Consider the following 62,528-nt stretch of genomic DNA (forward strand, 5'->3'; position numbering starts at 1 on the left):
TGTCTTGGACTTGTTAATGTGTGAAAGTTAAATATTTAAAAAAAAATATCTTTTGAATTTCGCGCCCTGCACTTGAGCTGGATGTTGTCATAAGTGTACCGGTGTCGGGCTGCAGCCATAAGAAGTTTTAACTTCCGACTTCAACTGTATGTTGATTTTGTGCTTGGGGATATTGTTTTGCTGAAAGATCCATTTGCGGCCAAGTTTCAGCTTCCTGGCAGAGGAAACCAGGTTTTTGCTTAAAATGGCCTGGTACTGGGTAAAGTTCATGTTGACCTTAACAAGGGCCACAGGACCAGTGGAGGTCAGGGTTGGGCTCAATTCAGAATTTAATTGAGAATGCCTCAAACTGTAAATTCCAATTTTATTCTTGAATTTGTATTGAAGTAGTAATTAGTTAAGATTTAAAAGGATACAGAATTGCAAATAGAATTTGAACTAAAGGAAATAGAATTTAATTCAGTGAAATTAAATTAAATTCAAATACATATTCTATGCATGGTATTCTATGTTATATTAGGTGTAGTCTATACAAATATATAGTGCATTTGCAAAGTATTCAGACCCCTTGATTTGTTTTACATTTTGTTATGTTACAGCCTTATTCTAAAATGGATGAAATAGTTTTTCCCCCTCGTCAATCTACACACAATACCCCATAATCACAAAGCAAAAACAGGTTTTTAGACATTTTTGCAAATTGAATAAAAAAAAACTTAAATATCACATTTAGATAAGTATTCAGACCCTTTGCTCAGTACTTTGTTTAAGCACCTTTGGTAGCGATTACAGCCTCAAGTCTTCTTGGGTAGGACGCTACAAGCTTCGCACACCTGTATTTGGGGAGTTTCTCCCATTCTTCTCTGCAGATTTTTTAAAACATTTTAAGTCATTTAGCAGACGCTCTTATCCAGAGCGACTCAAGTACATACATTCATACTTTTTTGTACTGGCCCCCCGTGGGAATCGAACCCACAACCCTGGCGTTGCAAGCGCCATGCTCTACCAACTGAGCTACACGGGACAGCTTAAGATCTTCTCAAGCTCTGCCAGGTTGGATGGAGAGTGTTGCTGCACAGCTATTTTCAGGTCTCTTTGGAGATGTTAGATCGGGTTCAAGTCCGGGCTCTGGCTGGGCCACCCAAGGACATTCAGAGACTTGTCCCGAAGCCACTCCTGCGTTGTTTTGGCTGTGTGCTTAGGGTCGTTGTCCTGTTGGAAGGTGAACCTTTGCCCCCAGTCTGAGGTCCTGAGCGTTCTGGAGCAGGTTTTCACCAAGGATCGCTCTGTACTTTGGTCCTTTCATCTTCCCCTCAATCCTGATTAGTCTCCCAGTCCCTGCCGCTGAAAAACATCCCCACAACATGATCCTGCCACCACCATGCTGCACCGTAGGGATGGTGCCTGGCTTCTTCCAGACGTGACACTTGGCATTCAGGCCAAAGAATTCAATCTTGGTTTCATCAGACCAAAGAATCATGTTTCTCATGGTCTGAGAGACTTTAGGTGCCTTTTGGCAAACTCCAAGCTGGCTGTCATGTGCCTTTTACTGAGGAGGGACTTCCGTCTGGCCACTCTACCATAAAGGCCTGATTGGTGGAGTGCAGCAGAGATGGTTGTCCTTCTGGACGGTTCTCCCATCTCCACAGAGGACCTCTGGAGCTCTGTCAGAGTGGCCATCAGGTTCTTGGTCATCTTCCATTTTTGGTACCCTTCCCCAGATCTGTGCCTCGACACAATCTAGTCTCGGAGCTCTAAGGACAATTCCTTCAACCTCATGGCTTGTTTTTTGCTCTGACAAGCACTCTCAGCTGTCGGACATTATATAGACAGGTGTGTGCCTTTCCAAAATCATGTCCATTCAATATACCAGAGGTGGCCTCCAATCAAGTTGTAGAAACATCTCAAGGATGATCAATGGAAACAGGATGCACCCGAGCTCAGTTTCAAGTCTCATAGCGAAAGGTCTGAAAACGTATGTGAATAATGTTTTTCAGTTTATGTTTAATACACTTTAGTACACAAATTTCAAAAAATCTGTTTTCGCTTTGTCATTATGGAGTGTTGTGTGTAGATTAATGAAGAAAATAAATATATATATTTTTTAGAATAAGTCTGTAACGTATTTGTTTTGTTGTTGAAAAAGTCAAGGGGTCTGAATACTTTCCAAAGGCACTGTATATGCCATGTTTTGCTTTGAAAATAATCCGGAATTTAAAATAATTTTAGGCAGAAGAACTCTCTAGAGAACTTTGGTGCTACTTACGGAGTGACATACTGAGTAACGAACAACAATATTGGCCGCTTGTGAAGTCTGTGACCATCAAGATACCAAATGTCAAAGACCTTCTGGAGCACATTGTGCTAATTGATCTTCCAGGCAATGGAGACTGCAACAAGAGTAGAGATGAGATGTGGAAATCGGTAATTATAAGAATGTATTATCATCTCATACACTGCATTTAAAACTACAAACAAACTAATTTACCTAACCCTGCAATTTACATATACACTTGTAGTTGAGATGCAAAAAAAATGTAATACTTCTTCAGGTTGTTGGAAGATGCACCACTGTGTGGATTGTGAGTGAAATTAATCGACCAGTGTCAGAGAAGGAAGCTTGGGAGATCTTAGACAGAAGCGTCAGCTACTTGGGACACGGTGGACAATGTCGAAGCATCAGTTTCATCTGCACAAAAACAGACAACATCGGTGTGGATTATGACATGTAATATTAAGATCACTTTTGTTAACATTACACCAACTATCATTTTTACAGCTTGAATAAATGTTGACTCAGAATTCATGTTGACTGACACAAGCATAATCTTATTTTAGGAAAAAAGAACGTGACAGTATATTGAGCAGAAATATGGTTGCCAAGAAAAAGGTGGAAGAGAAATTCAACAAGCAACCAAAAATCAAGGTAAATTACAGAGCCATTATTTCATGCTTTGAAAAAGAATCTTTATTTATTTTATTTATGCTCTTACTTTCTCTCACCAACCTTTCAGGAACAATTCAACATTGACAAGGACTTTTTCCAAGTGTTTACTGTGAGTTCCAAGGAATTCCGGAAGAACAGTGTTTTACAGCCAGAAGACACAGGTACAGTAGTGTAGGAGGTCTACCTTCTTCCATTAATCTGCTACAGAGGCAACTGCACTAAGACATCACACTGGGCACAAACTGGTTGAATCAACACTGTTTCAACGTAATTTGTTAACTTATTGTGAACTGTAATCTACGTGTAAAATACATTGGAATTGCAAAAAGGTGAGGGTGAAATTTCAACCACAGGGTTATGTCATCATGTTAACCTATTTTCAACATAGACATAACTTGGATAAAATATGTTGAATTTGTACCTTTGTAACAACATCAGATCTTTAACGTTATATCCACTATTAGAACAAACAACATGCTGGTCAGCACTTCCTACTGGAAAGTTGATCTATCTACAGTACATCTATCCCTTTGTTCTTCCATCCCGGGTTTTAACCAAGCCCACTGACTATAATCACTGTGCTTTCAAGAGAATGTTTGTTGAGGGATTTCAACACATTTAAAACTAAATAAGTTAATTGTTGCTATTTTTTCCCCATTTTATGTAAAGTCATTCCAAAGGCTAGATTCAACAGAGCAACTTAGTTCGTAAATTCTAAGCGTCAGATTGTCCGTTTGTAAATTCAGAGCATTTTGCGCTCGGCGCATTCAGAGAGCACATTGGATGCTCTGGCCGAGGAGTAGGGTTGATCCGAGCGTTCTGACCTCACAACGGCGGGTCAAGCACCCAAGCTAACTGGCTAATGTTGGCTAGCTTGCTAGCTACTTCCAGACACAAATGAGAGAAAATCTCACACGGACCATTTTATTCGCCCTAGCAGAGCTGGTTAGTGTGTTTTCATGTTATTCAGAGCATTGGTGACTGTAACTGTACTGCTGGCAACAATTTAATTAGGTTTTTTTGCTGATGTTTACTGATACCGCCCATATTCAATGGGTGTTGAGCGTTCGTAAATGTATCAGTTATTCTGCTCTCTGGCACACTCAGACGAGAGTGCTCTGAAATGGGAGTAGATAGCCAGAGTGAATTTACGAACGCACCCTTAAATGTAATCATAATTGATCAATGTAATCATATGTCATCAACTATGCTATTTAAGACTATATAGCATTTTCAAATGTTTGTCAACAGCTATTGTTTCAATTTAACCCATGATTAAAACCAATAGACAACATGTAGGCCTATAGTTTTTCAAGCTTTGGTTGATTTCAAATGTAATTTGAGTTTGTCAACAATGGATATGTTGGATTCACGTCTCCAACTTAACCAAAAATTCAAATTAAGGATTTAGCTAGTGGAACAGATGGAAATATTGTAGATCAGTAAATAGCCTATTAATAACTTGTCAACTAGTTAAAGGCCAAGTACAGTCAAAATAGTTTTTTTTCTTGTTTTTTTATATCATATTGTACAACAGCTGAAGAAACGAACACAGTAAAAATCTGGGGGAAATTATTGATTGTACTTCATTTTAATGACATAGATAAAGTAAAGATGTGGTCTATTTAGGGCTGTCAATATTAACACTTACATTTTTTGGACGCAGTTAATCGCATTTACACCCAAAAGTGTTTCTGCACGGACTCTTTGAAGCACAACACAACGAGCTTTGCTGTGCTGTATGCTCTCAGTCTCGGCAGCTAGCAACTGTTGTAGAGCTGCCTGTCTCTCTTGTGGTGCTTAAACATCCACTATGCATGCAGCTTTGAAAAACTATTTTGAAGGAAACTTGCAGAAAGTTAAACTATAAACACATTCCCTTGCGTTAATTTAGATAACAGCATAAACTTAATGTCCACAGAAGTGGCAAGTGTAACATTGCTTGTCCAAATATTTATGTATTCTTAATTCCATTCCTTTACTTTAGATTTGTGTGTATTGGGTATATGTTGTGAAATTAGATTTGTGTGTATTGGGTATATGTTGTGAAATTAGATTTGTGTGTATTGGGTATATGTTGTGAAATTGTTAGATATTACTTGTTACATATTGCTGCACTGTCGGAAGTAAACTCAGCAAAAAAAGAAACGTCCCTTTTTTAGGATCCTGTCTTTCAAATATAATTCAGAAAAATCCAAATAACTTCACAGATCTTCATTGTAAAGGGTTTAAACACTTCCCATGCTTGTTCAATTGTGGGAATCATGAATTCCCACAATGATTTTCATCAGAAGCTACTGTTTTTGTTGTAGTTCTCAGGTCAAAAGATTTAAGCAAATTATCCCAATTCAAGTAGTAGCAGCTTGTGAGTACATGTTGAGTATCATGGATAAGTAGCCTAGTCTAGATCTAATAGCTATATGATATTTTACATGAACTCAGACATGAACTCAGACATGGCTGATCTGTTGTTATTTCATTGTCTTAGTATATAGTTTATTTGGGGTTTCTACCTACAACCCAATGTGATGTTGGGGCGGCAGGTAGCCTAGTGGTTAGAGCGTTGGACTTGTAACCGGAAGGTTGCTAGATTGAATCCCCCAGCTGACAAGGTAAAAATCTGTCGTTCTGCCCCTGAACAAGGCAGTTAACCCTTAAATTTGAAATAACTTAATGTGCGCCTACCTGAAAGAAAAGGGTTCTACCTGGAACTAAAAATGGTTCTTCAAAGGGTTCTCCAATGGGGACAACCGAATAACCCCTTTGGGTTCTAGATAGCACAGTTTAGGTACCCTTCAATAGAAAACATGTTTAGCCAAGAGTGTTCATCAGTGTAGTCATGCAGACCACAATTGTTCCACTAATACATACATTGTTTCAAACCTCTCTTTATATTAACATGTTTCAGAAATACCCAAACTTCAGGAATTTCTCAGAAATCTCAATGATCGTCACACAAAGACTTCAGATTATGTTTCTGGAGCCTATGGGATCCTCTCTCTGATAGAAGGAGCCAAAAGCAGCGACATGGTATTGTACTTCCAGCAGAACAAAATCATTTCTTCCAGTTTATATACTTATTTCGTTTAAATAATATTAAAAGCTTTGAATTTGGATTTCAGACAGACAGCAAAAAAGAGGTGTGCCAGGTTCTGGAAAATAACCTGAAAGAAGGGCTCGAAACCATTGGTCAAACTATGGATGAGGCTTATGAAGCTTTTGAACGATGCCTCTCAGAAGGAGTTCGACAATCAGTAGAAACATGTGAGAAAATTGCCAAGGATAAAGTGATAGAACCAGTAAGTCACAAATGTACACATATTAAAAATATGAATACTCATAACAGATTAAGTTGTTAGAAAATAATTGATGCTGTGTGCTGTAAAAAGCCTATAAGATGTTTTCCATTTTGTTTCTAGAAAGGGAAAAAGGGCAGTGGGTACCATAAGGTATTGAAGTCCTTATGCAAGAATAACGGAGTTTACAAACCAATCAGAAAAAAGGGAAAGAAAAGTCAAAGGGAAAGAAACCTTAATGACAGTTTGGCCTCATGTATGAGAGATCTCAGCAATGAAACGTTCAAGAAATATTTCCCGTGAGTTATCTTTTATTATTATTATATCAGCAGTTATAAGATCAACAAAGAAAATAAAAACTAACACAATGTTCTTGCCAGTATCTATTTTGTTCATTACGTTTAGGCTACGTATTGTTCTCTGGGCCTATTGGGCGTTCTTGCTCAGATAAGGCTACTTAGGATACTTACTTACTCTTATTGGTCTCCGAGAAGCATAAAAGTGACAATAGTGTTCAACATCAGCCTGCAATTCGAGGCGTTCTTGCATTTGCAGGAACCCCCCCCCCGTTTATGTGGGTCAAAAGGGAAATGAATGTATTATCAGAGTTTTTCGCCCCAGCCTCCCGTTTACCAGAGTCCTCCTTGCTAGCTAGCGGAATGCAGGGGCAACTGGTAGTTAGTGTCCTTCGCTCCCACCTGCCGAACACCTGCATTCAACGCCGTTAATAGAACTGCGGCAAAACAGTGCCCGACAGGTGGGTGCAAAGGCCACTGTCTACCGGTCGCCCCTGCCTCCCGCTAGCTACTCCGGCACACAGCAGGCGGGAGGCTGGGGAGACACTGTATGCTAGCTAGCTTGCTAGTTAGCAACACCATGTGCTAGCTTGATAGTTAGGTAGCTAGCACACGGTTTCGCCCCTGTCTTCCGCCTGCTGTGTACCAGAGAAAACCATGCCCGACAGGCTGGGGCAAAGGACACAGTCTACTGGTGTGCTAGTCGTCCCTGCCCCTTCTTCTTCTGTGTTTATCGGAGGTTGGCATCCAACGTTGTGGTGCATTACTGCCACCAACTGTACTGGAGCGCCCCCGCCTCCCGCATGTGTACCAGAGTCTTTGCTTAAAAAGAGGGGTTCCTGCAGATGCAGAAATGCCCACATGCAGGAACGCCCCTGAATTGTGGGCTGCAGTTGCACCTTTCTCAACAGTGATACTGGCATGAGCATTTTGAAAGTTTTTCTTTTCTTTGAAGATAGCATTAAATTGTTCCCACACATATGCAACAAGCAACCTCAGATGTGCAAGTTATTTTCCTATTTATAATATCAACATAACTCTGAATTCAAACAACATGGAATGATAAATGCCTTATTCAATTACATTTGGTCTATTTTGGTTTCACACAGTACAGAAATGGGGACCCTTGCTTTGTTGGTTTTGATTCCAAACATTCTTTTTCACAGCACGGTTACCGGCTTTGATTGAATACATATAGGTCCCTTATAGTTGTAATTAAAACGTACTTTATTTCAGAAATCAAGGCAAGGGCAGCTCAATCAATGATTTGATTGATAACTTCACCCTTGACACAAACAGCTTGGTTGAGGCGCACCCAGAAGTGTCACTGCATCTTACATTCCTCAAGACGGAGGTAGGGTGCGATATTTGTATTCACTCAAAACTACTGGAAAGGTTTAATTACAGCAAATCCGGCTTTCATTTCAGGCTGCTCCCTGATTTGGTGCTATCATGTGAACTCCTTCATCATGACAAACATTTGTTTAGCATGACAAGGAGTGGCAAGAAGTGGCATGACTGCTAGGCTACTGTCATTTGGCCTAGAGACCTTATTCACCCAGAACGTGCTAACCAAATATGGCTAGTGCGGTAAATAGTAAAACGTGGAGTCTTTAGGGCGGATAATGATGACAATGTGCTAGCAGCTAATCTAATAGACAGGTGACATTTTTGTAGGATTTTTTTGTGTTTTAAATGCAGCACTTTCTACCCCTTCAGAAAATGAACGTTATTCAATGAATAATGGCCACCGCATGAATACGGTCTATTTATTGGCCCTCAATTTGTCATGTGATCCTTTCCCCCCAGAGCATCAAGCAAAGCTTGTCAAATTGCAGTTATGTTGCTAGTGGGATGTTATGATGATTCATATTATTAATATTATTATTAATAGTCAAGAGAATCCAAATACAGTTAACGACAATGTTGTTGAATAATATTTTCTGTCTGAAAGGAAACCAAATTGAAGGCGAAACTAACGAGGGACATCCGTGAGAGGAAGAAAGAAATCTACAACATTCTCCCAAAGTCAATCAGTGACACAATGCGCCCATGCTATGAAAGTAGGTGTTGAGATTGATATTTAGTAATATGCTATACTATTCATCTAAAGCGCACAGAAACCTTGACCTAGGATTGGAATAACATTTCAGATAACAATGTTTTTCTACAATTTGCTTCGCAGTAATTCAGTTGCAAATAAGGTCATACCTTGTTTGTGAAATGTGCTGTCTGTATTTTAGGGGCGGCACAGTATACAGGACCAGACACTCTGGAGAGTATGCGAAAGGAGCTGAGGAATCACTTGAAGACATTTAAGGAAGACATGTTCCACAAGGCCAAGAAAGAGATGCTGGATCTCCTCAAAGAAATGAAGGTTTGCCTTCCGCTTTACCATTCAGTGACAAATACAAAGGTACATCTATAGCATCCTTAGTCGTGTAAGAGGTTCAGTATCAACTCAACAGGAGTTGATACTGTTGAGTTGATTCTTATGATTTTCTGTATCAAAAATAGAATTGGTGAAGAGTTTGTGTCCAGGATATGAGACAGCATTAGCAGCATGGCTATTCCAATAGCCTACAGGAACGGCCCTTTCTTTCAATTTATATCATTGATTGGCAAGAGAGTTCCTTAAACTAGGTTTCCAGGTCTGAAGGTAGTAATGAAAACCACCAGTCCTGTGGGCCTCCACGATTGTCCTTGAGATGTCCTTGATTTTAGAGCAGGTGCCTACACTTTTCTGAAGGGAGTTTCTGGAACCAGCAAAAGAAAGGAAAAAATGCAGGTTGACGTTTATTGCCATGAGTTTTGTCCTGGAGGCAGAACTGAGCCATTTCCCCTTAGATCAGCTACAAAGTCAAAATTGGCGATATCCTTTGTGACCAACTTCTTATTGTTTGTTTTTTCTGTGAGGGGTTCAGATCCCAGACAGGCAATAATATTCCAAAAGTATATATATAAAGAAACCAAAAACACTAGAGAAAACATAAAACAATAATTATTTGTCCTGTCTGTCCCATCTCCCCTTCACAGTAGGTGCGACCCATTCCTATTCCTCCCTCCCTCCCTCCCTCCCTCCCGAAACCCCACCTTTGTCTCCCCACCTCCCTCCCTCCCTCCCTCCCTCCCTCCAACCCACCACTCTTGTTGTCTCCCCCCTCCCCCCTCCCTCCCTCCAACCCCACCTTGTCTCTCCCCACCTCCCTCCCTCCCCCGCACGGGCCTCGTATTGTGGACATATCTATGCGTAAAACAAAACATAATGGGTAACTCATCTTATGTTTGTAAAATTGTTTGTGGGACCAAGGCACACATGAATAGAATCATAGAACATAGAATCAGCCTGCATACATCAATATTCGATACAGATATAAAAATACAATTGATACATTCAATCATGATTACATTAACTCATAATAAGCTTTTGACCTTTTCGGCTGCTCTATTGAATGTATCTAATGTTGTTTCCTTGGCACTGTTCACACAAGCTATGGAGAGCTCTAGTGAAAGGACGTCAAGGAAGTTTTGTAGCTATTGAGTTATGCTGAGCTTATGTGGAGGTTTCCATCTGGTTGCCAACATTTATTTTGCCGCAGTCAGTCCAGGCAACCATACTCATTTCTGGTGTTCTGTGAGAGTCAGTGAAGAGTCATCATTCAATAATAATATATTGGGGAGATGGCAGCACCAACTATGCTCGACACAGACCTGGCAACCTGTGACCAAAAGGTCTTCACACTGGGGCAGTCCCACAACATATGCATATAGGTTCCAATATTTATTTGAGAACACAACAGACAGTTTGGAATAGGAGCAAGTTTAAATTGGGACTGTTTCCGTGGAGTCAAATACAATCTGTGAATAAATTTGTAGTGTATTAGTGGACTATTCTAATTTCAGGAGGACATTGGGATATTGTTCCAGACTCTTTTCCAATCTGTATTTTGTTTGTAGTCTTTAAGATATGTATTCCATACCGTAACTATTCCCATTAGTTTACAGAGGGCTTCTAGTAGTATAGATTGGATACAAAACATCCTCTTGTATTCTGGCTACCTATCAACTCAGTGAGTGGGTGGAGTGGGAGTGGTTGACTCCATAAGTCCCATGGAGCTTTTTGGTCTTAATTGGCCAGTGAAATATTGGAACCTACCATATGACGTGACACAGCCCCAGTGGGAAGACCTTTTGGTCACAGGTTGCCAGGTGTGTTGGTGCTGCCATTCCCCATCTCCCCAATATATAATTGTTGAATGATGACTCTTCACTGAGTCTTCACTGACTTAGATACGTTCTTATGAACTACAAATATGTGGACCATAAATAATGTGTTACCTAAAACCTTTCTGTCCTACATCAGAAGCACATTGTGGAGGAGCTGGAGCGTGAACTACAAGAATCCATGAGCCAGTCACTCAAGACGCCTGACAGCTTGCTCGTCCCAGGTAAAGGGAAGAGACCATTGTGGTATATAACAACTGAATCAGAGAGGTGCGGGGGGCTGCCTTAATCAACATCCATCTTCGGCACTCAGGGAACAGTGGGTTAACTGCCTTGCTCAGGGGCAGAATGACAGATTTTTACCTTGTCAGCTCGGGGATTCGATCCAGCAGCCTTTCAGTTACAGGCCCAATGCTCTAACCACTAGGCAACCTGCCACCCCATATTGGCCACAGTCCATAGCTGTGGCCAATATACCACAGCTACGGACTGTATCCAGGCACTCCAAATTGCATTGTGCATAAGAACACGGATATATTGCCCAATAATCCACACCTCCTTGGGCATTATTGATTAATTGTTCAGTCAGCCAACCAAACTCTAACAATTCAAGACCATTGACTTCAATAGTCAACAAAGCGGATTAATTTGAACTTCTTCTTAAATCAGTAAATGCAGACACTGGGAAAAATATCCCAGATGAATCTCTTTTCATACAAGACTATCAACTGTTGAGAAATGACAGGTCCAGAGAGGGGATGAGAGGAGGGGGCAGGTCCTTCAGAAAGTATTCAGACCCCTTGACTTTTTCCACATTTTGTTACGTTACAGCCTTCTAAAATTGATTAAATACATGTTTGTCCTCCGCAATATACTGTACACACAATACACCATAATGCTGAAGCGAAAACAGGTTTTTAGAAATTGCTGCAAATGTATAAAAAAAAAATATATATGAAATACCTTATTTACATAAGTATTCAGATCCTTTGCTATGAGACTCGAAATTGAGCTCAGGTGCATCCTGTTTCCATTGATCATCCTTGAGATGTTTCTACAACTTGATGGTAGTCCACCTGTGGTAAATTAAATTGATTGGACATGATTTTAAAAAGGCACACACCTGTCTATATAAGGTCCCACAGTTGACAGTGCATGTCAGAGCAAAAACCAAGCCATGAGGTCGAAGGAATTGTCCATAGAGCGCCGATACAGGAGGATTGTGTCGAGGCACAGATCTGGGGAAGGGTAAAAAACATTTCTGCAGCATTGAAGGTCCCAAGAACACAGTGGCCTCCATCAGTTTTAAATGGAAGAAGTTTAGAACCACCAAGACTATTCCTAGAGTTGACCGCCCGGCCAAACTGAGCAATCGGGGGAGAAGGGCCTTGGTCAGGGAGGTGACCAAGAACCCGATGGTCACTCTGACAGAGTTCCAGAGTTCCTCTGTGGAGATGGGAAAACCTTCCAGAATGACAACCATCTCTGCAGCACTCCACCAATCAGGCCTTGATGGTAGAGTGGCCAGACGGAATCCACTCCTCAGTAAAAGGCACATGACAGCCCGCTTCGAGTTTGCTAAAAGGCACCTAAAGACTCTCAGACCATGAGAAACAAGATTCTCTGGTCTGATGAAACCAAGATGGAACTCTTTGGCCTGAATGCCAAGTGTCACGTCTGGAGGAAACCTGGCACCATCCCGATGGTGAGGCATAGTGGTGGCAGCAACATGCTGTGGGGATGTTTTTCAGCGTCAGGGACTGGGAGACAAGCAAGGATCGAGGGAAAGATGAACGGAGTAAAGTACAGAGAGATCCTTGATAAAAACCTGCTCCAGAGCGCTCAGGACCTCAGAATGGGGTGAAGGTTCACCTTTCAACAGGGCAACAACCCTAAGCACACAGCCAAGACAACGCAGGAGTGGCTTTGGGACAAGTCTCTGAATGTCCTTGAGTGGCCCAGCCAAAGGCCGGACTTGAACCCGATCTAACATCTCTAGAGAGACCTGAAAATATCTGTGCAGCAACGCTCCCCATCCAACCTGACAGAGCTTGGGAAGATCTGCAGAGAACAATGGGAGAAACTCCCTAAATACAGGTGTGCCAAGCTTGTAGCGTCATACCCAAGAAGACTCAACGCTGTAATCGCTGCTAAAGGTGCTTCAACAAAGTACTGAGTAAAGGGTCTGAATACTAACGTAAATGTGATAAGTTTTTTATTTTTTTATAATTTAACAAACATTTATAAAAACCTGCTTTTGCTTTGTCATTATGGGGTATTGTGTGTAGATTGATGAGGGAAAAAACGATTTAATCAATGTTAGAATAAGGCTGTAACGTAACAAAATGTGGAAAAAGTCAAGGGGTCTGAATACTTTTCGAAGGCACTGTATGTGAATCACAGTACGCAGACAAAGAGAAGAACTGACCTAGAGAAAGAAGAGTTTGAGTGTATGTGGCTTCAGCTTCGTCCTAAACCACTCCCCAGCTCAGTTTCAACTCTGGTAATGGGAGTACTCTAACATCCACCATGGGCAAATGTGAAAACACTTCAGCAGAACACTGGATTATCTCATAAACACCATCGATGTGATCAGAATGTCCTCTCCCCAAATGGGAATCATCCTGTGTGGAGACTTTAATTACCTTCCCATCAAGATGCTGACAAACTACCATCCAGACATGAAACAAGTAGTCAAAGACAAGACTTGAGGGGAGTCCATCCTAGATGTGATCATTATAAATCTGCCGGATCACTGCAACACCCCCACTGACTGTACTTGCTCCTCTCGGCTCTAGTGATCACAAATGCCCGCTCTTCTCCCCATACACAACATCAGGAGGGAGAAGCCATGTGCCGCGGAAAAAGGGACGTCTGGTAAACCAGAAAAAGAAAGGAGGCCTTGTACCGACTGGTCTGCCATATACTGTACAAGGTGGAGAGCATTGATGCAAAGGTGGAGACGTTATCCTGCATTCAAACTGCTCTTAATGTACGCATGCCAATTAGAAATAAGAAAAAAACAACACTGGACAAGCCGAGGATGACTGAACAAATAAAGGCTGCATCAGGAAAAGAAGACTTTCAACAGATGGAGGAAAACAATGAAATGGAGAAACTACAGAAACACCGTGCAAATGCTTATCAAGGAAGCAAAGAAAAACTACAACATTTCTTAAATCCAGGACCCAAAGAGGAAAAACAGAGGACTGGGATGAAAGAAAACATCAGGAGGGAGAATACAGGTCAAGGGAGTTGAAAACGACAATGTGGCTGATGTTTTTAATGGCTTCTTTGCTGAGGCTTGGACAAGCACCATATCTCTTGCCACCTTCCCCCTGCCCATGCCTACAAGGCAGGTTGAGCCATGCCTACAAGGCAGGTGCAGCATTGACCAGATAAAGCAAACTCTGACAAGAGTTTGTGGGCCTTATGTCATTCCAGCCTGGCTACTAAAAGAGCATGTAGAACATCTAGTCCATCATCACACACATAGTTAAAACCTCCTACTGGCAGGGGACTGTTCCTGCTGCCTGGAAGACTGACAATGTGTGTTCCATAACTAAAGTGTCAAACCCAGGTACAACAAGTGATTGGAGGCCCATCTCTCTAACTTCATGCCTTAACTTCATGCTTTATCATGAAATAACTCATGCCAACAGTCCTCTCTGAGTGCACAAATCAGTATCCCTACCTTCCACACACTCCTGGCTGACAGCTACAGACTCCAGAAAACCAACAATGGTGAGGGTGTTACTTGCTGACATCCAATGCCTTTGATGGAGTAGATCACGCAAAGCTCCTGCAACATCTGCCTGACATTGAACTGTGCCCAAGGTGAATAGCCTGGCTCCACAGCTCCACCACAGGAAGAAGGCAGAGGGCGATAGCACATTTATGCCCCTCACCCTATCTGTTTCTCCTTCACATGTCCACCTGCATACCCAGTGTCCAGAGCTGTCCCAAGCCATACCACTAATCAGTATCCAAGAGGACACTTCAATGGTCTTGGAGACAAAGCAGTTGGAAGAGTGGCCACATTCAACAACATGCTACTGAATAAGAGTCTGTGGAAATGTGGATAAATTTTTCAAGAGACCCTCCACAACCTGCACCACTCATCCTAGGGAGACAGGAAGTACCAGTGCTAACAACAACCAAGTATCTTTGTTTTCAGCTAGACTAACCTCAGTGGTGACACATATTTCGACCAATCAGTGAGGAAGGCCTAAAAACGCCTGCACATTCAACTGTTCTTGACAGAGATGGCCTACCCACTGATGATCTGGTCCCAGTATACACTACACGGGTCAGGCCTTGTTTGGAATACGGTGGAGTGCTGAATATAAACATCATGACAAAACATTTAACTGCATGTTGTGTAGAGGCAAAACTCCCAATTCCAAATTCATACTATACTACTTGTCAAACTATATACTTTCTACAGCCCAGTTTAAGCTGGTACTTATCTGGTGTTTAATTAACTAAGAAACTAGCAACCAATACTTTTGTGGTACTTACTGTACCTCAAATAATTAGGCACAATTAAATACCTGGTACCAAATGTTACATGGTGAACATTTAAGCTTATGTCAATGCTTCTTTGCAGATGTCTCTGAGGAATATGAAGAGATGAAGAAGTGCTATGAGAAACTGCACAGCAGCACCAATGCAGCAACAACAACTGCCTGATCAAGAAAAGCCTGTCTAAGACCACAGTCAAGCTGGGATTTGCAGGCTAATTAGATAATCATAATAAGTTTTTGTCTCAATATATTTTCGCTTCTATATCATAACCTATTTGATATGCACCACAAAACTAACCAAGCAGTACTACTGTATGCCTGTATTTTACCTTTATTTAACTAGGCAAGTCAGTTAAGAACAAATTCTTATTTTCAATGATGGCATAGGAACAGTGGGTTAACTGCCTGTTCAGGGGCAGAAAGACAGATTTGTACCTTGTCAGCTCGGGGATTTGAACTTGCAACCTTTCGGTTACTAGTCCAACGCTCTAACCACTAGGCTACCCTGCCGCCCTATGTTTAATATTAGTATTGTAAAGGTTATGGGTAGGAGTTACTGGGCTCCCGAGTGGCGCAGCGGTCTAAGGCACTGCATCTCAGTGCAAAAGGTGGTTTGAATCCTGGCCGTGATTGGGAGTCCCATAGGGCGGCACACAATTGGCCCAGCGTCATCCGGGTTTGGCCGGGGTAGGCCATCATTGTAAATAAGAATTTATTCTTAATGACTTGCCTAGTTAATAAAAGGTTAAAAATATATATATCCTGGATAATGATAAACGTTTGGATCAGCATGTTATTAATCTTGTATTTTTGCTATACTCCATGTTAAGATATGTACTTTTGTCACTTAGATGTAAACTTTATTATAGAGCAATATTTCTCAACTAATATTTCTCAACTTTGTACTGGAAAGCCCATCGTTCTCATGCCTGAGGAATCACTTACCAGTCACCTGTCAGCAACAAAGAGCTGGTCCATGAACTGAATGAGAAAAGTTTAACACGGTTCTACTGGAATTGTTTTGTATTTTTTTACATAAATACTGTAGCCCTTTTCCATGAATATGGATAGGTATCTGTATCTTTGTGTGATTTGTAACAATGTATGACATTTATATTGTAGATGTAACTTAATAATAACATGTCTTTAGTTCTGTACTATATTACTGACTCTACAACAGCATGGTGTGTTTTCTGCTGATTATCATTCTGCTCACTCAATGTAATCTCTATCTCAGTTTGAAATGTCATGATTTTTCCCGCAATAAAATTACTGCACGGAATATATTCACTTACATGAATACAACACAGACATTCAAATATCAATATTAATATCATTGGTCATTCGGAAATAAATACATCAAGCACAGGCTGTAAACAGGGGAAAAATACAAATGTTTTGTATTCAATACACAAATTGCTAATAAATTAATCAAAGCCAGATCAAATAACAACATCAGAAATCTGTCACTGTACAAAAGGCCATGTAAGGTGGTGTAGGGCTGTTTAAGCAGATACATAGTTACGCCAGTTATTAACATACAAATCCCCTTAGCAACTGACTCAGGGTCAGTATCCAACCTTTCACAGAATGACACATTAATGACACCTTAGTGTATGCTGTTTCCCACCCAGGATTGCCCTATGTGGGACACATCACCCTAGGTGGACACATCAGCCCCTAGGTGGGATACATCAGCCCCTAGGTGGGACACATCAGCCCCCTAGGTGGGACAACATCAGCCCCTAGGTGGGACAACATCAGCCCTAGTGGGACACATCAGCCCCTAGGTGGACAATCCCCTAGGTGGGACACATCAGCCCCTAGGTGGGAACATCAGCCCTAGGTGGAACATCAGCCCTAGGCTGGGATACATCAGCCCTAGGTGGGACACATCAGCCCTAGGTGGGACCACATCAGCCCGTAGGTGGGATACATCAGCCCCTAGGTGGGAACAAATCAGCCCCTAGGTGGGACACATCACCCTGGTGGGATACATCAGCCCCTAGGTGGGACACATCAGCCCTAGGTGGGACACATCAGCCCCTAGGTGGGACACATCCAGCCCTAGGTGGGAACATCAAGCCCTAGTGGGATACATTAGCCCCTAGTGGGATACATCAGCCCTAGGTGGGAACATCAGCCCCTAGGTGGAACATCAGCCCTGGTGGGACAATCAGCCCTAGGTGGGATACATCAGCCCTAGGTGGGTTACATAAGCCCCTGGTGGAAAGAAGACTTGCCTGGCTATTGCGTTTGTACGCTACCACATGCTCTCCTCTCGACTGTGTACCACCTGGGCCTGTGCATCAGCCAGGCTACAAGAAGACTGCTTTGGAATAAGGATGTTATAGCTACTGCACACTGGTGAGTTACTTTGGTTATCATCGTTAAATGTTTTCTCTGTCAATCCTCTCATATACACTGGCAGCTTTCAGATATTCCAGATATTCTCAGTCATGTTTGTTTGTGAAAGGCAGCTACTTTCTGTATGGGATATTCTAAATACATCTCCAGAGACATAGGTTGTCTGTCAACTACAGCTCAAAACTGCCGGGTAAACAGACCATCTGAAACAAAGCATGTTTTCTCTGTAACAGTGTAAAATAAGACAATAGTACTTCAACTGTACATTTTTTTCATTTGGCCGTGACGTTTTGCAGCAAAACACATTGATATTTTAAAAATTGCACATCACACACAAACCAATTTGAAATGTTCCAGACTTCACACAGAGCAGTAGAGTTAGCACCATGTATTATACGGGAGAGAGCGCTTTAACTCAAAAACTATATTAAGAAATAAATACTGTATGTCTTAAAATACCTTTTTTACCATGGCAACTTTCTGTGCCTACAGCAGAGGGTGATGGCTACTATAGCAAGGGTTAAAGCTAGGTAATCACACAATGATCTCTATCGCTGAGGTTGTGTCTGTGTCTGGAAAAGCCGCCGGTGTGTTTAACATTTCCCATAACCTTCGTCTTACCGTTAGAATGCGCCACGACTATGTTGACGACTATGTTGAGGTTATCCAGGCTGCATCACATCCGTCCGTGATTGGGGGACGTTCCGCAAAGGGTGCGCACAATTGGCCCAGTGTCGTCCGGGTTTGGCCGAGGTAGGCCGTCATTGTAATAAGAATTTTGTTCTTAACTGACTTGCCTAGTTATAAAGGTTCAATCTTAAAAAGAAATAAAAAATGAAGAGGAGGAATGACGCCAACCTGTCAGAAGACAATCCATACTCTAACCTCTAATGGAATCTACTTCCATTACTTTGTCATGCTTTCTTTATGAGTCCGTGTCCTGACTACATATCCACTACAGAAGGCCTCTAGCTACAAAGTCTTTGTAAGTTAAGCAGCAAATATAGCTATCTAGCAGCATTAATGCATTAATTATCTTGGCACAAAGAGTGCACAGCAGCATTCAAACCTAAGGAGTACATGAACTGTTCATAAGTTTGTAATAGTAGAAAAATCAGTGTAAGTATAAGTAACAATCCATTTGGTAGGGTGTGCCCTGGGCAGAGAGCACTGGACTGAACCATCAGAGGGTGGTTAGAAGGGAGGTTAGAGGGACTAGTAGCATTGGTGGTTGTTGTGGTGGTGGGGGTGGTCGAACCATAGTGAAACATGGGGCTGATAGAAGGCCCAGTGGCAAGGGTCAGGTAGTGAGGGGTCTAGAGGACTGAGGGAGGAACCAGTTAGCCCAGGGAGTTCTGCTTCTTCAGGCTATCTGAGCGCCTCACTCTTGTCCTCAGGGGTATTTCTGGACCAGCTCCTGACAGACAGACTTAGATGACAGACAGAGAGGGGGAGAGATGGGGTGATTTTTATTCATATAAATTATAGTTGTATTTTTTATTGTATGCGTTAAGGAATTAAAGAAGGAAGGGCAGAGAAATAAAGAGAGGGGGAGAAGTAGAGAAATGTTGGAGACTGTATTCACCCTGTCGGTTTAGCTGACCTGGGACTGAGCGTTCTGACCCTGACTTGGCTTCAGGATCTGAGGGGGAGAGAGAGTGATGAGGTGAAAATACAGAAAGGGTACATAGATAGTGTACCACTGACTCTGTGCTGACACTAGAACACTTTCCCCTTATCTGGAGGATAAATATTTCAATTGCTACAGCTTTTTTTTAAGTATAGAAAGAAAGTAAGAGATGTGATGTATAGGGACAGTCAGAGATAGTGGAATTATAGGAGACAGTTAAAGATAGTGAAGTATAGGAGACAGTAAGAGATGTAAGTAATAGGAGACAGTAAGAGATATGGGATTATAGGAGACAGTAAGAGATGTGATTAATAGAACGTCAAGATGTGAAGTACACGGAGACAGTAAGAGATGTGATTATAGGAGAAGCAGTCAGTAGAGTGAAGTATAGGAGACAGTCATAAATGTGAAGTATTGGAGACAGTCAATATGTGAAGTATTGGAGACAGTCAAATATGTGAAGTATTGGGACGAAGATATGGTGAAGTTAGGAAGTAGGATGGGAAGATAGAAGAGCAGATGTGAAAGTATAGGAGACAGTCCAGAGATGTGAAGTATAGGAGACATCCAAAATGTGAAGTATAGGAGACTAGTAGAGATGATGTGAATTATAGGAGACAGTAAGGATGATGTGATTATAGGAGAAAGTAACGAAGCAATGATGAATAGAACTTAATTATGGAGAATAGAGAATAGATGTGATTATAGGAGAAGTAAGAGATTGATGTGAATTATAGGAGACAGTAAGAGATGATGTGAATTAATAGAGACAAGTAAGAGATTATGTTGAATTATAGGAGACAGTAAGAAATGAATGTGAATATAGGAGAAAGTAAGGATGATGTGAATTATAGGAGACAGTAAGAGATGTGAAGTATAAGAGACAAGTAGNTACTGACCCTGGCTTAAAACATACTGACCCTGGCTTAAAACATACTGACCCTGGCTTAAAACATACTGTTCATGATTCTGATGTGTAACTGTATCTGACAATCTGCTGTGTGTGTGTGTGTGTCTCTCTCTCTCTCTCTCTCTCTCTCGATAGGAGAAAGCCAGGAGTCCTAATGACAGAGTGCTGTCTGCTGCCACACAGAGGTCACTGGACAGGAAGAAGAGGTGGGACGGGTTAGATGATGGATTTGTAATCAAACCAGATGCCTTATCTGAATTTGTACCAGGAGATCAGACTATGATAAAATATCACAAATATATTTATTTGGCTGACATTATTGAGATAAAAGCATAGTTATTCTGATGTGTATCGTTCTGTTCTCTCAGGGTGGGTGAGTCTCCAGGACAAGCCAGGAAAGTACAGAAGAAGCCAAAGAGCCCTCCCACTAACAGGTACAGTAGAGAACAGTGCTGCCCCCTACTGACTGCACATACGTGGCTCTGACTGTCTCCTATACTTCACATCTCTTACTGTCTCCTATACTTCACATATCTTACTGTCTCCAATACTTCACATATTTGACTGTCTCCAATACTTCACATATTTGACTGTCTCCAATACTTCACATATTTGACTGTCTCCTATACTTCACATCTCTGACTGTCTCCTATAATTCACATCTCTTACTGTCTCCTGTACTTCACATCTTTTGACTGTCTCCTATAATTCACATCTCTTACTGTCTCCTATAATTCCCATCATCTCTTACTGTCTCCTATACTTCACATCTCTTACTGTCTCCTATACTTCACATCTTTAACTGTCTCCTATAATTCACATCTCTGACTGTCTCCTATACTTCACATCTCTTACTTTCTTTCTATACTTAAAAAAAAGCTGTACATATGAAATATTTATCCTCCAGATAGGGGAAAGTGTTCTAGGTGTCAGCACAGGTCAGTGGTACACTATCTATGTACCCTTTCTGTATTTCTCACCTCATCACTCTCTCTCCCCCTCAGGATCCTGAAGCCAAGTCAGGGTCAGAACGCCTCAGTCCCAGGTCAGCTAAACCGACAGGGGTGAATACAGTCTCCAACATTTCTCTACTTCTCCCCCTCTCTTTATTTCTCTGCCCTTCTTCTTTAATTCCTTAACGCATACAAAATAAATAATACAACTATAATTTATAATGAATAAAAATCACCCCATCTCTCCCCCCTCTCTGTCTGTCAATCTAAGTCTGTCTGTCAGGAGCTGGTCCAGAAATACCCCTGAGGACAGAGTGAGGCGCTCAGATAGCCTGAAGAAGCAGAACTCCCTGGGCTAACTGGTTCCTCCCTCAGTCCCTCTATGACCCCTCACTACCTGACCCTTGGCCACTGGGCCTTCTATCAGCCCCATGTTTCACTATGGTTCGACCACCCCCACCACCACAACAACCACCAATGCTACTAGTCCCTCTAACCTCCTTCTAACCACCCTCTGATGGTTCAGTCCAGTGCTCTCTGCCCAGGGCACACCCTACCAAATGGATTGTTACTATACTTACACTGATTTTTCTACTATTACAAACTTATGAACAGTTCATGTACTCCTTAGGTTTGAATGCTGCTGTGCACTCTTGTGCCAAGATAATTAATGCATTAATGCTGCTAGATAGCTATATTTGCTGCTTAACTTACAAAGACTTTGTAGCTAGAGGCCTTCTGTAGTGGATATGTAGTAGGGACACGGACTCATAAAGAAGCATGACAAAAGTAAAGGAAGTAGATTCCATTAGAGGTTAGAGGTATGGATTGTCTTCTGACAGGTGGCGTCATTCCTCCTCTCATTTTTTATTTCTTTTTAAATTGAACCTTTATTTAACTAGGCAAGTCAGTTAAGAACAAATTCTTATTTACAATGACGGCCTACCTCGGCCAAACCCGGACGACACTGGGCCAATTGTGCGCCACCCTTTGGGACTCCCAATCACGGACGGATGTGATGCAGCCTGGATAACCTCAACATAGTCGTCAACATAGTCGTGGCGCTATCTAACGTAAGACGAGAGGTTTGTGAAATGTTAAACACACCGGCGGCTTTTCCAGACACAGACACACCTCAGCGATAGAGATCATTGTGTGATTACCTAGCTTTAACCCTTGCTATAGTAGCCATCACCCTCTGCTGGTAGTCACAGAAAGTTGCCATGTAAAAAAAGGTATTTTAAACATACAGTATTTATTTCTTAATATAGTTTTTGAGTTAAAGCGCTCTCTCCCTATAATACATGGTGCTGAACTCTCTGCTCTGTGTGAAGTCTGGAACATTTCAAATTGGTTTGTGTGTGATGTGCAATTTTAAAATATCAATGTGTTTTGCTGCAAAACGTCACGGCCAAATGAAAGAAAATGTACAGTTGAAGGTACTATTGTCTTATTTTACACTGTACCAAGAGAAACATGCTTTGGTTTCAGATGGTCTGTTTACCCGGCATGTTTGAGCTGTAGTTGACAGACAAACCTATGTCTCTGGAGAGTATTTAGAATATCCCATACAGAAATGTAGCTGCCTTTCACAAACAAACATGACTGAGATATCTGGAATATCTGAAAGCTGCCAGTGTATATGAGAGGATTGACAGAGAAAACATTAACGATGATAACCAAAGTAACTCACCAGTGTGCAGTAGCTATAACATCCTTATCTCAAAGCAGTCTTCTTGTAGCCTGGCTGATGCACAGGCCCAGGTGGTACACAGTGAGAGGAGAGCATGTGGTACGTACAAACGCATTAGCCAGGCAAGTCTTCTTTCCCCACCTAGGGGCTTATGTATCCCACCTAGGGGCTGATGTATCCCACCTAGGGGCTGATGTGTCCCACCTAGGGGCTGATGTGTCCCACCTAGGGGCTGATGTATCCCACCTAGGGGCTGATGTGTCCCACCTAGGGGCTGATGTGTCCCACCTAGGGCAATCCTGGGTGGGAAACAGCATACACTAAGGTGTCATTAATGTGTCATTCTGTGAAAGAGTTGGATACTGACCCTGAGTCAGTTGCTAAGGGGATTTGTATGTTAATAACTGGCGTAACTATGTATCTGCTTAAACAGCCCTACACCACCTTACATGGCCTTTTGTAGCAGTGACAGATTTCTGATGTTGTTATTGACTGGCTTTGATTAATTTAATTAGCAATTTGTGTATTGAATACAAAACATTTTGTATTTTTCCCCTGTTTACAGCCTGTGCTTGATGTATTTATTTCCGAATGACCAATGATATTAAATATTGATATTTGAATGTCTGTGTTGTATTCATGTAAGTGAATATATTCCGTGGCAGTAATTTTTATTGCGGGAAAAATCATGACATTTCAAACTGAGATAGAGATTACATTGAGTGAGCAGAAGTGAATAATCAGCAGAAAACACACCATGCTGTTGTAGAGTCCAGTAATATAGTACAGACTAAAGACATGTATTATTAAGTTACATCTACAATATAAATGTCATACATTGTTACAAATCACACAAAGATACAGTACCTATCCATATTCATGGAAAAGGGCTACAGTATTTATGTAAAAAAATACAAAACAATTCCAGTAGAACCGTGTTAAACTTTTCTCATTCAGTTCATGGACCAGCTCTTTGTTGCTGACAGGTGACTGGTAAGTGATTCCTCAGGCATGAGAACGATGGGCTTTCCAGTACAAAGTTAGAGAAATATTAGTTAGAGAAATATTGCTCTATAATAAAGTTTACATTCTAAGTGACAAAAGTACATATCTTAACATGGAGTATAGCAAAAATACAAGATTAATAACATGCTGATCCAAACGTTTATCATTATCCAGGATATATATATTTTTAACCTTTTATTTAACTAGGCAAGTCATTAAGAATAAATTCTTATTTACAATGATGGCCTACCCCGGCCAAACCCGGATGACGCTGGGCCAATTGTGTGCCGCCCTATGGGACTCCCAATCACGGCCAGGATTCAAACCACCTTTTGCACTGAGATGCAGTGCCTTAGACCGCTGCGCCACTCGGGAGCCCAGTAACTCCTACCCATAACCTTTACAATACTAATATTAAACATAGGGCGGCAGGGTAGCCTAGTGGTTAGAGCGTTGGACTAGTAACCGAAAGGTTGCAAGTTCAAATCCCCGAGCTGACAAGGTACAAATCTGTCTTTCTGCCCCTGAACAGGCAGTTAACCCACTGTTCCTATGCCATCATTGAAAATAAGAATTTGTTCTTAACTGACTTGCCTAGTTAAATAAAGGTAAAATACAGGCATACAGTAGTACTGCTTGGTTAGTTTTGTGGTGCATATCAAATAGGTTATGATATAGAAGCGAAAATATATTGAGACAAAAACTTATTATGATTATCTAATTAGCCTGCAAATCCCAGCTTGACTGTGGTCTTAGACAGGCTTTTCTTGATCAGGCAGTTGTTGTTGCTGTCTTCAACCACTAGCTACCTGTCTTTAAACCAACTAGGCTACCTGTCTCTAACCACTAGGCTACCTGTCTCTAACCACTAGCTACCGTCTCTAACCAACTCTGCTACCTGCTGCCCCCAAATAGTGTTTAAAAAAAAACATTATTATTGTCTCTGAAATGAACCATCAAGTAGATTTCAAACAAATACATGTCTGTCATTAATGCCATGATTAGATAGTGAAAAAACACACCAATCTCTTTCATAATTTCTTCAAAAACAATGAACATTTCTCAAAATGATGTGTATAGCGTTTTGAAAAGAAATCTTCAAATGAAAACGTCCGATTTCATCTATCAAAACTAGAGATAGTTAAACTTTTGATGTTCAAAAACATACGTAAAAGACGCTCCTTCCTCTCTGTTGTCCGTCAACGTATGAGCTCCATGGAAAAACCTTGATTCATCTGTCACACAATCTCTGTCTGACCTGGCCTAATACTCTACCCTGCCATACACTCTGACTGCTAATACATACTGACACCTGGCCTAATACATACTACCCTGGCCTAATACATACTGACCCTGCCTAGACTCCTGCTAAAACATACTGACCCTGGCTAAAACATACTGACCCTGGCTAAAACTACACCCCGGCTTAAGCTACTGTACATACTGACCGCTTGGCATGTTGCTAAAACATACCGACCCTGGCTTAAAATCATACTGACCCTGTCATTAAAACATACTGATGCCCTGCTTAAAACATAACTGACCCTGGGTTAAAACGTACTGACCCTGGCTTAAAACATCACACACACACACACACACACACACACACACACACACACACACACACACACACACAGACAGAAAGTGGAACCGGATGAGTACGAGTATTGATTATATTGTGTGTGTGTCCCCTCAGTTGCGTGCGGCTCGATATGACGTCCATGACATCTTCTTTGAGATGCCCCTGGAGGAGAGGCTGGCTCTGCTGCAGCTGGACAGAGAGGTCCGCACAGAGAAGAAGCTGCGAGAAATGGTAACCTGACTGGACGTTTCACCTTTCAATCACAGACTTAGACCAACCACAACACACTGGGTGGGACTTTTAACTGTCAGTCACACAAATATGCCAATCATAACAGAAGGACTTAAACTTTGTCACTCTCACAGTAAAAAATCACAAAAACAAGTGTAAACTCCCTCAGAAAAAGTGACTAAACATTATTTCACTTTTTAAAGCAGAGCCTAGATCCTAAGGCTGCAGCCTGGCAGAGACAAATGAAGAGTTTATTTCCAAAACGCTATATTGTGTTTTTTCGCCAGAAATGAGTACTTTTAGCTACCTTCATGATTTTTAATTCATAGATTGTGTGTATTAAAATTAGTTTTTTGCAAAACACTATATATCCATTGTTTAACTGGAATGCAATGTCCGTATAGTGTATATTTGACTGTGACTAGCTATTTTAAGATGAAGGCACTAACTGTAATTCACTCTGGATAAGAGCATGTGCTAAATGAATAAAATGTTAATGTTTCACATACAGATCTCATATTGATATTGATTCATAAATGTTTTTAAATATGGATGTCACAAATGTATCACTTGTACAGTTCTTTATAAAATATATATATATTTGTTTGTGTAAAACCTGAGAGTGAGGCAGATATTTTTTTATTTAACCTTTATTTAACTAGGCAAGTCAGTTAAGAACAAATTCTTATTTACAATGACGGCCTAGGAACAGTGGGTTAACTGCCTTGTTCAGGGGCAGAATGACAGATTTTACCTTGTCAGCTCGGGGATTTGACACTCTAACCACTAGGCTACCTGTCTCTAACCACTAGGCTACCTGTCTCTAACCACTAGGCTACCTGTCTCTAACCACTAGGCTACCTGTCTCTAACCACTAGGCTACCTGCACACACACACACACACACACACACACACACACACACACACACACACACACACACACACACAAAAAGAAAAGACACATAAACGCACGGACGGTCGTACACATACAAGTACACATACCACACACACATGCATGAAAGCACACACACACACAATTATTTTCAATGATTGCACGAAAAGTAGTGGACTTTACATTCAAGACAAATGAATCACAGAGTACAGACTGCCCTGTATAGTTTTCTTCATAACACTCTCTTATATCATACACACTACGTCACAACGATCTCTCTCTCTCACCTGTCTTACTGTCCTGCTCCTCTAAGGAAGAGCTGGGTGTGATCCGTCCATCATGGGGCCCCTGAGGCCCCTCAGGCTCCAGACTCATCTGGCAAGGAGAGAGGTCAGGGGTCAAGGGTCTCACGTGGGGCCTTAGCAGCGTGGCCGAGGGGTTCTCCACCTCATAGGACTGATTCAGGGGGACCGCGGGGCTCCTACGGCTCAGGGCCAAACGAGGCACACCCCCCATGAAGCGCGGGAGCCTCTCCTGGCTGCGGTCCATGCCAGGTCCTGAGGCAGAATGGGAGGAGTGGAGCTGGCTGTCTAGGGTGTGGCAGCGCCGGCGAAACCCGGAGCTGATGACATCATGATGCCCATGTGAACCAGTTCCGGAGGTACTGACTGGGCTGCAGCTCTTCTCCTGGACCGGGCTGGTGCCACACTGGCTGCCACGACGACTACTGCTACCGTCACTGACGCCTGACCCCCGTTCCGGTGACCTCATCACCCCTGTCGCCATGACAACAGCGCTCTCCTGGTGCCTCCCCACTAGCCCTCTGGGGATGAGGTCGGCCGAACCAATGGGGAAGGAGATCATGATGTTACCAGTGGACACTGGACGTGGTCGGCGGCGGTGGGGGCGGGGGCTCATGCTGGGTTCAGGGCTGGGCAGGAGGGCGTAAGGGTCGGGGAGGCCAGACGAGAGGCAGCTAAACCGAGAGCCATATGGGTCACACACAGCCTGGTACTGGGCTTGAGCTTGGGCAGGATACTGACTCTGGTGCTGGATGTGGGCCTGGATCTGAGGTGGGTTTAGGGGACTGTGGCGCAGGCTGTACCCCTGTTCAGGTTTCATCTCTCCCAGAGGACTGCGGCTCTCGTTCTCCTTGTCAGAGAGGCTCTCCACAGGTGGGGTGGTTGAAGTGACCCGGCCGATGACTTTTGACCCCCTCTGGGCCTGCTCTCTCTCCACATACTCCCTCGACCTCCTCAGAAGGCTCTGGAAACTCATATCCTGACCGCCCCCTATCTCCTCCTCTCCCCTCCTCATCTCCTCCTCTACCTCCCACCTCTCCTCCTCTACCTGCTTCTCTCTCTCCTCTGCCCTGTACCCATTCAGGACTATGGGGGACTCAGGTTGAGGAGTGGTGGGCCGATCCGTAATGTGTAGCCCAACCACACCAGCGCCCCTGGGTAGCCCAGGAGAGTCTGTGACCAGGGTGTAGCCATTCACTGTCTCAGGTTTTGGGGAAAGGCAATATGGCGGAGTTGGTAGATCCATTTTACTGTCCACCTGTAGTAAGAGAGGCAGAGAGAAGAGGGGAATTAACACAAATAATCAGATATGGGCTGCGTCCGAAAAAGCACCCTTTTCCCTTTATAACATGCATTACCCAAGAAGACTCGAGGCTGTAATCGCTGCCAAAGGTGCTTCAACAAAGTACTGAGTAAAGGGTCTGAATACTTATGTAAATGTGATTTGCAAACATTTCCCCAAAACTATTTTTGCTTTGTCATTATGGGGTATTGCGTGTAGATTGATGGGAAAATCGATTCAATCAATTTTTTAATAAGGCTGTAACGGAGCAAAATGTGGAAAAAGTCAAGAGGTCTGAATACTTTGTGAATGCACTGTAAGTGCATATTATGTGTGTGTGAGCAAATCAGTGAGTGTTTGTATGTGTGTGTTGGAGTATCAGTGTGTGTTTGTAGTGTTTGGAGTATTTTACAGTGGTGTGTGTGTGTGTGTGTGTGTGGGTGTGTGTGTGTGTGTGTGTGTGTGGTGTGTGGTTGTGGGTGTGTGTGTGGTGTGTGGTGTTGTGTGTGTGTGTGTGTGTGTGTGTGTGTGTGTGTGTGTGTGTGTTGGAGTATCAGTGTGTGTGTGATGTGTGTTGGAGTATCAGTGTGTGTTTTGTATGTGTGTTGGAGTATCAGTGTGTGTGTGTTGTGTGTGTTGGAGTATCAGTGTGTGTTGTATGTGTGTTGGAGTATCAGTGTGTGTTGTATGTGTGTTGGAGTATCAGTGTGTGTTTGTATGTGTGTTGGAGTATCAGTGTGTGTATGTATGTGTGTTGGAGTATCAGTGTGTGTATGTGTGTTGAGTATTGTATGTTTGTATGTGTGTTGGAGTATCAGTGTGTGTATGTGTGTTGGAGTATCAGTGTGTGTTTGTAGTGTGTGTGGAGTATCAGTGTGTGTTTGTATGTGTGTTGGAGTATAAGTGTGTGTATGTGTGTTGGAGTATCAGTGTATGTTTGTATGTGTGTTGGAGTATCAGTGTATGTTTGTATGTGTGTTGGAGTTCAGTGTGTGTTTGTGTGTTGGAGTATCAGTGAGTGTTTGTGTGTTGGAGTATAGTGTGTGTTTGTATGTGTGTTGGAGTATCAGTGTGTGTTTGTGTGTTGGAGTATCAGTGTATGTTTGTATGTGTGTTGGAGTATCAGTGAGTGTTTGTGTGTTGGAGTATCAGTGTGTGTTTGTATGTGTGTTGGAGTATCAGTGTGTGTTTGTATGTGTGTTGGAGTATCAGTGTGTGTTTGTGTGTTGGAGTATCAGTGAGTGTTTGTATGTGTGTTGGAGTATAGTGTGTTTGTATGTGTGTGGAGTATCAGTGTGTGTTGTATGTGTGTTGGTATCAGTGTGTGTTTGTGTGTTTGGAGTATCAGTGAGTGTTTGTATGTGTGTTGGAGTATCAGTGTGTGTGTGTGTATGTGTGTTGGACTATCAGTGAGTGTTGTGTGTTGGAGTATCAGTGTGTGTGTGTGTGTATGTGTGCTGGAGTATAAGTGTGTGTGTGTGTGTTGGAGTATCAGTGTGTGTGTGTGTGTGTTGGAGTATCAGTGTGTGTGTGTGTATGTGTTGGGTATGTGTGTGTATGGTGTTGGAGTCAGTGTGTGTGTGTGTGTTGGAGTATCAGTGTGTGTGTGTGGTGTGTGTGTGTGTGTGTGGTTGGAGTATCAGTGGTTGTGTGTGTGTTGTGTGTTGGAGTATCAGTGTGTGTGGTGTTTGTTGTGTGTTTGGAGTATCAGTTGTGTGTATGTGGTGTGTGTGTGTGTGTGTGTGTTGGAGTATCAGTGTGTGTATGTGTGTTGGAGTATCAGTGTGCGTAGTGTGTAGGGCCCTGTGAGTGTGCATAGAGTCAGTGCAAAAATAAGAATAAAATACAAAGGTCAACTCAGATAGTCTGTGTAGCCATGTTGTTAGATACTGTATTTAGCTGTTTAGTAGTCTTATGGCATGGGGATAGAAGCTGTTCAGGAGCCTGTTGGTGTCAGACTTGATGCACCAGTACCGCTTGCCATGAGGAAGCAGAGAGAACAGTCTATGGCAGGGTTCCCCTAGCTAGTGGTTTAACTTGGCCCCCCCAAATTTCTGAGCAAAAAAAAATGTTTGTTGAATTTTCATTGTTGGAGATAAAAAACAAACTGTAAAAACACAAGGAAATCAACTCCAAGTGATTGTAATATGGGAAATCTGTTCCCACAACCATCCGCTCAAGAAAAGAATTGGCCCGGCGGCTAATCTAGTTGATGATCCCTGGTCTACGGCTTGGGTGGTTGGAGTCTTGGGAAATGGTTGTCTGAGACTGACCTGAGCATTGTCGAGGATGTCCTGAACCCTGGTCAGCAGGCTGCTGCTGCGTAGTGCCTGTCTGTCCACCTCAAGCTGGGCAGCCCTCTGTCTGTACTGGCACATCTCGCTGCGCTGCTCCACACTCAGCTGAGGATGGATCACAATAAACACACACAGTCAGAGAGACACACACACATACATGCATACATACATAGTCATATAAAGACAAACACAGACAGGCGCGCATGCACCAACACACATTCTCGCCTGGGTCTCTCGGAATCCATGTGACAATTTTTTAATTACACTAAGCACCTTTTTTTCTATCTAGAACCTTAAAGGGTTCTTCGACTGTCCCTATATGTTACATCTGCTCCTGCCACGCCCTCTACTTCTCATCCTGTGTCTCCCTAACCTGCCGCCACTCCCCTAGTGCTCTCTCCCTCTTCCTCTGTGTGTGTGTGTGTGATTGTGTGGTCGGAGAGAAGTGTACTGGAGGCAGACCAGATCCCCACCAGCTGCAACCTGTTCCATAATCAAGACCTCTACAAATAGCCCTGCCACTTCCACGCTGCCACATCGTAACCTCTGTTTTAGCCGTTTGTTCCTGCTTAGATCTTGTTTTCGTGTTATACCTGTTTTCTCTTGCCTGACGCTGTTTTCCTCTCCGTTACAGTTATGCCTGCTCTGACTCTGGCCTGGCTCTGACTCTGGCCCGTCAATAAATACCTTGGTTACCTCATCCCAGTCTCCTCGTCTGAGTCTGCTCTTGGGTTCACCTGTTCTGCTCCGTGTGACACTATAGGAGAACCATTTGAAGAACATTTTGGGTTCCATGTAGAACCCTTTCTACAGAGGGTTCTACATATAACCCAAAAGGATTCTACCTGGAACCAAAAAGGTTTCTCCTATGGGGACAGCTGAAGAACCCTTTTGGAACTCTTTTTTTCAAAGAGTGTAGAATACTTCTTCCTTAGAACACAACAGTCAAGTTCTGGAATGTGGGACAGAGCCAGAGTAGGCCTAATGACCTTCCCTCTAATCAGCTCTCAAATCTCTCTCTCTCTCAAATATCTCTCTCTCTCTCCAATTCAAGGGGCTTTATTGGCATGGGAAACGTATGTTTACATTGCAAAATTAAGTGAAATAAACAATAAAAATGAACAGTAAACATTACACTCAACTAAAGCTCCAAAGGAATAGAGACCATTCAAATGTTATATTATGTCTATATACAGTGTTGTAACAATGTTCAAATAGTTAAAGTACAAAAGGGAAAATAAATATACATAAATATGGGTTGTATTTACAATGGTGTTTGTTCTTCACTGGTTGTCCTTTTCTTGTGGCAACAGGTCACAAATCTTGCTGCGGTGATGTATTTAATCTAATAGATATGGAAGTTGATCAAAATTTGATTTATTTTCAAATACTTTGTGGGTCTGTGTAATCTGAGTGAAGTATGTGTCTCTATGGTCATACATTTGGCAGGAGGTTAGGAAGTGCATCTCAGTTTCCACCTGCCCACGTACACACAGATGCACACACACAAACCCACAAGGCATGCACAAACACACACCCCTCTCTATCCCCACTCTCACAAACATTTCCTTCACACAGCTCCTCCCAGTAAACTTAATCAGGCAGCAGTCAGATAACATGGATCAGACAACCTATGTACCCATCCCCATATTTTTACCAAAACAGGGACAAGGAAAATGCTTTGAACCATTGATTGTCCCTTTAATACTGTGATTTAACAAAATAAACAATGACGTGTTTTTTATGGTGTCTCTTTCGCTAAGACATGTGAACTACAAAATGTTTAAGCCAGATATTTGTTGTGTGTGTGGGCATAATGGTGTGTGTGTCCACTCAATGCCCATTGCTCACAATGCTACATTGTAAACCAAAGGATCATTGCATTTGGTTACCATGCAACTTGAGAGTTACAAAACCCCAGACAGGAGAATACCCACACATACACAAACTCTCCTGGGGAACCATTTTGTTGTCATGGAAGAAAGCAAAGTCACCCTCATGACAACAAACTACGCTCACTGGGCTGAATCCTAATTGGATATAAGTATGCTTAACTTAACTCAAACATCTGTGCACATTTACTACTACCTTCCCCTTTTATGCGGAAGGTTTGAATTACATGCATGGATAATATCTATGGTTAGGATTTAGCCCACAATATATACAATGTACGTAAGGGGATAATCAACAAGGGGCTATGAGTCCTATGGAAAAGAATGAACGACGTGGAAGGTGTGTTCCACGACGCACTAGCGGAGTGGAACTCACCTTCCAAGGAGTGCCATTATTTTTCTTAGAACGCATAGCACCTTGTTGATTATCCCTTTTATGCCATGGCTATAATTGAACACATTTGCCACTAGAAATGTGTTCATTTGCAGGTACAAATGGGTTCATCAGTCCTAGCTTGATATTATGAAAATCAAAATCAACAATGCCAATAATGATTTAAATTTCAAAGAGCTTGTAAGAACTGTAGCCATTGAATTCTACCGGGCTGATATACTGTTCGTTATAGGGACAAAATGCACGCTCTAGAATGCCTTTCCAGACAATCAGAAACTATTTTTCAACAATGCCATGGTATACATCTACAGTGCATCCAATGCTGGGGAGGAATTGGATAAAAGACACTGTAATATCCTGGAATTCACAAACAGAAAAACACATTTTAACATGTTAAAATTCCCACCTTGCCCCTAAATCCTGCCCCTGACCTTATGTTATATCTATGTCTATACAGCTCTCCGCACCTTCTGCCCTTTCCCCCAGACTATGTCCTTACCAAGGGTGAGAGCACAGCCCTTCCATGGAAGTGGATGAAGGAGAGAGCTTCCACAGGACCAGTTGGCTCACAGCCTGTCTGTTGGCCTTGGCTCTTTCCCTGGCTCTCAGTCTGCAGTCTGGTCAGGCTCCGCAGGCAGAAGTCCTCGTAACTCTCCATGTCCATGTTTGAGCTCCAGCCTCTCAAATCTGCTGCTTACAACAGAGACACAGTCAGATGAATAGTCATAAAGCGGTACAGTATCCAATGAGAGAGGGTATTTGACAAGACACTGGAGCCAGGTGATCGAGCCTGTAGGCTAAATGTCAACACAAGAAGAAGCTCTGCAGTGTGTGTGAACCATGAAGGCGTGGGGTTAGGCACTATCTGCTGTCAAGCTATGAACAACTGGAAGAGCCAGACAAACAAACCCAAGGAGGGCTCTGTCTTTAGTTACTGTATATCTCACACTCATCACATTCCACTCATGCTATTCTATTCTGAGAGGCATGATGAAGAATCATGTTTCTGATCAATGTGATTGCTTTTAAGGGAATGCTTGTCAGCAAAGACAATGAAGGTGCACGCAAGCACACACAGACACAATATTTTACTTAAACCCGTAGTTAACCCACATTGATTGAGAATGAATGAGATCCTCATGATCAAATAATTAAGCAACCGGATTGAATGCCCCACTGACCCAATATCTCGACCAGAATAAGTATGGTCAGATAATTCCCGCAACACCAGTTCCATTTTTCTGATAATGTGGTTATTTCATGGATGAATAGATGTAATGAAAAGTCACCTGGGTCCGTGTGTGAATATCCTGTCTTATTATTGGTTCCCCCAGAGTAGGTAAATAACAGCCACGGCTAGTAGAAGACACAGTAGCACTGTACGGTGTTATAGTCCACTCATTACATGGCATGATACAAATTACAGTCAAGCGCATCTAGCCTACACTTTGATACAATGTAGCAGAATAGACTGGCTGGCAAACAGTGAAGCCTCACTACATTTTGCGGCATGGTAATAGTATTTGACTCGTGAAGCAAGCCATGCTTCTACAGCTGTGCCCAGCAGTGGCTGACTGACAGCGGGTTTTGTCCGTGCCCATCCCTCTCCTCTTACCCTGATTTTCTAGCGTGACATCCACAACCAATGACTTCGTGTATCTCTTTTCTTCCCCTAAATACAAAGTTGAAGACAAATGAATATCTCCTGGCGTCGTTTGTCTTATGGTTTCTGTTGTTTATAGAATTTCAGAATCGTGAATTTCTCTTTTCTATCTCAGGTTTGCCTCAAATGGTCCTCATCACATCGACCTCTTCCGGTCGCAACAGCGCCTCCTAGCAACATAATTTAGGCCCTGTTCCATTTCTATCCCTAGCACCTTCATTTCCCCCAGCCTCAGCCTCCAATGTTGAAAGGTGTAATATGATTTTAATAAGAAACATTATGATGATGGCTCCACCAGGCCTAAATTGAGCCCAAATAGGAAATCCTGTCATATCCTTTTTGCAATAGACAACAAAGGGGAAGATCATAAATAGGCATTGGGGACTGAAATGGAACCCGATCCGTCATCATAATTATTATAAAATAAAATAAAATGTTTTTAAAAATAAAAATGTATTAACAAATATCACCAAACAAAAGAGAAACAGTCATATGCAAACTATTTACATTGCCAGGAATCCTAAACAAACAAATCATATTCATTAATAATACAACAAGTTTTAATTGACTTTTTGTTTTTCATTTTAGTTAAAGTAGTGCCATATTGTTTAAACTCATTATAAAGTGAAAAAAGTTTACGTTTTGAATTAGACCATTTGCATTTGTGAATATGAAATGTACCTAGTATTATTAGCAGTTGAATTAAATATACTACATCTTTATCTATGTCAGAATTTCTGAAATAAATCATTATTCAGTCATCATAATGATCTCTTGAATCTGTAAAAGTATTACACGGCTCACATTCAAATTGAGTGATTTGACAATGTAATTTACAAATGAAAGCAAATTTGAAATAGTGTATAATGAATAATCAATAATATCCAATTCAAATATTTCAATCCAACTGTGTTATTTCTTAGCTTATTCAGATATGGATTTTGTATGAGACAGAGAGAAACGCAATATGGATGTTTCTGGAAAAGGGCAGATGGCTGAACACTTGATTCCGTTAAGATAATAGTTGTCACATCCTTTATCAATATATTGCATTAGTGGGTGAACCTACAAATTATTGCATTGTCAGTTCAGTATGGCAGAAATTACAATAACATAAAACAACATGAGATTGAGAAATATCTTTATTCTTATTCTAAGAGAATTTTGGAGATTAAATTAACAGAGTTGGTACAGTTGAACATAGTTACATTAAAATGTGTTCATTGGTGATTTTAGCATCTAAATCTTGGTGGGGGGGGGGAAAATCTAATGTTTTGTTGCATGCCAGAAAAGCCACTACACAACACAACACGAAACAATACATGAATTGGACTATAACGGTGACAAACGGTGATCGCAAACTGTTAGGGCCTACATAAAGCTGTCCCAACAGCAGAGCTTTCTTTTCAGCAGCATGGAGTGAATCTTTACCACTTCTACACCTGGCTATAAGCGGAGCCTTGTCTGGCAGCGAAACAATTGATTCAGCCTCATTTACTGCCTTTAAAAATATGCAGATATGGCTGACTGCTGTGTTCGGGTCGAATTGGACTGATTTACAAGTTCTCTCGGGAAAATGTAGTTAATTTAATCTGACAGTCATAAGGTTCCATGACTTTGTCCACACAGGGCATAACTTTTGTACACATGTGGTGTTCCCGGTCAAAAATGACCGGTCATTAGAAATTAATGGGTGAGCCTACAATTAGTGTATAAAATTGAGTTCAGGCACATGCCCATTCATCAGATGGTCTGGGAGAGGAAGTGTGTCCTCCACATACATGTGTGTTTGAGCACACGCACACACCTATTTCCCCTTCTTGGCTTCCATGGCAACCCCCACGGGAACCTTTTCCCAATATAATCTTTCCCCCATGGGAACCACACCTATTGGCATTCTCACAAACAATCGCAACATTGTTTCAATAATATATAGAACTTTTCTTGCAGCTCTGGTATATAAAGCTTTTTTGAGGCCTTGCTCACAATTCATTCTGCGACAGCACAATGACCAAACGATATACTGTGAGGCTCTTGATCATATCTTTGATCATGACACTGGTGAGGAGGAGAGAGTCCTTGTTAAACTTTGACACAAAGTAGTCTGTGATAAATAGCACAAAATGTTTAATTTGAGTATTTGTTATAGTCCATAATCCATAAATAATCCATACATTATGCTTTTTTAAAAACTCATAAACGCCCTGAGCCTTGAATATCACAAGAACTTAAGTTGATAAAAAGATCTAACACAACATTAGGTGATAATATATGTATATTATGGATTTATAATCAGCTATAATGGGGTGGTCATTTTGGACCGGGAACACAGAATTAATTAACATGAAACGAACACAACAGAAGAGTTAAAAAAATGTGGTTTCCCCTGACAATTGGATGTAAAAACTATGTCATAAGTGGACAATTTCGATTAGGACATTACTGAGTGAGCTAGAATGAGCGTGTCAATATAACTATTTGTTCAGCACTTTTTAAAAGTACAGCGACGGAATGCAGAACATGGGCTGGTCTTACAGTGTTCTCCCTGTACACCATGCTAGAACCGTAGGACAAATAAGGGGGCATATAAGCCGACAATGAAAGCTCTACAAATTCAATGATTACATTTCTCTAAAACAGGCTACATGTGCAACCACAGTCAGAACATTAGCTAAGTTATGAGGGGAAAGGGACTAAATTATTAGGGTGAGGCACATGGGCTACTAACAGATTACTACACAACATATACTTAGTACTACTTTGTTAGCTACGGTATACATTTCTCCCTGGCACATTACATCATATATGCAGCAGCATACAATACATTTTTGGACTGACCTTGTTGTTCTGCGCTCACTTGAACAGGAAGGTGTTGTGGTGGTTCTTCTTGTGGCAAATTGTGTCATCAAACGTTGTCATCAAAGTCTGTCATTCTTTGGATTTATGGTGCTTTCAGACACTGGGAACTCGGGGAGCTCTAGAAAGAGGCCTGAGTTCCCAACTTGGAATTCTGAGTTGGATGACCTTTCAAAAGTAAAACCTGATCAGATGCTCTTACATGTAGCAACATTGCCTGGTCTGATGCTCTTAAATGTAGCAAGAGTGCAACAAGAATGCCTTCCATGACTGTCTACTAGCCCTCTTGAACACACTTCACATGAATGAAAACAGGCATATCAATCCTACCAAAAAATTATAATATATAATATATATACAGTGGGGCAAAAAAGCATTTAGTCAGCCACCAATTGTGCAGTTCTCCCACTTAAAAAGATGAGAGAGGCCTGTAATTTTCATCATAGGTACACTTCAACTATGACAGACAAATGAGAAAAGAAAATCCAGAAAATCACATTGTAGGATTTTATTGAATTTATTTGCAAATTATGGTGGAAAATAAGTATTTGGTAATAACAAAAGTTTATCTCAATACTTTGTTATATACCCTTTGTTGGCAATGACAGAGGTCAAACGTTTTCTGTAAGTCCCCACAAGGTTTTCACACACTGTTGCTGGATATTGGCCCATTCCTCCATGCAGATCTCCTCTAGAGCAGTGATGTTTGGGGCTGTTGCTGGGCAACACGGACTTTCAACTCCCTCCAAAGATTTCTATGGGGTTGAGATCTGGAGACTGGCTAGGCCACTCCAGGACCTTGAAATGCTTCTTACGAAGCCACTCCTTCGTTGCCCGGGCGGTGTGTTTGGGATCATTGTCATGCTGAAAGACCCAGCCACGTTTCATTCTCAATGCCCTTGCTGATGGAAGAGGTTTTCACTCAAAATCTCACGATACATGGCCCCATTCATTCTTTCCTTTACACGGATCAGTCGTCCTGGTCCCTTTGCAGAAAAACAGCCCCAAAGCATGATGTTTCCACCCCCATGCTTCACAGTAGGTATGGTGTTCTTTGGATGCAACTCAGCATTCTTTGTCCTCCAAACACGACGAGTTGATTTTTTACCAAAAAGTTCTATTTTGGTTTCATCTGACCATATGACATTCTCCCAATCTTCTTCTGGATCATCCAAATGCTCTCTAGCAAACTTCAGACGGGCCTGGACATGTACTGGCTTAAGCAGGGGGACACGTCTGGCACTGCAGGATTTGAGTCCCTGGCGGCGTAGTGTGTTACTGATGGTAGGCTTGTTACTTTTGGTCCCAGCTCTCTGCAGGTCATTCACAGAGGTCCCCCGTGTGGTTCTGGGATGTTTGCTCACCGTTCTTGTGATCATTTTGACCCCACGGGGTGAGATCTTGCGTGGAGCCCTAGATCGAGGGAGATTATCAGTGGTCTTGTAGTCTTCCATTTCTCTAAATTGCTCCCAAAGTTGATTTCTTCAAACCAAGCTGCTTACCTATTGCAGATTCAGTCTTCCCAGCCTGGTGCAGGTCTACAATGTTGTTTCTGGTGTCCTTTGACAGCACTTTGGTCTTGGCCATAGTGGAGTTTGGAGTGTGACTGTTTGAGGTTGTGGACAGGTGTCTTTTATACTGATAACAAGTTCAAACAGGTGCCATTAATACAGGTAACAAGTGGAGGACAGAGGAGTCTTCTAAAGAAGAAGTTACAGGTCTGTGAGAGCCAGAAATCTTGCTTGTTTGTAGGTGACCAAATACTTATTTTCCACCATAATTTGCAAATAAATTCATTAAAAATCCTACAATGTGATTTTCTGGATTTGTTTTCCTCATTTTGTCTGTCATAGTTGAAGTGTACCTATGATGAATTACAGGCCTCTCATCTTTTTAAGTGGGAGAACTTGCACAATTGGTGGCTGACTAAATACTGTTTTGCCCCACTGTATATATATATACTACCGTTCAAAAGTTTGGGGTCACTTAGAAATGTCCTTGTTTTTGAAAGAATAGCTACTGTTTTGTCCATTAAAATAAATACAGTGTAGACATGTTAATGTTATAAATGACTATTGTAGCTGGAAACGGCTGATTGTTTTATGGAATATCTACATAGCGTAGAGAGGCCCATTATCAGCAACCATCACTCCTGTGTTCCAATGGCACGTTGTGTTCGCTAATAAGTTTATTTTCTGTCTAATGATACATTAGAAAAACCTTTTGCAATTATGTTAGCACAGCTGAAAACTGTTGTTCTGATTAAAGAAGCAATGAACAGGCCTTCTTTAGACTAGTTGAGTATCTGAAGCATCAGCATATCTGGGTTCGATTATAGGCTCAAAATAAATAGCCAGAAACAAAGTACTTTCTTCTGAAACTCGTACAACGCTGTGTACTACTCCCTTCACAGAATAGCGCAAACTGGCTCTAACCAGAATGGAAAGGAGGTGGGAGGCCCAGGGCACAACTGAGCAAGAGACAAGTACATTAGATTGTCTAGCTTGAGAAACAGACGCCTCACAAGTCCTCAACTGGCAGCTTCATTAAATTGTACCTGCAAAACACCAGTCTCAACGTCAACAGTGAAAGGCGACTCCGGGATGCTGGCCTTCTAGGCAGAGTTCCTCGTCCCGTGTCTGTGTTCTTTTGCCCATCTTAATCTTTTCTTTTTATTGGCCAGTCTGAGATATGGCTTTTTCTTTGCAACTCTGCCTGTACGGAACTCCTCATTGTGCACATCTGAAGAGTTGTCACACATTGTCCAATAACATTATAAACGTCCATTTGTAGGAAATATTATTCAAGATACGGAACACAAATTCACATTATTACCTAATAGGTGCTTGCAGGACGTTTTCATATTTTCTTTGGAAAGTTGACAATTTTTGTGGAACGGAGCGGTTCCACACACAGCACCAACCGACTAGCTTCTCAATAACATCCCGTCTGTACTCTGCTATCTCTTTCTTCTGCTCTCAACTTCTGGAAGAAGAAAAAAAAGAGCATGAATCAATGATTCCAATAACTCTATTTCTATATCTGAGGATCAAGCAAATGCCTTGTGTTGTCACACTGTGGTTAAATGTAGCAAGAGTGTAGCAACAGTGCCTGGTCTGATGCTCTTAAATGTAGCAAGAGTGTAGCAACAATGCCTTCCATGACTGTCTACTAGCCCTCTTGAACACACTTCACATGAATGAAAAAAGGCATATCAATCCTACCTTGGGCTGTAGTCAAGCAACTCTCACAATAGGTATCTGCAGAAAGAGAGCACAGATACATAAGAGCCATATACAGTCCAGTACTAGATGTTAGTAGGTAATCATTTAAAAAAACAAATTCAGCAAATGGACTTGTCAGAAGACACATTTTTAACAAAGGTGTGCAGACTACTTACAGTGATCCACATCGTCAGGCTGTACAGCAAGCAACTCAAACAAACATACAAAGTGCAACAAGTTCCTAATACTATGTAGCAAATTGTCTATAATCCTGTCAAAAGTGATCCTATCTTCTACAAGAGAGTGAGATAGTTGTATTCACACAACCTATGCAACGTTCTAGTCATGTGACCTCAGCTAGGTAACAAGAAACAATAGGATCAGCATCACCAACATTCCTCATATGACATGTGGGCTGCCCTACATATTTTATCTCATAGTAGGCTAGAAAGTTTTCTCCACAAGTCTTTCCATTGTCATATAACACAAATGGATTCACAAAACACAATGATTTACTCTGTATAACTGGTTATCTGGCCTACCTCTTCAAGGGATAGTGTGCTGATCGTTTTTTTGTGTCATAGGATAGGATACAGTGCACTCTCTACTGCTGGTCAAAATGATATCACAGTATGCCTATATAGGTCAGTTTAAAAAGAGTACGATTTTATATTAAGGTACTCTTTATAAACAGTGTATAACGGATATGTAATGGGGTTATAAGTTACAGGTAGTTAATTCGTTTATAAATAACAATCTATGTATAAAAAACGTATTGTTATTTACAACAACAAAAAACTGTGTTGACAGAGACGAAAAAGAGATGCTAAACCAGTCCAGCCAGCGGCGCTATAGCTCTGGCTGCACGTGGCTTCCTACAGCTACTATATATGGGCATTTTTACCTAAAAAGGATTGTGATTTGAAACGCGGTTAATTATTGCTCTCCTCCATGTGATGTCAGTTTGAGCAGCGGAAAATATTACTCTGCCAGTAGGGGAAAGGGCAAACCGAACGTTAGATACTTTTTAGGCAGGCTTGCCATGCACTGACTTGGTAGCAACATTTTACTTCCTTGAACCTAATTTGGTGGGGAACTGAACAGCCAGACAGACCGTCGTTCATCTTCACAACAACCTTTGGATTTGACAACCAGCGCCGAGTAAGTTACAGTAAACGTAAACTATTTTAGAAATAGTCCCACATTCAGACTAGTGGTCTACGACCAGTAACTTATATGGGACGTGCGAAATGTATGCATAAGTGTTGGATTATACGTGCAACTAGTGATGTACTTAGAAAACAGAAAAGTAACGTTAGAATAAGAGAAGGTATAACCACAATATTTGGTATGACGTAAACTAGCTCGCTACTAAGCTAGCACATCAAGGCTGCGCGACCAACCACCATCATGGCTGCATGCACTTGATTTCTTTCTCCTGATTTCGTAATTATTGACCAGTGCACCAATTATCTAAACTGGAACGGTGTGCGCATCATTGACGTTTATGTTGACAGGGTCTAACTACAATATGTTTTTCTCATCTCCAACTGAACTAGATTTACTTTGAATTTAAAATCTCGCGGTAACCCCGCCTACTGCTTCCCCTATCTTCTCCTTCGAGTTTTTATTGGCGGATCGCAACCAACTAACAGATGCATATACTGCTAGCTACTGTACTGGAGTGAGGCCGGTCACGACCAGGCTACTGTACTGGAGTGAGGCCGGTCACGACCAGGCTACTGTACTGGAGTGAGGCCCGGTCACGACCAGGCTACTGTACTGGAGTGAGGCCGGTCACGACCAGCCTACTGTACTGGAGTGAGGCCGGTCACGACCAGGCTACTGTACTGGAGTAGGCGGTCACGACCAGGCTACTGTACTGGAGTGAGCGGTCACGACCAGGCTACTGTACTGGAGTGAGGCCGGTCACGACCAGGCTACTGTACTGGAGTGAGCCGGTCACGACCAGCCTACTGTACTGGAGTGAGGCCGGTCACGACCAGGCTACTGTACTGGAGTGAGGCCGGTACGACCAGGCTACTGTACTGGAGTGAGGCCGGTCACGACCAGGCTACTGTACTGGAGTGAGGCCGGTCACGACCAGGCTACTGTACTGGAGTGAGGCCGGTCACGACCAGGCTACTGTACTGGAGTGAGGCCGGTCACGACCAGGCTACTGTACTGGAGTGAGGCCGGTCACGACCAGGCTACTGTACTGGAGTGAGGCCGGTCACGACCAGGTACTGTACTGGAGTGAGGCCGGTCACGACCAGCCTACTGTACTGGAGTGAGGCCGGTCACGACCAGGCTACTGTACTGGAGTGAGGCCGGTCACGGAGTGAGGCCGGTCACGACCAGGCTACTGTACTGGAGTGAGGCCGGTCACGACCAGGCTACTGTACTGGAGTGAGGCCGGTCACGACCAGCCTACACCACTATGTTCTCTTATTAATAACTAACCCATCATTCTGAACAAAAACCTAAAACTGTACTCTGTCGGATTTAAATGTCTATTCAGAGCCCAGCTCTGGAACCTCTTAATTCACTATTCCTTGTAACATTTCTGCTGTAAAGTCCTGGAGATCCAGAAATATATTTGTCCTCTTCACAATGATGTCTAACTTCTTAGATTTTTTTGTTGTTGATTTTTTAAATTAGTTTGAGTAGTGCAATTTGTCACTTGTGCTATATACGCAACAAAGTCCACCTTCTTCACTGTTAGTGTGTCGGGATCCTTCTCCTGCATGGCATTCACTGCAGACTGTGGGACATCCACTACCATCTCATCTCTATTCACTCCTTCAGCTATTTTCACTGCCTCCACATAGGAGATCTGCTGGATAGCCTTGATCCTGCTACTGCAACCTCCATCCTTACAGGGCACTCTGGGAACTCGGGAATGTGATTCCCATCACAATTACAGCAACATGCTTAATCTGACTCTTCAACATATTTATTCCTTAGACAAACACTTGCCACGTGTCCAAACTTTTTACAATTGTAACACTACAGCGGCTTCTGTACATGCGGTCTCACCGCATATCTCACATACCCAAGTTTTACATAAGTTGGGAGAACCACTTCATCAAAAGAAAGTAAAAATGATAGGCTTTGCTCTTTCCTTCCGTCTATCATTCGATTCAAGCGATGTGCGTCAACCACTCCTGGCATGTTATCCCTAAGCCCCACTGCCTCTATGTCCAAGGAGACACCAGAGATGACACCTTTTGCTCCCCCTGTCAATCCTCCAAAGCCCTTTGATTGGTTCAAATGGCTTGGGTGACAGGGTACATCACCATGTAATACACTATCACAGACAGTAGGTGGTGCAGTAGTCCTATGAAGGAGGAGAATGATGCTGGACCACTTTTTTGGCATGGAGATGCAGACTTGGCTGCATGCAATGTGCCACTGCCCTGTTGCATATATCCTGTTGTATTGGTCTCATGTGACTATTTTCTAAATCTTGATCCAAAAGGTTCCATGGGGGCCAAATTAGTTATTGATGAGGCTCAACTTCTCCGCTGATCCTGATTTGATATTTGGGTTGTAATCTGCTCTGTAAACAGGCCACCAGTGAAAATGATGTGTTAGACTTCATTGAGTTACGTGTTTTAGGATTATTAAGCCCTTATTTGACATATGATATACATTTAAAAGCAGTACTGTAACTGATTTTGCTGTATGTATGTATGGATTTACTTGCATTGGGTAAGATTTGAGTTTGGCCCAACATGAATGTTTTTGACCACAGAGAAAATACCACTCTGTCCTGTGGTCATCCATTTACATGAATAGTGATCCCTCAGCTGTAGGAGTTCTGTCCTGTGGTCATCCATTTACATGCTGTAGGAGTTCTGTCCTGTGGTATCCATTTACATGAATAGTGATCCCTCAGCTGTAGGAGTTCTGTCCTGTGGTCATCCATTTACATGAATAGTGATCCCTCAGCTGTAGGAGTTCTGTCCTGTGGTCATCCATTTACATGAATAGTGATCCCTCAGCTGTAGGAGTTCTGTCCTGTGGTCATCCATTTACATGAATAGTGATCCCTCAGCTGTAGGAGTTCTTCCTGTGGTCATCCATTACATGAATAGTGATTCTCAGCTGTAGAGTTCTGTCCTGTGGTCATCCATTACATGAATAGTGATCCTCAGCTGTAGGAGTTCTGTCCTGGGTCATCCATTTACATGAATAGTGATCCCTCAGCTGTAGGAGTTCTGTCCTGTGGTCATCCATTTACATGAATAGTGATCCCTCAGCTGTAGGAGTTCTGTCCTGTGGTCATCCATTTAATGAATAGTGATCCCTCAGCTGTAGGAGTTCGTTCCTGTGGTCATCCATTTACATGAAAGTGATCCCTCAGCTGTAGGAGTTCTGTCCTGTGGTCATCCATTTACATGAATAGTGATCCCTCAGCTGTAGGAGTTCGTCCTGTGGTCATCCATTTACATGAATAGTGATCCCTCAGCTGTAGGAGTTCTGTCCTGTGTCATCCATTTACATTGAATAGTGATCCCTCAGCTGTAGGAGTTCTGTCCTGTGGTCATCCATTACATGAATAGTATCCCTCAGCTGTAGGGAGTTCTGTCTGTGGTCATCCATTTACATGAATAGTGATCCCTCAGCTGTAGGAGTCTGTCTGTGGTCATCCATTTACATGAATAGTGATCCCTCAGCTGTAGGAGTTCTGTCCTGTGGTCATCCATTTACATGAATAGTGATCCCTCAGCTGTAGGAGTTCTGTCCTGGAGAGGTGATGGGGGAACAGCTGGATTATGAATGTGTTATGAACGTGTATGTGTATCTGAATGAGTAGATTGTGTTGTGCAAATGAGGATACATTGAATGTGCAGTAGCAGTAGTTTCCCAGATTGCATTACACTGTCCAGTTATAGATTATTTCTAGGTTTGTATAAGAGCCCTAGTCATATAGTTATTGAGCTCTTTAGTCCTGTGACAAAAACAGGGCTTTATTTTTTGTGTATTCTGTACCTCCAGTATTTGTACTCAGTGATTTTGATTGATTTGATACTAAATCATATTCAGTATTACGCTATAGTTTATCAGTATATCTATTGTTCAACTCTCATCCGTTGGGAGAAGTTACAGTAGTGGTGGGATGCAGCAATTTCATTTGACTCCAATAGGTTCAGTGTGCGCCATAAACTGACAATAGCGGGTCTGGGAGTGGGAGGAACATCTCTGCTGCGATCCTTCTTGCTTTGTTACGTCTGGGAAGCCATTTTGGAATTCTGCTTGTAGTGCCTGATAATTACGTACACACACGCACTGTCAACTTGCAAACTTTTGTGTGTGTTCACGGATAAATATTATTTTGGTATCTGGGTTAGGATCATCGAACGTACCATACCTGGAATAGACGCCTCGACACGAGGTGTGAAGTTAACGCATCTTGCGAGACAGAAATGTGTGGATCTTTTTCAACTGGATTACGCTCATAAGAATATCAGATGGACTCTTATCTGACGGGCAAGTAGAAGTTACACGCGATATTATTGGAATTATGTTTTATCTAACGTTTTTTTAGTAGTCATAAAATGTACTATAAATTAACGCGCATTTTATTTCCCAGTTTGTAGTGCTTCTCTGGCTCCTTTCTCCAGAATTCCGTTTTGACAGCGAACAGAACCCCGGGCCTGTTTCATTATTTCACATGTTAACTGCGAGTTTAGGCTCAAACGTTTGCTTTATATTACCCTCAGTATCCGCGCAATGAGAGCCTACGTTTGATATGTATGTTATAAACGCAACGTTAATGTCAGTGCATGGACGGGTGTCTGCGTTGTCTAAATATTGCCTTCTAAAATTAGCATTAGGCAATACGAGACTCACGGAGTTTATGGGTCACTTGGACATGCATCATATTTGTAATTTAGGCATTTGCTGCTCCAATTGCACATATTGAAATGGAAGTATAAATTTGGACATATCCAAAACCCGACTTGTGCAGAATCAACAATTCGATATCGTTATTTTTTTTAACCTAGCGCGTCACATACTGTTCTGTGAAAAGACCGTTTTATAAAAAACATGCATGTTGTGAAAGTGGCAATTTTAAAAAGGTTTCTATAGAGCTCCACAGTGGAGGTGTCATAATACCGATAAAACCTAGTGGTCAAACAGGGAAATAGTGTCAATCGTTTTTCCACCATTCATTTTTTCCATTGGGGATTTTAGAAACACTTAATAAGGGCTGTAGCTGTGTTCGAATACCCATACTGTATACTACATACTTAATGAGTATATACTACATACTATTAGTTCATTTTAGTATACTGTAAACAAACTATCGTTTCAGTTGAGTGCTCCTGAAGTTGATGATGTTGCGATGCAACCTCTTGCTAGCTTGTTAGCATAACCAATGACTAGCAAAACATTTTACGATTTCGGGTGTGTTTGTAAATTCAGTTTGGAGTGCCAGAGTGTGATATGGGTGTTTGTGAATCCAGAGCATTGTCAGTTCGTAAATTCAGAGCGTTTCACTCTCGGAACATTCAGATGTCACACTGGACGCTCAGGCCGAGGAGTATGGTTGATCCGAGCGTTCAACGGCAAGCTAACTGACTAACGTTGGCTAGCTACTTCCAGACTCAAATGATAGAACACCTCACTGAACATTTTACTCTCCCTAGCACAGCTGGTTAGGCTGTTTATGTTATCCAGAGCATTGGTGACTAACTGAGCTGCTGGCAACTATTTAATTACACCTGTTTTTGCCAATATTTACTGACACCGGCCTTATTCAACAGGAGAGTGCTCTGAAATCAGAGTAGATAGGCAAAATTAACAATATCCATAGAAACGCACAACTATACCACTTAGCTAAGAATGATGTGAATAATCAAGTCAAACGTTGGGTAGTTAGTTAATATACTGCCTGGCAAGTTCGATGTAGTAGACAACTAACGTTAGGTAACTAGCTAACATAGCATTACAGCAGTATGTACTTTACCGGTATGTGGTTCGTAAGGATAGCGTAACTAACAAATTGTCAGCCAACATAACGTGTAACTTATGTGAAAAGTTATTACTTTATTACATTGCTTAACATCTGTCATAATTAGTTCAAGCAATGAATTTGTATCCGCTCTCATCGGACTTCGGCTGCATATTTTCCACCATTTTCTTCAAATCTGAAAAATGAAGCCACGGCCACTTTCTGAAGAATTGCATTATGGGCCGTAAAAGCACGGAAACAGTGTCCACTGCGTGTATACTTCGTATTTTGGCGAATTTAGTACGGGAACTTTTGGCATACTAACTATATCCATACTATGACCAATAAGCATACAATATACTCAATTCGCGTCACAAATAGTGAGGTTAGTATGAGTATTCGAACACCGCTTGTGTTTCATGTAGGCTTACCCTGGCATGACGTTTATAACCATGTAAATCTCTCCCGGACAAGGTGACTTTTTTATCTAAACTATTGGTACTACTATTGGTACCATTTCCCTGTTTGACCGCTCGGCTTTATGGGTATTATGACTCATACTGTGGTTCTCTATAGCAGGGTTTCCCAAACTTGGTCATGCCCCCCTCCGTGCATGTTTTGTATCACAGCTGATTCTAATAATCATAGCTTGGTGATGAGTTGGTTATTTAAGTTTGGGGAACCCTGCTCTATAGTGTGTGTGTATATGGGTGGGTGGGCTAGTGAGTGTGCCTGTGCTGTTTGTGTTCAGCCTGTCTCTCGAGTATAAGTTCATAGGTCGTGCCCTTTGCAAGATTTTACAAGCTAAGCCTGGGAAGGGTTTTGACAAGAAAGGAGACAGGTTTTGTCAGATTTGACATTTCGTAGCAGGTTAGGAGAATTTACGCAGCAGATTAGGATAGTTAATGTAGCAGGTTGGATAATTAGGTTAAGGTTAGAAAAAGAGTTAGGGTTAGCTAAAATGTAAATAATAATCAACTTTTTATGTGAATTTGACAAAAGCTGAATCCTTTCTACCCATGACCCCTGGGAAGATGGCTTGTAAAAGCAAAAATGGAGGATGACCAATTGCTCTTTTATGGTGGTTGTGATACATTGGCTGACAGTTAAAACATGTTTCTAAAGTTGGTTCCCATCTCAGCAATCTCAAAATAATTCAGTTTTGAACACACAGGAGGGCTTATATTGTTATTTTCCTCAACTTGGAATGTCCAGTAACTTCTGCATCCTGAAGGATTGCCAAAAACAGGCCACCAATCCAACCAACTAATCCAGGCAGAATTAAAGACGCCACATGGGTTTTCATGATTATTTATCCCTGTTTTGGGCCTTTGGATTTACAAATAGATTTGACCTGTGGTTAAGATTACCAGGCTGTAGGCCCTCTGATTTGTCATTCCCCCAAATCTGGCATCTGTTCCCTCTATAGTGCTCAGTCTTATTTAGTACAACCTCTATAATAGTATATTATAGGTTGCAGGGGTGCTTCCTTAGCTACTCTAGTATCAGCACGGCTCAGGTTTGTTGTAGGAAGATATGACGTGGGTAGTAACTTGCAGGGCCATCCTACTGTAAGTTATCAGCGGAAGCGGAGTCATTCAAACCAAACCGGCTGAATTATGTAACCATTGAATTCTGTGCATATTTGAGAGGCAACCGTTCCATTGCTGTTTGAGTTTACTTCAAGGCTAGATGTTGTAGATCCATATTTAAAATCAATACATTAGTGTTTCAGCTCCATTTATTCATTTCCCTCTGTTTTGAATAGACTAAACTAATCACCACAACCAAATTCATCCCTGTCATGTTCCCTATATAGTACCTGTTAGGTTACTATATATTTGACTGAGGGTTTAAACAGGTTTCATGTTAGCCCTCTCCTGACCCTTCACGGAGTCATGTTCAATTGAGTATCTTATAGATTACTGTGTCCCACGCGTGCCATCTTCCTGGTGTTGCGTCTGGGAGTGTGCAGGGCTCACAATGTTGCAGACAGAAATGTAGGCTAATGTATAGAACTGGCAAAATTCCCACAATTATATCTACTCCTCTCCTACACAAACATTCTGTAATGTTATTTGCACAGCACCCTCCTGAACAGGCCCCAGGCATCTACCTGGCTAGGTGTGTCCCGTCCATTACCAGGGTTGGGCCTATAGCTCCACCTCTGTATGTGCTACTCTCTGAAGGGAGAGAGCCTGTTTTCCCCAGTCGGTCTGGTATTGGGCTGGGTGCTGTGCCTGAGAGGGAGTCGGTCTGGTATTTTGGCTGGGTGCCTTGCCTGAGAGGGACTCCCATTGTCCCCTGTCCTGTCTCCCCTGGTCCCCGTCAGCCCACAGCTGCTGAACTACAGAAAGAGAAGAAGAGTTCCATTCATTATGCAACACTGCTGCCTGCCTTCCGAAGCGCTCGTTGTCAACAGGCTGCAGACATAATGCAAGGGAAGGAGGTTGGCCAAGTCTATTCTACAGAACAGAGCAGAGCAGGGCTGTAGTATTGTGTGCTAGGGGAAATTATAATGTGTAACTGTTGTCATTACCTGTCTGCCTGCCTGGGCTCTGGGACTCTCCAGAGCAGCTACTGCTGCCTAGGTTTTCTTGGAGTGAAGCCAAGTAGATTGGGTCTAATGTGGGATTGTGCTGTGGAGGCACAGAGAGAGATTGACTTAATATTCACCAGAGAGGTGTAGTATGTCTGTGGAACAGTTTGTTTGTATGCTAACTAGTGAGTATTTGTAGGACTATGCTATTGCTCTGTGGGAAAGTAAATCAACTTGTTACTGGATCTAAACATCACTAGTGTCAAGAGACAAGCTGAACAATTCAGTGTGTGTGTGTGTGTGTGTAATGCATGCCTTTGCTGGTGTGTTAGAATGATAATCCCTCATCTATTGTGCTATGGCCTAAAGAGCCCTCTCCCTTCCACCCTGACTCTTGCAGTCTGATTGGAGAATGACCATGGATTTCTCTCGTCTACACACATACACTCCTCCACAGTGTGCTCCAGAGAACACAGGATATACCTACTCCCTCAGGTGAGAATGCTGGCTGCGCTACGTGTATGGAACAATTGCATGAGTATTTACTTGAATTGAAATGGTATTAGTACATATCCGTTCCTTCTGTAGAACAGGCCTAGAGGTTTCATACTGTATCTTATCCAAGGTTCAGGAGACGTTAGTCCTGTCTCCTGCTGATCGAGACCGAGGCTAGAGGCTTTTCAAATAATCCAGCTGTCACAATCCTGATCCAAAGTTCAGGAAAGCTCCCACTCTTCAATTGTGATTCCTTCTTGGTAGAAACCCAGCGCCCCTAGATGTTTGGCTTCAGTACCTGTGTCTTGTACTCCAATAGCGCCCCGACTTCAGGGTGTTTTGACGCCCCGCTATCAATGTCCTCTGAGATAAGATAAGGGCCTAGAGCAGCGTTTTCCCCAATACTGTTGTCTAAATAATCCAACGCGTATCAGGTAGCGTCACTCGTTTTCGCTCTGGGTAGAAGGTGCACGGGAGGCTATAGGCCAGATCTACCGGATCCCTTTCAAATACTTCACGGCGTGTCTATTCATACCAAGTAGTAATCCCAGTGGTGAAGACATATCTGTATTCCTGCATGTAGAAACGGTAGAGGCAAGGTAGAGGCAAACTTATTCGACTCGAGCGCGGCGCACAAATGTTACTTAAAAATTTGAACAGAGAAGAGCCGGTCCAGGAGACAATTATCGGATCGGAGAGTAGTTCCTCTATACTTGTATTGATTTGAAGTGTTTTTGTTCAAAAAAATATCAAGGCGGATAATACCTATGAAGCCATGTTAGAAATGTAGTGTGATGCCAAACCGTCATAAGCCCACAGTCAAGAATCAAAGCTACACACCACAATATTATAATAAACTGATACTATAATACAAAATGTACGAAAAATAGCCCTTATTCAAACGGTTAAATAAATTTGTCTCAAGGCAATATGGCAAGATTGGACATTATACTGATTTCCGCAGAATACCGGATGGAAATAGTAAAATCAGATATAAAATTACATAGGCGCCACTATGTGATTTATCAAGATGCGTCTGTTTTTAATAAAGTTCTCAATCGAAGGTGCAAAAAGTTAAAGAACATGCACACTTACTTGCCATGACCCTTAGACAGTGTCAGAATCAACAGTATGTCGAACACAGTTCAACGAACATGACGATATGTAACATCACTGCAGATCACTGAGGATGATCTGTGCACAGACCTACGAAGTTAATATATTGTCACGTTTGTGGTTTAATCAATGTCTGCCCATTATGAGATACAATAGAGAATATGATATCAGTTAGCCTAGACTCCTGCGCCGACTCAGTAACATGGTATTACCTGCTCTCGCCTACTGCGACCCTACGCCTTCCACGCGGGCAAATCCAGCTACCGCGCTGAGATGCGTCTGCCAATTGCGCGACAGACATAGCTGATCTGTCTTATCTAAGATCTGGAGATCTCCCTAGCCTGCCCTCAGACTGAAGGAAGAGATAGTTATATTTTAGTGTACAGTGAGCGCATGTTGTCGAGACGTATTCAATAAAGATGTGACTCGTTTTTACCGCGCTGCTCAGTGCGCTATAACATGCGCATGACTCGATCTACACTTAATAATTGATGCACTTACCAAACACTCCTCGGCGATATGCAATTTTCTCCAGTAACAAAGAGAAAAAGATCTCACCATTTCAGTGGGATACGCGTTGTGTGGTTGTTCTCCTTGTTGTGTTGCCAGTGCATCTAACAGTCCTGAGAAGCTATGATCTGTTGTTTTGTTGGGCATTCGAGTGCAGACGACGAGGATCTGCAGTTGTGTGATCGTGCTCCAAGTTTAGACTATGAGATCGTGATGGGCTCCTTTTGACATATGAAGTTTTCCCATCAGACCGGATCCAAGTCTCACAACTGCCTCAAAACGACGATCTCAGATTCTGTCCTTGCTGACAACATCTGCACGCACAACAAAACTAACTCCATGGACTAGTAGCGACGGTCCAAAGAAAAGCGGAACCCAACCAACCCAACTACAAACAACACCAGCATCTTCTGCGCCGGTCCTCCGGAGGTTGGTGGAAACGCAGGGTCTCGTTAAGTGAAGCGTAAAAAGTCATTCAGTTTAAGAGACTTGAACTTCTCCTTGAGACGGAGTCAGACTGAAATCGACAGTTCCAATGCAGCTCCTGCGGTGCTGATTCGGGTCTTGTGACAGGGACAGGACACCAGTTGAAGTGACTTGTCAATTTTTTCCAAATCACAGAACCAACGGCAAAATTCTCTGTGCAGATCGTCCAGTGATTTGCAGTATTTCTTCGCATTTCGGGCGGCCTCTTTCTGCACGGCTAGTGTGGGAAATGTGCGAAAGATTTGTTTGACATTTGCCTGGAGAATAAAACCAGCTTGGTTTGAATGCCAGCAAATAACTTGCCTTGGTACTTGACTCTTGAATTGCAGTTTGTCGGTGAAAAAATTCTGTTGACTCTGTAAATTAGCTGCCAACCTCTGAGCAGTAGCCGCCCGTTCTTGTGTTGACTGCTTGCTAGCATAGTTTGCATGCTTCGTGGCAAAGTGACGGCTGATATTGTACTCTTTGAAAACCGCAACAGCTTCTTGGCATATCAGACATACAGCCGTTGATCGGACTTCAGTGAAGAAGTATTTTGTTGTCCACTCCTATTAAACACTCGGCATTCGCTGTCCACTTTCCTTCTCTTTGTCCGCTCATTTTCACAGAAGGGCTTAATGGTGACGTGAAACGAAGTGAAAATTAAAGTGAAATAAAGAGAAATACGCGCCACTCCAACAAACGGTCAATGTTTTTGAGTGCGCCATCTATTGGGGAAACGTGGGCATTGCAGGGAAAGGGGAAAAAAATGAGGTTTTTACTATAATTTGGACAAGTTTGGCGGGCCGGATTAAAAAGCCTAACGGGCCGTATGTGGCCGCGCGGCCGTAGTTTGCCCATGTCTGGGCTAGAGGTTTCATACTGTGTCTTATCCAGGTTCAGGGAGCATCTGTTCTCTTGTAGAACAGGCTAGAGGTTTCATACTGTGTGTCTTATCCAAGGTTCAGGGAGCTATCTGTTCCTCTGTAGAACAGGCTAGAGGTTTCATACTGTGTCTTATCCAAGGTTCAGGGAGCTATCTGTTACTCTGTTGCTCTTCCCGTATTCAGATGGCCTCCAGATGTGTGGCGGGGGTTATCATCAATCTTTCCTTTCTACACAAGTTAGCTATTCTTCCGTGACTCACATAAAAATAGTATTTGTTATTGAATCCCGTCGCCCTAATGTGGTTATGTCCACTGACTACAGTCAGAGCCTCTGTCAGATCAGTCAAGTCATTACCACAGCCGTGGAGAATGAAAGGGTTCTGCTGCCTCAAATGATCCTGAGCTTGTTTCTCATTCACCTCCCGTTTTTCAGTGTTTGACATCTCTTTCCAAGAGTGAAGCACCAGTAGGAGTCCTGAATGAGTTTGTGTTGCATTCAGAAATCTTACTGAATTGATTGTCTTTGCTTTCACTTGAGTAAAAAGATATTTTGAAGTACATTTGAGAATACATTTTACAACAGTTGGAGTGAGGAGAGAATGTTGAAATTGTAAAGATGTATTTTAATTTGGCTTCTATTTCTAGCTAAATATTTGCAGTCTTGATACAAATATTCATCCTTGACAGTTGATACATTGAAGATCTTGGTGCATTCTTTCTGATGAGTTCCAGAGTTGCTCACAAGAACAACCGCCGTGGTTGTGGTTTCGATGATTCAACCCGATGATTCAGTCAGTGTGTGCGCTTGTGGTTCAGCATTTCTGTGTGTAAGGCTATGTGTTATGAGGGAACAACACAATGAAAATGGTAGCATAGCGCCTTTGTAGTTTTCTTAGTTTGGACTAACTATCCCTTGCTTAGCTTGGTGCTTCCTTTGCTTCCTGTGTTTCCTCTCATAGTTCTCACACTGTTCTCTCTCTCCCACTGAATTTTCAAGGAAGAAACTTTTCATGTTGTGCAGTTTATTTATTTTTTTCTGGATAAAAAAAGGGGGCTTAGGTGGTGGGTGTGGCAATGGACGCGGCAAAGGACAGTTAGACTTCAGCTCGGCTGGATTTTAGGGAACATTTGAAAGGCCCCCCATCTAAGTGGTGTAGCAATTTTTTGTGATCTCTCTCTCTTCAGCACATCATCTCTGCGGCCTGGGCATGAAACTGCTTGCAGGTGTGATTGTCACTGAATATGCAGGTGATTTGTGTGAAGTTGGAATGTTTTTTTTTTACACTGTCACTTTTGACACCTCGTGTAAAGAAATGGGGGGGGGGGGGGGGAATGGCAGTGCTGGAATTTGGGTCTTTACGAGGAGAAATTCTGTTGTGCTTCTTGTTGAGAGAGAGAGAATAACAGTGTAACACACTTGTGTACGGGAGCATGTTCTAACACAACCACTCCCATTAGATTGATTACCATTCTCTACCCTCGCTCTCCTTTGAAAAATGCTAAGGGAATTCCTATAGAAAGCCCTTCGTCAGCTGACATGTTTAGTCCTCTCCTCTCCCTGAGTTGGACTAGGCCATACCACAGGCTGTCCTCCAACGCCTGGCTTGCCTGACAACTAGATGACATTTACATACATCCCTTGTAATTGCTTTAATATCTCACTGTTCTCAAGGCATGTAGAAGAGGTGGGAGTGCCTGTCTCATAATTGCTCAGTTTAACCTCTTGATAAGCTGTGGAGCCACCTTGCTCTCCCTCACTGTGAAGGTATAAGGCAATCCCAGAAGAAAAGATCATAACCAAGCAACACTTTCCCTGCATTGAAAGCTCTCCCACAGCCGTGTCCTACCCAATAGAATCACGCTTCATAGTTCAAATTCTAACAGCCCGGCTACTACTACCACATCTTCTGACTGTGGAAAGGCTGTTTTGGTGCCGACCGGTCCCAGGTCGTGTGTGGAGTGAGGTGGAGACCGATTTAAAGGAAAAGGCTCTGGTTCTCAGTCTCTCACTCGCACACACACACAATTGGAATGTAACAGGTAGGCCTAGCATGGAAACTGGAACAAGACCGTGTGTCTCCATGGGCCGTGAGAGAGTTGATCAACCATAGAATTGCCTGGTGGCACTGATCTGAGAATTAGGTAAAGAGTCTCTCTTTCTTGTACATGAAAGAGTAATGTAGGCTAATACTTCACTTATTGAATTAGTTGAACTAACAACATGTTATTGATTTTGCCTTGTTGGGCTGTTGTTTTTTAAATGGCAGAACAACTGACAGAGAAGGCAGTTGACTCATGTACTGTAGCTAGGCATCAGAAATATCAGCCTATCAGTTTTGAGAGCTGTCACACTGTAGTGTGTGTGTGTGTGTGTGTGTGTGTGTGTGTGTGTGTGTGTGTGTGTGTGTGTGTGGTGTGTGTGTGTGTGTGTGTGTGTGTGTGTGGTGTGTGGTGTGTGTGTGTGTGTGTGTTGTGGTGTGTGTGTGTGTGTGTGTGTGTGTGTGTGTGTGTGTGTGTGTGTGTGTCTTCTTGTGGAATGGGGAGAGGGTCGCGCTGAGAGGGACAGGGTCAGGTGACAGCAACCGTTGGACCATCTGTTGTCAGAACTCAAAAGACTGGTAGACAAGTTGGAGAAAGGGAGGGAGGAAGGAATGAAAGCCCAACCAATCACATCCAATAATCTGAGAGGCCTTTTAGAAGCCCCACAGTGAGGGGAACAAACCTAGCCTGAGTGGACAGGAGCAGGAGGCCAGGATCCCATTCATTAGGCAACACTGTAGCAAAACATTTAGCTAAGGGCAAAGGAAAATCAGGCTTTTTATTGGACAAGTTAAAGTAGTCCCTCCCTGTTTCAGTTCATTGTCTTCCGTTTGGGGCCTAATCAATACGACCCAGCAGAGACCACCATGCTACAGCCCACCAACCAAGGGTTAATTACCAGTGTATTCCCATTGGTACAAACACCATAGTCATTAGCTGTAAGGAGAATGGCCTCACTGATTGATGTAAAGCCTGTACAATGTCTGCCCTTGTAAGAGGAGGTCTCCCTGCGCTCTCCCAGGCTCTCAGCTATTTCCTGGCTGTAGACTATTGATCTACTGCTGTCAGTGGAGGATTCTGGGGTATTACCCCTGTGAGAAAATAAGTTGTACCAGCTATAGAGAGACATTCAATTGTTATTTTTAATTATATGGTACCACCCAAGCTACTCCCCTGTACTACACCGGGAAATGTTGTAACGAGATACTAATCAGTCATAACTTTAATCTTTTTTTTAATAAAAATGTTTTTTATTTTTTATTGAACTCCATATATTAGAGAATCCATATACACCTCATGACCAAAAGAATGTGGACACCTGCTCGCCAAACATCTCGTTCCAAAATCATGGGCATTAATATGGAGTTGGTCCCCCCCTTTGCATTTCTGTATAACAGCCTCCACTCTTCTGGGAAGGCTTTCCACTAGATGTTGGAACATTGCTGCGGGAACTTGTTTCCATTCAGCCATGAACATTAGTTAGGTCGGGCATTGATGTTGGGCGATTAGGCCCGGCTCGAAGTCGGCTTTCCAATTCATCCCAAAGGTGTTCGATGGGGTTGAGGTTAGGGCTCTGTGCAGGTCAGTCAAGTCCTTCCACACCGATCTCGAAAAACTATTTCTGTATGGACCTCGCTTTGTACATGGGGGCATTGTCATGATGAAACGGGAAAAGGGCTTTCCCCAAACTCTTGCCACAAAGTTGGAAGCGCAGAATCGTCTAGAATCATTGTATGCTGTAGGCGTTAAGATTTCCCTTCACTGGAACTAAGGGGCCTAGCCCGAACCATGAAAAACAGCCCCAGCCATTATTCCTCCACCAAACTTTCAGTTGGCACTATGCATTGGGAAAGGTAGGGTTTCCTGGCATCCGCCAAACCCAGATTCGTCCGTCGGACTGCAAGATGGTGAAGCATTCTCTGGAGTGATGAATCACGTGTTTCCACTGCTCCGGAGTCTAATGGCGGCAAGCTTTACACCATCTAGCCGGCACTTTGCACATGGTTATCTTAGCTTGTGTGCGACTGCTCGGCCATGGAAACCCATTTTTATGAAGCTCCCGACGAGCAGTTATTGTGCTGACCGTTGCTTCCAGAGGCAGTTTGGAACTCTGTAGTGGTGGGTTGAAACCGAGGATAGACAATTTTTCCGCGCTACATTCTTCAGCACTCGGCGATCGCGTTCTGTGAGCGTATGTGGCCTACCACTTTGTGGCTGAGCCGCTGTTGCTCCTAGATGTTTCCACTTCACAATAACAGCACTTACAGTTGACCGGGGCACCTCTAGCAGGGCAGAAATTTGACGAATTGAGTTGTTGGAAAGATGGCATCCTGACAGTGCCACGTTGAAAAGTCACTGAGCTCTTCAGTAAGGCCATTCTACTGCCAATGTTTGTCTATGGAGATTGCATGGCTGTGTGCTCAATTTTATACACCTGTCAGCAGCCGGTGTGGCTGAAATAGCCAAACTTATTTCAAGGGTTGTTCACAATACTTTTGTGTGTATATGAGTGTATATCAGCTCAACGGTAGTGTTGTAACAACACACAAATGGAGTATACTTTGAGAGGTTAGGTTAGTTACTTTTCAGAGAAGGAGAAATTCTGGCATCATGGCTATGTTTTGATTTGAAAAAAAACTCAAATTTTCTGCCAGTGCCTTATTTTTCTCTCCTATGTCATATTTCTAACATGTTAGTGTGAGGTGAATGTTGTGTGTGCATGAGGAAGGTAGGGAGTGTGTTAAGATGGAACAAGAGTCCAAGTCAGCTCTTGGGTTAGACATTTTCACACACGAGTCAATCACAGCAGAGTAACAACACTACCTACCTGACACCAGCAGTGTAGTAGACTTCTGCCCCTTTCAAATAAACAGCACCTGATGGATGGGGTTCGAGACACACTGACCCGAGCCTGAGACTGCAATACTGTGTCTCTTAAAATGGGCCCCTTCATATTTTATGACCAGTCTGTGTTACTGGGTAAGTAGGTCCCCTGGCTTGGCCTTAGTATTAATTCTCATAGTCACTCAACTGATCTAGGGTAACTATTCAGGACCAGTGGTTTGTAAGTGATAGATCAGCCTGGGTGGAAGGTGATCTAGGGTAATATTAGGACCAGTGGTTATCGTGAATATGATCAGCCTGGGGTAAGGCTGGGGTGGAAGGTGATCTAGGTAATATTAGGACCAGTGGTTTATCGTGATATGATCAGCCTGGGGTAAGGCTGGGTGAAGGTGATCTAGGGTAATATTAGGACCAGTGGTTATCGTGATATGATCAGCCTGGGCGTATAGGCTGGGTGGAAGGTGATCTAGGGTAATTATTGGACCAGTGGTTTATAGGTGATATGATTCAGGCTGGGTGGAAGGTGATCTAGGGTAATATTAGGACCAGTCGTTATCGTGATAATGATCAGCCTGGGGCTGGGTGGAAGGTGATCTAGGGTAATATTAGGACTAGTGGTTATAGTGATATGATCAGCCTGGGGCTGAGGTGGCAAGGTGATCTAGGGTTCATATTAGGACCAGTGGTTATAGTGATATGATCAGCCTGGGGCTGGTGGAAGGTGATCTAGGGTATATTAGGACTAGTGGTTATAGTGATATGATCAGCCTGGGGCTGGGTGGGAGGTGAGAAGGAAGGGATTGAAGTGGAGGTAATAAAGACTGTGTTCAAGGAAGGTTGAAGGCATATGTGGAGAAGGAGTGCCAGTTCTGCTGGTTGGGCCATGCTGCACTCACATGTTGTTTAGGACATCTGGTGTGTGTGTGTGTGTGTGTGTGTGTGTGTGTGTGTGTGTGTGTGTGTGTGTGTGGCAGCATGGTTGCCTCTCTCAGACAGTGCTTCACTGGTCAAGGGCATGGTTGAATGGCAGCAGCTGGATGATTGTGTCTCTGTGTCAGAGGTGGTGTTGTTTACCCCATTCAGGCTGAACTTATAACATGTGAAGGGGAATTTCAACTACTGTCTCTTCTCTACTTGCTAGTGCTCCTCTCTGACAGGATTTGTTCTGTAGAAGTGGGAGGGGCGCAAACTCAGGCGGCCACAGATCACACACACACCCTCTCAGGCCCCGGAGAGCTGTTTGGAGAAGTTTCCATAGCAACAAGGGCAATATGAGAGAGAGAGGAAGAGATGGCACACTGTTGGAGAGAGAAGAGAAGGAAGAGAAGTGCTTCTGTTCTGTTTGAGGGACAAGAGGAGGATGGGCGGTGGCCGTAATCTGAGCCAATTGAAACCCACCCAGAGTTAGACAGATGGAAATCTGAGATCCCCTCTACCCAGCCTGTCCCTGCCCTGCCTGTGGTAAATATAGGCCTGTGTTCCTCCTCAGGGGAATGGCAGCTCTCTACTCTATAATGGTTTAGGAAACCGTAGGGTGGGACGTGTGTCTGTGTGTGTGTTTCCCCCACAGACCTGCACTGACCCTCCAGAGCCCAGCTTAAACAACTGTGGAAACATTTTCAGTAAAACCTAATTTTGTAAGCAGAATGTAGTGAGGCCCAGACGGGTTTAAAGGAGGAGTTGTGAACCCTGCTGGGAGTGATATCTCCCTCAGTAATACACTCCAGAACACAGCCTGCTGGTGGTTAGTCTCAACGCCACATTTGGTTTGAAACGGTTCTGCTAATGACGGTTTCAGTGTGTTTTGTATTTGGCCTAACATACCAGGCTTGTTAAGGGTGAGTTGACAGTGCATCAGTTTTTCAACAAAAAAGGTGTGTGTGTGTGTGTGTGTAGAATCGTTCAACCTGTGGTTTCACCGTTTAGGTTTCTAGAACATGTGGTTTGTAATCTGTGTCTGAGCTCCCTGACTGTGGTGTGTGTGACTGTATCACTGCTCCCTGACTGTGGTGTGTGTGACTGTATCACTGCTCCCTGACTGTGGTGTGTGTGACTGTATCACTGCTCCCTGACTGTGGTGTGTGTGACGGTACTCCTGCTCCCCTGACTGTGGTGTGTGTGAGCTGTATCACTCGCTCCCTGACTGTGGTGTGTGTGACTGTATCACTGCTCCCTGACTGTGGTGTGTGTGACTGTATCACTGCTCCCTGACTGTGGTGTGTGTGACTGTATCACTGCTCCCTGACTGTGGTGTGTGTGACTGTATCACTGCTCCTGACTGTGGTGTGTGTGACTGTATCCTGCTCCCTGACTGTGGTGTGTGTGACTGTATCACTGCTCCTGACTGTGGTGTGTGTGACTGTATACTGCTCCCTGACTGTGGTGTGTGTGACTGTATCACTGCTCCTGACTGTGGTGTGTGTGACTGTATCACTGCTCCCTGACTGTGGGTGTGTGTGACTGTATCACTGCTCCCCTGACTGTGGTGTGTGTGACTGTATCACTGCTCCCTGACTGTGGTGTGTGTGACTGTATCACTGCTCCTGACTGTGGTGTGTGTGACTGTATCACTGCTCCCTGACTGGTGGTGTGTGTGACTGTATCACTGCTCCCTGACTGTGTGTGTTGACGGTATCACTGCTCCCCTGACTGTGTGTGGTGTGACTGTATCTGCTGCCCTGACTGTGTGTGTGTGCTGTATCACTGCTCCCTGACTGTGGTGGTGGTGACTGTATCAATGCTCCCTGACTGTGTGTGTGTGACTGTATCACTTCTCCTGACTGTGGTGTGTGTGGACTGTATCACTGCTCCCTGACATGTGGTGTGTGTGACTGTATCACTGCTTCCTGACTGTGTGTGTGTGACTGTATCACTGCTGCCCTGACTGTGGTGGCAACTGTCTTTGATCTGGGAGGGGAGGTTAGATTAATTTAATATGAGGGTAATGAGAATCTGGCAGGGGAGGTTAGATTAATATGAGGGTAATGAGAATCTGGCAGGGGGGGGTAGATTAATATGAGGGTAATGAGAATCTGGCAGGGGGGGTAGATTAATATGAGGGTAATGAGAATCTGGCAGTTGCTCCCAGGAAATGATGTGATTATATTCAGCAAACATTTATTAAATTTGACCACAGGGATTTCAGTGAACTTTCCATGCAGGTCAATGATTATTATAAAGTCCTCATCTATAATATAATAAATGAAAGGATCTGATCTCTCTCTGGTTCGTTAGTAGACCATCGGAGAACTGGCAGTACCCACTGAGTGTGGGAGGACTGGGCATCAAAGCTCCGTTGTTGTGTAAGAGAACAGTGGAGGAGGAGGAGAAGTGTTTTCTCTCTCTGCTTTTGGTCAGTGTCCAGTCTACTTTGATATCTGGTGTGGGGGCAGTTTAGTCGAGGGAAACTCATACGGATCAATACAGAGCCTTATAGCGAATTGACGTAGGGGTTTGCAAGCAAGACGACGTGATGTGCTGACATCTTAATAAGCTCAATCAATAGCGGTGTGTGTGTGTGTGAGATTTGTTAAACACAAGTGCTTAGAGGTGTTATTTGTGTGTGCATCCTTATTTCCACAAGTTGTGTGAGATTTGTCTGTGTGTGGATTTACAGAGTATCTGTCTGTGTATCAATCCAGGTGTTTCACCACTGCAGGGTTTGTAAAAAGAGCCCTCTGCCAAGCCGGAGCCCAGGATGTGCTGCGCCAAGCAGAGCTCTGTGTTAATGTCCCTGGCCAGTGGCTATAGACGGGCTGTTCATTCTGTTTCCTCCCAGGCGACCACAGGGAGATCCAGATCTGGCTCTGGAAGTCAACTGTACTGCTGGTTAATGGATTGATAATGTCATTGATTGGCTGTCCATTAACCTATTGTACCAGGTCTGAGTCTGTCCCTGGCCTAATTAGAAAGGAAAGATTAAAACAGAAATGCTGGAGACTGCAGACCATTAGGGTCAACACACACACACACACACACACACACACACACACACACACACCCACACACATACACACACACACTCAGTGAGGCCTAGTATAGGAAACTGCTCTGCTGTGTGTGATTGTTTTGGAGGGTAGTATAGTGCAGGGTCTGGTGTGTTGTTCTGGAGGGTAGTAGACAGGGTAGACAGGAGACACTGCCCCTAGCCAGGGTATTAGGATGTTGGGGGGTAGACAGGAGACACTGCCCCTAGCCAGGGTATTA

General features: G+C 42.8%; 2 protein-coding genes and 2 long non-coding RNA genes across 4 annotated transcripts; 3 read left to right on the forward strand and 1 right to left on the reverse strand.

Annotated features, from left to right (window-relative positions):
* Positions 1–551: 551 nt before the first annotated feature.
* On the forward strand, positions 552–16,154 carry LOC111974084 (nuclear GTPase SLIP-GC). The gene is made up of 12 exons (XM_024001610.2): positions 552–2,424; positions 2,553–2,728; positions 2,839–2,926; positions 3,015–3,108; positions 5,856–5,977; positions 6,070–6,246; positions 6,367–6,542; positions 7,776–7,893; positions 8,494–8,602; positions 8,783–8,916; positions 10,903–10,987; positions 15,373–16,154. The coding sequence occupies exons 1-12, from the start codon at positions 2,413–2,415 to the stop codon at positions 15,453–15,455; spliced, it is 1,374 nt and encodes a 457-aa protein (XP_023857378.2). The 5' UTR covers positions 552–2,412; the 3' UTR covers positions 15,456–16,154.
* Positions 16,155–20,330: 4,176 nt separating this feature from the next.
* LOC111974085 (uncharacterized) lies at positions 20,331–23,469 on the forward strand. Its single transcript, XR_002878662.2, has 4 exons — positions 20,331–20,402; positions 20,565–20,630; positions 21,201–21,260; positions 21,421–23,469. It is a non-coding gene; the product is annotated as an uncharacterized lncRNA (long non-coding RNA).
* A 2,400-nt stretch (positions 23,470–25,869) lies between these two features.
* Positions 25,870–40,524, reverse strand: LOC111974480 (centriolar coiled-coil protein of 110 kDa). Its single transcript, XM_070447403.1, has 6 exons — positions 40,463–40,524; positions 40,074–40,223; positions 33,219–33,409; positions 30,410–30,538; positions 26,840–28,112; positions 25,870–25,889 (listed from the first exon to the last, which is right to left on the reverse strand). The coding sequence occupies exons 2-6, from the start codon at positions 40,099–40,101 to the stop codon at positions 25,870–25,872; spliced, it is 1,641 nt and encodes a 546-aa protein (XP_070303504.1). The 5' UTR covers positions 40,102–40,223; positions 40,463–40,524.
* Positions 40,525–45,649: 5,125 nt separating this feature from the next.
* On the forward strand, positions 45,650–54,758 carry LOC139028848 (uncharacterized). The gene is made up of 3 exons (XR_011481089.1): positions 45,650–45,958; positions 50,366–50,530; positions 53,520–54,758. It is a non-coding gene; the product is annotated as an uncharacterized lncRNA (long non-coding RNA).
* Positions 54,759–62,528: the final 7,770 nt, after the last annotated feature.

The sequence above is a fragment of the Salvelinus sp. IW2-2015 genome, linkage group LG15, assembly GCF_002910315.2.
Source record: "Salvelinus sp. IW2-2015 linkage group LG15, ASM291031v2, whole genome shotgun sequence".
Taxonomy (NCBI): Eukaryota; Metazoa; Chordata; class Actinopteri; order Salmoniformes; family Salmonidae; genus Salvelinus; species Salvelinus sp. IW2-2015.

Bases quoted from the DNA above. Each gene is read 5' to 3' on its own strand.
- LOC111974084 (XM_024001610.2), top strand. The intron at 6,247-6,366 runs GTAAGTCACAAA...TTTTGTTTCTAG, and splicing joins AGGATAAAGTGATAGAACCA to AAAGGGAAAAAGGGCAGTGG. The intron at 10,988-15,372 runs GTAAAGGGAAGA...GCTTCTTTGCAG, and splicing joins TGACAGCTTGCTCGTCCCAG to ATGTCTCTGAGGAATATGAA.
- LOC111974480 (XM_070447403.1), bottom strand. From the start codon at position 40,101: ATGAAAACGTCCTGCAAGCACCTATTAG. The intron at 33,410-40,073 runs GTAATAATGTGA...TGTTGTAAGCAG, and splicing joins GTCCTGCAAGCACCTATTAG to CAGATTTGAGAGGCTGGAGC. The intron at 28,113-30,409 runs GTCAGTCTCAGA...CTCTTACTACAG, and splicing joins ACATCCTCGACAATGCTCAG to GTGGACAGTAAAATGGATCT.